The 72,089-nt window shown below is 42.7% G+C and overlaps 1 protein-coding gene and 1 long non-coding RNA gene across 2 annotated transcripts; both read left to right on the forward strand.

The window, feature by feature from the left end:
* The first annotated feature begins 34,461 nt into the window (after nucleotides 1-34,461).
* LOC114260945 (uncharacterized) lies at nucleotides 34,462-35,068 on the forward strand. Its single transcript, XM_028201146.2, has 2 exons — nucleotides 34,462-34,905; nucleotides 35,015-35,068. Exons 1-2 carry the CDS (start codon nucleotides 34,462-34,464, stop codon nucleotides 35,066-35,068), a joined length of 498 nt encoding a protein of 165 aa, XP_028056947.2.
* Nucleotides 35,069-36,033: 965 nt separating this feature from the next.
* LOC145796645 (uncharacterized) lies at nucleotides 36,034-38,873 on the forward strand. Its single transcript, XR_014337131.1, has 3 exons — nucleotides 36,034-36,173; nucleotides 37,055-37,093; nucleotides 38,565-38,873. It is a non-coding gene; the product is annotated as an uncharacterized LOC145796645 (long non-coding RNA).
* The last annotated feature ends 33,216 nt before the right edge of the window (nucleotides 38,874-72,089 follow it).

Genomic DNA, 72,089 nt, shown 5'->3' on the forward strand with positions numbered 1-72,089 from the left:
AACGGACCGAAGGTCATTTTGATAGAAATGAGTGGACCGAAGGTCGTTTTGACATATATGAATGGACCTAAGGTCGTTTTGACATTAATGAGTGGGCCGAAGGCCGTTTTGACACGAATGTATGGGCCGAAGGCCGTTTGACGTAAACGAGTAGACCGAAGGTCGTTTCGATATGAATAAATGGACCGAAGGTCGTTTTGATGGAAATAAATGGACCTAAGGTCGTTTTGACATGAATGAGTGGGTCGAAGGCCGTTTTGACACGAATGTATGGGCCGAAGGCCATTTTGACATAAATGAATGGACCGAAGGCCGTTTTGACATGAATGGAAATCTGAATGGGCCAAAGGCCAGAATGTTTAGAACTACAGTCACTTGATTTGAATTTCGTATAGTTATATATCTGTTAAATGGAATATGAATTGGGCCTAAGGCCGTTTGGAACATGTTGTTCTACATTGTTAGGTAACTTCTGTATTTGATTTGATATTATTCACTGGACTATCGCTCACGCTCATTCATGTGTTTGTAGGTGAGCCAAGAGAAGTCCAGACCCAGTCTCGGTGAAGTCTGTATGGAACAACTAAGGTTTTGAGAGACTCAGCCCTTGTGTCTCACGCACGAGACCCGTCTTCGTCCTTTTGTAAAGTATTTACATTTTGTCAGGTTGGCGAAGTTTTGTATATGTCTGCTTATAGTTTTTATGGGTTGACTTAGTTTTGGATGATCCTGTTTGTACAGAACCTATGTCGCTATGTTTCTGTTGTGAGTTATTAACGTACATATGTATGGTTTGTTTTGATGTGCCATGTAAGCACAGCTCTATGGACAAAGTTTTAAATTTTGCTTCCCTTTTGGCCCCTTTACTCTGATGTGTTAAGTCTGTTTTGGTTTGAGGCCTTAGGTAATCATAGGATTACTGGCCGGTTACGTCCTTAACCCATGGGGGCGGGTTCGGGTCGTGACAGAGTGGTATCAGAGCACGAGTTAATAACTCACACACTTGTCCAAAAGAGCAATAAGCGTCTAGATAAGATCTAGGATGCATTCATGTGATAATATGAATCTGAAAGCATCAAGAATACGCTTAAATGTTTAATGCGAACGATTATGTATTATAAGTTTGTGATTCGCTTGCGTTGTAAACCATTGGAATATGTATGCTTTTTGATATATGCATACTTGTGAATCTTTTGTATAAGGTATAATGCAAGTTTAATCAGATGGTGAGTAATAACTCTGTAAGGTTATGTTTAGCTTTAAACATTTTCTGATGATATGAATGAATGATTGCCCAAAATCCTCTTTGAACGTAATTGTAGTATCCTTAGCGGAGGCCCTCGCCCAGGGGATATAATACTGTGGCTTATGGTCATGAAACCCTAGCCCGGGGGAGATAATACCGTGGCACAGGCCCTCACCCGGGGGAAATAATACCGTGGCCTATGTATGAGATATGTTGATATGCTTGACCAACATGATATGTCACGCTAAAAGAAGTACCACACATGATTCGAATATGAGATATAAATTGTTACACCAATGTGTACAACAAGTTTGTTTTGTTATAATGCACATACATGAAAAGTTGTTTATGTGCATTCAATTCTGCCTACGGGTGTCTATGTGAAATATGAACATGATTTGAGTATATGATTACTTAGTAAATGTTTAGCATGCTATATTTGATAAATATGCAATTATCTGTTACGCAAGTGATTAATTGCGTACGATATGTGAAAGGAGAATATAACAATGTGCCTATGTGCGAATGTACTCATGTGATTTTGTGTTTAATTTCGTATTGGGCATCCCAGTATTTGTTAAAGTTTGGTAAGAATTTGTGTAGAGTATGGGCAAATTAAGGGCATACGGGTTGGAAGGTTCTTCCACAGCCCGACTTTATAGTCCAGAAAGAGTAGTACAAGAATTGGCAGAGATCTCGAGACAATAGCGTCAGTTGCCGCTACGGCAAGAACCTTTGCCACCACCAGTGTGAGAAACACCGAGGAGTTTGTTATCAGACTTCTGGGGCTCGTTATAGATATGGTAAAATGGACCATACGGCAAGGAACTGTCCCCTGATTGAACGAAATGTGAATGAATCCTCTGCCTTGGCTAAATCCGTACCAGTGGTAGGAATTGCTACTCAGGATGGAGTAATCACACTCATCCCACAAAGCACTCAGAATGTTGTAACCATTATCCCACGTATCTATACTGTTTACAAATGAATGCTTATGTGTTGATTAATTCTGAATTAGTACGTTTGTACATCTTCGCTTGGGATATTATTTGATTCGGATCGGCATATATTTCATATCTGCTGCATGTGTATCTAGATTGGTTAGACCCACATGATCGAGACTGTATTCATTCAAGGTATATGCCCCGTTTGGGAAATTTGTGAAATACGTTTTGGGATATTGATTGACTCTATCTTATGTACAACCGAGGAACTCTGTTTAATGTGTTACTGTGCACCATGTGCTTGTATATAAGACTTGTTGGGAATTGCTGCATTGATTATGGTACATACCTCCTGATCTGAATAACTGCACGTTTATGCAACTACCCCCGAATTTATGTAGTCGATGCCATATTGTATATGACTTGAAATGCTTTGATATGAACAGTTGTGATGAATAATTCTGACATGACTTTGAGAACTGATAAACTTAGGGCAGATGAGCACATTTTTTATTTGATTCGATCCGATAGAACCTTTGCCTGATATTGTTCCGATGGAACCCTCATTTGATATAATTTGATGGAACCTTTGTTCGATCTAATTTGACAAAATCGTTGCTTGGATCGACCGATAAACCCTCTATCTAATTTGATTTTGTAGAAAAGGGGATTAAGAATGGCTGTGAATAAATAGCCAGATTATTCTTGGCAGAAAAACTGATAGACCCAAAACTTGAATTCATTTGGGATACTTGACTTATTTGAAAGACCTTTTGTGGGCTATCAACAGATTGATCTAACTATGAACACCGTTGAGAACCAATCCCCAACTATTGAGAACATACGTGTTAAAAACGAACCGAATTGTACAAACCCCGTGATTGGGTGTCGTAAGGAGTGTTGTTCCATTTTGTTTGTTTGACGCTATGGGAACCGATGACGGTAGACTGATTTGATTTTGAGCAGTACTGAACAGTTGTCCTTGACTGATCAGAATATGTTGTGTATGGGAGAGTGGTTGCTTCAGTGTTATCGGATTTTGGAAGATCAGGTTACAGTGAGTGGTATTATGTTTGTTTTGATGACATTCTTGGGGCGTCCTTTTGTGCTAGGGGATGTAAAGCCTATGTAGCACCTTTGATTGAGATACCTTTTGCCACCGACGGTTTCGTACGGGTGGGTTTGACTAATCGATCTGGAATCGGCCACCGACGGTCGCGAACGGGTGTGCTTCGATTCCGAGACGATTGTTCCTTTGTTTTGTTTGGAATGTCATCCTTTGGTATTATGTAAATGTTTTAAAATCCAAGAAACTTTGAAAAACCCTGATTGTCTGAAAAGTGCGTGAATTCGGTACGCTTTGTATATAACCACCCAGTGTCATTATATTCTGTGATTGGAACCTTGAGAATGTGTGAATTGTGTTTGACATGCGATTGACTCCTTTGATAATGCCTGGACATCATGGGGATTTACGTATATGAATTGCCTTATGCTTTTAACGACTACCAGATAAAGTAGAAAGACTCGATGGAACAGAGAATTGAATACTGAACTGAATTGTGAATTGCAAACCGTAAACTGTTGAATGAACTGAGAATACGTGTATTCTATTAGAAGTCGATTGCCTCATTGTTGTTGTATTTTACAATTGGTACTATGGGGATATACGGACTATGTGTATTGTGTGGGTAATTACTTCGATGTTACCTTTGTTGTTTCGGGAATCAGTATCTGGATCCACCCTATATTCCTGAAGACTTTTAATTGACCTTGGATAATTGTGATGAGTCACTGGACTAAATACCGAATCAGATCATGAATTGGGGAATTATTGAAGAATGAATTGAACTTTTGTGACAGAAATTCTAAATGTGTTTGAATTCTGAAAAGCCTTCAAGAGGCAATGGGGGCTCAGCTTCTGTTCTGTTATGTTACTCGGATCCGGAAGTTCCTTTATGGAACTGGTTATTCGTAACCTCACGTGTATATGTTCTGTTCTATTCTGTTCCGTTCTGATCTGTTAATGCTAATGGATGTATCACGTAAACTTAATCATGACTTATGATTTCTGTATATGATCTGGACAAATTATGAATTTGTTACAAAACTGAATTATGATTCAGCGCTGTTTTCCATCCGCAAATTGATGTATGCTCAGAAAGAACTTTTTAGATTTTTGGGAGGAATGCTCCAAAGATATGCATTAGATTTTTCAGGGGAGTTGGAAAGGTCTATCCATCATTGGCAAACTTTGCTCCCAACAACAACCCACACTCTAGTTTTGGCATGGCACCATACAAGCCTTGTATGGCGGAAAAAGGTAAATCTATGACTGATTGAGAATAGAGCGTTGCTTGATTTCAAGACTAAGCGAATGACTATTAAGAAGGGTTGGAACCGTTGAATGAAAAGTGTTCCGAATTGTTTCGACTGAAGGTAAAATAAGTTTGGAGGACCAAACTTCCTAAAGGGGGGAAGACTGTGATGCCCCTGTTCCGTAATATGCTAATTGGTCCCTAATACGTATGTGATTATATGTTTTGATATGATTTTTGTGACGCCCCGAATCTACACTATTGGTTGCAGTCAAGGGAGAGTCACTAGTGAGTCCTATGGTCAATAACCAAGTAAGATCCCAGATTGCCGGAGGAGTCAAATTAGCCTCCCTTCTAAGTCGGCTTTCTTAGGCAGCGCGCTACCCTTTTGACAGATCTTAAAAGGTATTGACACAAGGTCTCATAAGCAACGATAAGGTTCATACATATAAATATATAAAACATAAGTACATAACAACCTCGAATATTCTTAATTCCAAAGGCTTGTTCCATTACATTACATCCCAAAAGGAAAATTTAAATCTTCACAGGAGCCTTACAAAATATCAAAAGGGATTCCTAACTTTCCTAAGATGGCCAAAAGTCTTCGAAGGTTTCAGGTTTGTCGTCTCCAGCTATAAGCTCCTCTTCGGCACCTGGCATGACACGCCGTGAGCTTTGAATGCCCAGTAAACACACACACATCCCATCCCTTTTTCCCAGTCCAATACACAATCACAAATATAACATCAAATAGTAAAGCATGACACTCAACCAAATAAACAAAGGGTTACAAGTTAGATGTTAGTAAACTAGAAATCCCCCAAAGAGATTTCGTCCTCCCAACCACAAGAATTGGACACCAGACTATTCGGAACTCCCCCTTTTGCTGCTTTGTTGCAGAACTAACCTCGGATGCCTACCAACGGTTATATACCGCGTAGCGCCAACTGCAGGGCCTCAAAAGGGATAGCGAAAAGAAAACGTTTTATCTCCTGAATCCAACCTCATCCTTCCAGAAAAAGTTTTATCATCCTGAATGTCCCATCCGGACCCAACCTTATCTCACCATTCAAACCGTCGCAAGGAGTCCGAATACGTCCGTTCCATTCCAGGGTTTACGCGACAACTGCTTGCGCAAGACTTTAACTTCCAAATAGGGAACGCATCCCAACAAACCATATATCACATATTCTCATCTTTTCATTACTCAAGTGCTCGAAAACCCAATACCCTCCCAATTAGGTTTCCCGTTGAAGTTAAATGTTTTACATCAAGGTTAGACAACTTAACAAGATAAAATATCCACACAAGCATGCATCAATAAGGTAAAGAAGTTGAAGAACATAACATAACACATACAATATCATGCCAAGATATGATCATAATCAATTAAACATTTTCATGAATACAAAGGCATAAAACATTCATGCATAACAAAATTTCCAGTTTTAATATCACATAAAGATTAAAATGAAAGGACTATTTCAGATCCCTCACCGGACTCGGTCTTCCTATAGTTCGTAGAGAATTTGATCTAGTTTCTAGAACATTTTTCGGAAATGGGATTGCTTTTCCAGATTTTAAGTTATTTAGAAAATACTCCAGCGCTGTCCAGAATCTGTCCAGATCCGTCGACCGTTACGAAAATTTGATTTTCTTGCAAACCACTTGATGTTTTTCGATGAAACTAATTTTAGTTGAAAGCTAACATCTTGAGGAAGGTTTTGATATAAAATAGAGGTCCAGAATAATTTTGTACATTTTTCTAGAATTTCTGGAAGTGGGCTGCAAAAACAGATTCTAAGGTGGAATGTCCAAAACAAGAAAAAAGGGTTCCACCGAGGGAAAGTTTTCGTTTATTTTGTGAAGAAAAGATGCTAACTAACATATATTTAACTCAGAAAGTTTTCTTGAAAGAGTGCCCTTGGAAAGTTGAGAGATTGGTATAAAAAGAGATGGTTTTGTGCCAAAATGGAGGAAATACAAGAGAGATGGAATCAATACTCAACCCTTAGCATTTTTAACATAAGAACTCAGTAACAACAGATCTGAAAACATTATTTAGAACACTTAGGAATATGTATTAAAAAAGGAAAATGGAAGAGAAGGTTGTGTTGTGGCTTACCTACAAAGCTTTGCACAAGAAGCTCTCTTCTTCCTCCTTCTTCTCCTCTAGACTTCTCTTTCTTGCTCTCCTCCCTCTCTCTAACCTAATGTGTGTATGTGGGTGTGGTGTTTGTGCTTTGCCAAGCTAGGGGGGTGTGGGTATTTATAGACAATTCATGATGTAAAATGTCCTAAAAGCCCACTAGTTGAAAATGGATGGAAAGTTTAGGATTTGTTTGAAGCGTTAAAGGAAAAGGGATGGTTTGGGAGGCTTACTCAAGGATTTGGCAAGATTTAGTTAAAATAGAACTAGTTTAGGAATTAGCATCCTAGGTCTAGGGTACTAGGTTGTGTTTCTTTCTAGAATTTCATGATGATATATCTTGAAAGTTGTCTCTTCACGTTTCCCTATGGTGGCTGGCCCTTGGGAAGGGTGATGGGGTTATTATTTTAATCATTTTAGGTATTAGGGGCACAGTTCTCAATGTATGCATATATATATATATATAGATTTCAATTGATTGATGGTACTAATAGTATTAGGGTACATGTACTATTTTTTGGGTAATTCTTGAAATTAATAAAAGAAATGAGGGCTTGGAATTAAACTCATGTATTGGAACCTTACTTATGTATTTAATTATGATCTAGTTAAGTTTAGGGCTAATTTAAATACTCATAGCAAATCTTTATTGGTACTAAAGTCATTATTGCTCTAAGATTCAAGAGATTTGTTTGTACTAAAGTATAATGATGATGGCTAGTCATGTCCTCGAGATTTGGGGAGATTTGCCTATTTATTTTGTGTACAAATCTTGGAAATTGTAAAACATAATGTTAAAAAAAGATTTTAGGGTACAAGTGTATATATAAATATATAATGGTACTTGTTTGAGGTCAATTTGTGATTTAATAAAAATGTGAGGGCTTGGGCTCAATTAAAATATCTATTTCAAGTGAAGAGTTAATAAATTAGTGTTTAGGAAAAATAATTCGGTTTGTATTATCTTGCTTTGAATTTAAAGGTAAATAACTGAATGAAGACTGTAAAAATCAGAAGTTAGGGTTTAGAGCAATTAATCTAAAATTTGAGAGTTAAATAATTAATATTAGAGTGTTATAAATGATTTCTAAGCTTACAGGGTCGATTAGGGTTTGTATGGGTTCGTCCGTGATACCTTTTCGGCTCTAGGTTGCGAGCAATCAACGAATTAAAGGCTTTGTTATAGTAACTCAAAATTTTGGGACCTAATAAGATTTACAAAAGTTAGGGGTCTCACAATTTTTGTATGCCATTATGTGAATATATGCGACTTTGGAATTCTACCTGTTCACCGTAGGAATATCTGTTTGAATAATCTGCTCTGGAAATTAAATTGAGGGCCTTATCGGCCACAGAACCCGAAATTGATTACGCCACTGTGGTTGGCATAATTTTTAGAGCCTACGGTGAAATTTAATTAGAAATTAATTCTGGTCAGATTAAATTGATTAAATTGATGAATTAAGTGTCCAAATATTTTATATTAAAATATTATATTAGTGGGGCTTGTTGTAGGATAGCACTGCACTCCCCTTTAACTCTTATGAACTCAAAAATCTGAGGGATTCAATTGTGAGAGAGTGAGGGCCGGCCTTGGTGAGAGAAAGGGAGAGAAATTGTGCAATTTGCCTTAAAGCTTGGAAATTTTGGGGATTTAGCTCAAGAATTGACTAGAGCTTAGAAGATCAAAACCTCTAGGTGAGTAATTCTTGGATTATAGTTCGTAATTTTGTGTGTTCAAGCTAATTTGGTGATCAAGAGTAAGATTGAAATGAAATTGTGTTGGAATTGTTGAATTGAAGCTTAATATGTGCATGCATGTAAGAAATTACTGTGAAATTGCATGTTTGAGCACAAATGTGTGTAATCCATATGTAATGTTAAAGGAAACTCATGTTTTGATCACCATTTGGGTTATCCAAGTTGAGAATGTGGCTAATTCATCACATGCATGTACAATTTGAGAAGATATGAGCTTGAATGCATGGATTTGTTATGTTGGTGTTGAGTTTGGCATATTTTGGGCCATGCATGTAGATAAATCAAGAAATTGAGCTTCATAATGTTATAATCTTGCATTGGTACCATGTTGGTATGATTATATTTGAGATTTGAGCCATTGCATGCAAGTAATGTAGCTGGAAAATCGAATTGGAGCTCAAGAACACAGTTCTGGGTTTTCCAGAATTTTGAGGCCCGCTCGAGCGGGGAACCTGACGCTCGAGCGGGAAATGCGTGCTCCCAGTACTTCTTGCAGACTTGATGTCCGCTCGAGCGGGGTAATTCACGCTCGAGTGGGGGGGGGGGAGCTATTTTGACAGGCTTTCCACTCGAGCGTCGTATTTCACGCTCGAGCGTATTTTTGATGTAACCAGTACTTTTGCAGGCTTAAGGGTCCGCTCGAGCGGGGAAGTCCATGCTCGAGTGGGGACCCTGTTTTCTGAAACTTTGAAAATGCATTCTGTGTTATAATTTTTCCATCCTCTTTCACTTGTAAGCACTCTTAGGCATGCATTGAGCATTGTAAATGAGTTAACGAGTTAAGAATAAAGCCTAAAGAGGAATATGTGAATTAGAGAACAGATTGAACTGTTAGTGACCCTTTTGTGTTCATGAAATGTGTAGGGTCGAGCTCCAGGGCAAATCCACAAGCCAATCACTGTGAGTAATATCGATATTTGAATGATTGTGAATGACCAATTATTATTCCCTTATATGCTTCGTAAGTTGCTAATTGGGATTGTGGACAGAAGTCTGACAGGAATAAACATAAATGGACCAAAGGTCGTTTTGATAAACATAAATGGACCAAAGGTCATTTTGATAAACATAAATGGACCAAAAGTCGTTTTGATAAACATAAATGGACCAGAGGTCGTTTTGATAAACATAAATGGACCAAAAGTCGTTTCGATAAACATAAATGGACCGAAGGTCGTTTTGATAACAAAAGAACGGATCGAAGGTCGTTTTGACCTATATGAATGGACCGAAGGTCGTTTCGACATATATGAACGGACCGAAGGTTGTTTTGATAGAAATGAGTGGACCGAAGGTCGTTTTGACATATATGAATGGACCTAAGGTCGTTTTGACATGAATGAGTGGGCCGAAGGCCGTTTTGATACGAATATATGGGCTGAAGGCCGTTTTGACATAAATGAATGGGCCGAAGGCCGTTTTGACATGAATGGAAATCTGAATGGGCCAAAGGCCAGAATGTTTAGAACTACAGTCACTTGATTTGAATTTCGTATAGTTATATATCTGTTAAATGGAATATGAATTGGGCCTAAGGCCGTTTGGAACATGTTGTTCTACATTGATAGGTAATTTCTGTATTTGATTTGATATTATTCACTGGGCTATCGCTCACGCTCATTCATGTGTTTGTAGGTGAGCCAAGAGAAGTCCAGACCCAGTCTCGGTGAAGTCTGTATGGAACAACTAAGGTTTTGAGAGAGTCAGCCCTTGTGTCTCACGCACGAGACCCGTCTTCGCCCTTTTGTTATGTATTTACATTTTGTCAGGTTGGCGAAGTTTTGTATATGTTTGCTTATAGTTTTTATGGGTTGACTTAGTTTTGGATGATCCTGTCTGTACAGAACCTATGTCGCTATGTTTCTGTTGTGAGTTATTAACGTACATATGTATGGTTTGTTTTGATGTGCCATGTAAGCACAGCTCTATGGACAAAGTTTTAAATTTTGCTTCCCTTTTGGCCCCTTTACTCTGATGTGTTAAGTCTGTTTTGGTTTGAGGTCGTAGGTAATCATAGGATTACTGGCCGGTTACGTCCTTAACCCATGGGAGCGGGTTCGGGTCGTGACACCTGGGTACCCATACTTGAAGATTTCATGAAAACAAACACAAAAACATAGGACTTGGCATAAACTTTCGAATCAAAACATGGTTTTTCTTGAAGAACACAAGAACATCATTTTTCTCTTTCTAAGACCGAACTTTAAATTAATGCATGGCTCATGAATCATACTAGATCATGCAATGTGATCAAATAAACATAAAGAACGACAAGAGTAGATCAAGAATTTAACCTCAAAACATGGATCAAACGGTTCAAACTCTAAGAATCAAGCTTGGAAATCTATTCTTAGTCTAAGAACTTCTTCTTCCCTCTTCCTAGAGCTTCTCTCTCTACAAGGCTAGGATATGACAAAATGATGTGGGTTTCTCAGCTAGTACTTGACTTAACCCTCTGTTGGGACACGTGGCACTACTGGATTGGATCTCCTCAAAAAGGTGCCATAATGAAAAGACAAGGATATGACAAAGTGTGTATAACAAGTAAGGTGGCATGGGCACTTTGACAAGGCAATGATCTCGAATTAGGACATAGGCTTCGGCAAGTAAGATCTCACTAATCTCGGCCAGGAAGGATAACACTTGGCCTAGCTGTGCCACACCTCGGCCTAGATGTGCCACACCTCGATCTAGGTCATACCAGCCCAGGAACAAGATCACTAGGTGCAAGGATCAAGGATCTAGGACGCCTAGATGATAACATCTCGGCCTAGATGATACACATCTCGGCCTAGGTAATGCACACCTCGGCCTAGATGATGACATCTCGGCCAATATGCCAGGGTGAAGGTGGAGGTCAACCAAAGTGGTTCCAAGATGGTTCTAGGTGTTGAGATGACAAGGAAGGAACAAAGCATGCATATAACACTTAGGCAAAACACATAAGCACAAAACAAGACAGGGACCTTTACTTAGGCAAAACAAGTCTAAGTCTACAATGCAAGCTTAACAAGACAAGACCATGTAAATGCTCATGAACATGACTACGACAAGAATGAGGGTTGTTATATAAGTTCTCAGTAAATTACTTAGTAATTTCTCAGTAAAGTACTCAGTATATTCTCAATAACTTTCTCAGAAAATTTCTAGTAAATTCTCTATAAAATACTCAGTAAATTCCAAGTAAATTCCCAGTAAATTCTTAGTAAATTACTCTGTAAATTCTCAATAAATTATTCAGTAGATTACAAAGCAAATTAGTCAGTAAATTCACAGTAAATTACTCAGTAAATTCACCGTAACTTATTCAGTAAATTCTTAGCAAATTCTCAGTAAAGTACTCAATAAATTCCCAGTACATTACTTAGTAAATTCTCAGTAAATTCCTACTAAATTCCAAATAAATTGTCTGTCAATTCTCAGTACATTACTTTGGAAATTACTCAGTCAATTCTCAATAAATTCTCAGTAACTTACTCAGTAAATTCCCAGTAGATTTTCAGTAAATTACTCAGTAAATTCACAATAAATTCCTAGTAAATTCCAAATAAATTCTCTGTAAATTCTCAATAAATTACTCAGTAAATTCTCAAAAACTTAATCAGTAAATTACTTAGTAAATTCCCAGTAAATACTCATTGAATTACTTAGTAAATTACTCAATAAATTACTAGTAAATTCTCAGTAACTTACTTAGTAAATTCACAGTAAATGCTTAGTAACATACTCAGTAAATTCCCAGCAAATTCATAGTAAATTACCTAGGAAATTACTCAGTAAATTCCCAGTAAATTACCGGTAAATTCTTAGTAAATTACTCAGTAAATTCCCAGTAAATTACTTTGCAAATTACTCAGTAAATTCTTAGCAAATCGCCTAGTGCATTACGCTGTAAATTACTCACTAAATTACTCAGGAAATTCCCCATAAATTACTCAGTAAATTACTCTGTACATTCCTAGTAAATTCTCACTAAATTACTTAGCAAATTCCTAGCAAATTCTCACTAAATTACTCAGTGAATTCTCAGTAAATTACTCAGTAAATTCTCAAAAAATTATTTAGTAAATTCATAGTAAATTTTCATTGAATTACGTAGCAAATTCCCAGTAAATTCTGCGTAAATTCTAAGTAAATTACTCAGTAAATTGTCACTAAATTTCTTAGTAAATTCTTAGTAAATTACACAGAAAATTCTTACTAAATTCCTAGTAAATTGCAAGTAAATTCTCTGTAAATTCTCAGTAAATTACATGGCAAATTCTTAGTAAATTCTCATTAAATTCTCCGTAAATTCTCAGAAAATTACTTAGTAAATTACTTAGAAAATTCTTAATAAATTACTGTAGACGTCCCCGAACGCCCCGGGAGGATGGGTCCCGTTCTGTTCATATTGGGTTCACTACAGTTCAGGACTCTCACTACAGTTCAGGACCCTCAAATTGTCACGGTTCTTAATCTGAACCAAAGAGTCTAAATCTGGCAAATCGTTTTGAGAAAAATAGATTTTTAGAAAAGAAGTGCCAAACATGGACTGCTGTGCCAAACATGGACTGCTTTGCCAAATACAGAGTCGCTACCTAAATATTTTTATGGGGGAATTTAGGAAACCCTGACTCGTTTGCCTAAGGTCACGTGTCCGTCATCACCAAAGTTGCCTCGGCTCGGGAACTTGGGTACAATTGGGGAAGGTCAGCTCTGAGCACCCCCGCTCGCCCGATCAAAGATCGGCCTCTACTAACCATGATATCTAGTTTTGAAAACATTATGCGTTCTTATTCTGGTTATTAGCCTAGAATTACTATGTTATGCGCACAGCAAACAAGTATAGACTAGATTGCCTAATTTGGAACAAAGCATCGCATATCCATTTATTTGGAAAATGTTTTGAAATTTGCTACTCGCGAGTAGGCTAAAACACGGATTTTGATGAGTTGTTCCAACTCAAGCAATCCAATCTTCACCCACAGGCATTCAGGCAGTTCATATCACATAAGCATCTAGCCATATGGTAAGCATGTTGTCATGGCAACACTCACACGCATGCAAGGATGCTAAAGCATAAGAACTTACAGGGTACTCCAAGCCAAAACAAAAACTCGTTAGCAATCAATGTATGATCCAAGTCCATGTTAAGTGCCTAATGCAATGCATACAGAATGCAATTAGGATAGGCCCGGCTAATCTTAGGATGTCATGTGAAATGCAACCATTTGATGCACATATTCAAGTTTAGATTTGAAATACTATGCAGTTAGTATGATGCGCCGAGCCCGATGCATGCAATACTGATGAATGATGCACGCATGCATAGCATAAGGATGCTAAATTAAATATGTCCTAGTACTAACCATCAAAGCAGGTAAGTAAAAGGGAGAAAGAAGTGGGGGTTGGAAGACATGCACACACGCATCCACACTTATTACAAATTTGCCCTCGTTCGCAGGGACAGAAAGAATAATACAGATCTAACTAACCTACAAGCTAATTGAATATTACAGACCAATTAAACTAGTTAAGAAAATTAACTAATCTAATAAAACAGTAAACATCCTCGGGAAGAGGGCCCGATGCAATGCGTGTTCGGCTCCGCTCGGAAGCCCACTGTCATGCACAAGTTGCCTTTGTCTACACTGTTTTCCTTCTCTGATCATTGCAAAATTCCCAAGGTGCATTCTATGAACCCTATGGGATACCACCAGCCAAGGGGAATGATCACCGGCCACTGGTTAAGATATCGGCCACCAATTGTTGGTCGGTCGGCACTAAAGATGGCCGGCCGGCCAAATCTTCCTGCAGAATCCTGTTTTGACAGCAGTAGAGGGCAAAACAGGGCATGGCAATGCATTCCAAGCAAATGTGTGCACCAACACATCCCTTATCATGTTTATGACTCAAAGGGACATGGTTCTTGGTTCTCGGACCACCAATCGCGCATTTCAATGCGTGATGGCCCAGGGGACCAAGTGTGCCATTTTGATTTCAAATGTAATGCAATGCATATAAACATACAAGGGAGCCTTCAACCTCTATCATGGCTTGCTCAAGAGGTGAGGCATGCATACCAATGTAATGCAACCTAGGCATGTGAACTAGGCATGCAATATGAACATGCAAGCAAGTAATGATGCTAGGCACACAACCTAAGGAATCAATCATGCAAGGCATGGAAAGACAAGCATACAAAATGTAATGTGGGCATGCAAGTAGGCAAGGCATGTGACAACATGTTAGGCAACTTAACCAAGATAAATGCATGCCAAATGCAAAGCCATTTAAACATGCAACAACACATGATAAGCCAAGTATGCAATCAACACACAAGGTGAGCATGCCACAACATGCGAGAATGGACTTAGACTAATTTAGGCAGCCCTCAAACAAGCCTAAAACAGTGGCCAACATGCTCAAGGATGGAAGCCAAAACACATACAAATAGGCATGCATGCAAGGTCCAACACTTAGGCACGTAGAGACAACTTTTAAGCACACTTAAAAGAGAATAAACATGGACCAATGGCATGCATTATAAGCTCTAAAATTGCATGGAAAAGAGGTGCCAAACCGACCAATCAACACAAGCAAAGCATGCAAGCATGGCGAAAACTCAAGGCAAGCTAAAAGGGTATTGAGCTACACTTAGCAAAACCAAACATGGTAGGATTTAAACAACCAAAATTAGAGTCTTTGCATGTTAAAACAAAGCCAAAAGCACATCTAGATGGCATCTAAATGGTCTAAACATGCAAGCATACGAAAGAGGCCAAACATGGAGCATAAGATGACAACCTTATAAAGCATTAAAGGGACATCAAATGAAAGCATACAAGCATGCCATGAGGACTGAAATGACATGCCAAGCGGTTCCAAACCACTGAAATGATGCAAGCAATGCATGCTCCACACTCACACACCCAAAGCCTACAAACCAAAATGCAAGGTGGCTATACTAAGCATGTCATGGTCGACCAAAACAACCAAAAATAGAGCTTAAGCATGCTAAAATGAGTACAAAAGCTTCACAAAGCTAAGCCAAAAGCATGCTAGAAACAAGGATCAAAGCACAAGGCATGTTAAGGCAATCCACGACATTACAAGACATGTATGCAAGGCAAGCATGGTGTGTCCAAACCAAGTAAAAACAGAGGTAATATAGGGAAAAATACTAACAAATAATTCTTAAGACATGGCCAACATGCACTTAGAAAGGATGCTCACACATGAGGCAAAAATGGCCCTTTTCAAGGACAACAAGGAGAAGGGGTGGCCCTCTCCTTCTTAGGACCTTAAGGCACCATCCTCACCACTGAAATCCATCAAGATTTCAGTGGTGAGAAGGCCCAAACAAAGTGGTCCCGGAGCTCACCAAAATAGCACAAAAATAGGGCCAAACAAGGCCTAAGAGGGGTCAAATAACCCCAAACAACAAAACACTCTTAAACAACTATTTAGAGAAAGCAAAAACAAGACTTTTATATGTTATAAGCGAAGCTCGAAAACAGGTGTAAGGTAGTCAAAAAAGCTATGCAAAAATGGGGAATAAAGTGCAAGAACACTCACCCTTGAAGAACACTTCCAAGATCACAAGACCAGACCTCTTCTTGGATCGAAACTAGCTTAAAAAGTTCAAGATCAACCCTCTAATGCCTCAGCAACTAAGGAAAGGTGTAATGGTAGGTGTTTGTGTGCAATAGTAAGAACAAACACACACTAATACACCAAAAGGAGGAAGAGATATAGAGATAGAGTATATGTAAACCCTAACCCTAAAACTCAGAGCTCTGGAGCGTTTTTGTCAACCCTAATGGAGGGAGAAGAGGCTCCTTCTTATAGAGCTCACTCTTGCAAAGCTTCTCAAGTAAGCTAGTCAAGAGGGAGATCCCTCCATACACGTGTATGGAGGGGAGCAAAATGGGTGCCAGCTATCACATCTGGCACAAATATATCTGAAAAGCAGATGAACAGTGGTCGGCCTGCCAAAAATGTAATTTGACCAAAATAGATGGTCGGTCGACCATCTAGAGTGCCGGTCGGCCAAACATTTGGCCGATGGCAACAAAACACCGCCGGTGGCCTCAAGCCATGGCCGGTGGAGTGTGGGGATGGCCAACAAGCCATTCCCTGCCCCTCAAAGGAAAAACACCAGTGTTTGGTGCAAAACCAAGCACAAAACAGTTAAGTCGAGAGATCCTGAGGCGGGGCGCGTGGCCGAGACCTCCGGGAACTCAAGACGAACACAAACATGGATGATCACCGAGTGTTCAAACGGTGACGTCCAAGTCTTGAGGACGGTCAAAAATGGGGTGTCTACAGTTGTCCCTCTTTGATAGAACTCGAAAGTCAAAAGAATGACGGGAGTGAGTGTCAAAGCCCAGAGACGACCCATTTTTGACAAGGCCGAAGACTTAGACAAAGCATGCAAGACAATAAAGATATGCACCCGAAGGCAGGGGCAAAATGCAACTGAAAATGTAAGAAACCGAGCATAACTTATGATCATACAAAGAAAGCTATAACGAAGCACATAACATGCGACAGTTTTAAGCTAGCAAACACAAATCCAACTACACTACAATACAGAAAGGATGTAAGAGAATTATGCAATTCTTGATATGTCTCACTCGGAGAATACAATACCTGTGCAGTTCATCTGGTTGCACCAGCTTCAAATGAACCGTACATACAATATCGTGCCTGAAAGAGAACGAAAACTCAACAGGTACAATATAGTTAGCAACATGCATAACATGCAAAATGAATGCAAAATGGTATGCGATATATACAAAACTATGTATAATAATGCAAATGAAAATACAATGCAATTGAATCATGATCAAATCATGAGCGGTTCAAAATCACACAAATGTCAAAAGGATGATGGAGATGCAAAGTTCGTCTACCATAGAAAAGGTGCCGCAACCCTCAAACCAACATACCAGCGTGGAATAGGCGCGTACACATGCAGAACTATGAGTGATGTAGACGGACACAAGAACAAGCAATTGGGTGAAATAACATAAGTGGGGAAGTGTCCCGCTAACGAAAGAACTTGATCCTAATGCTGGATGCAAAAATTACACTACAATGTAATATATACAATGGATATGGCATGCAGCCAAACCAAATCTTGCCTAGGAAAGGCATGGACACATACAAACCGCGTCTAACACAGATACGGTGCTGTCACCCTCAAACCAACATACCAGCGTGGAATAGGTGCGTACACATGCAGAACTGTGCTTCAACGCGAAAAGATATGGGCACATACCAGACCAAGCTCAACATGGAAAGGTGCGAGCCATAGATAGGGGTGATGCAATGAACGCATGCAGGCTACAATGCAATATATACAAATATGAAATGGATGGTATGGTATTTACAGTGGATAAGACATGCGGGCCAAATCAAATCTTGCCTAGGAAAGGCATGTACACAAACAAACCGCATCTAACACAGAAACGGTGCCGCAACCCTCAAACCAACATACCAGCGTGGAATAGGCGCGTACACATGCAAAACTGTGCTTCGACGTGAAAAGATATGGGCACATACCAAACCAAGCTCAACATGGAAAGGCGCGAACCATAGATGGGGGTGATGCAATGAACGCATGCAGGCTACAATGCAATATATACAAATATGCAATGGAATGGAATATTTACAATGTTATGCATGACATATGCATTATTTACAATGATGCGTGGCATATGTACTATACATAATGGATGCATGACAAATGCATGAAAAATGCATGATAATGCATGCTATTTACAGTGTATGACATATACATGTTTTTTTGTTTTTTGTTTTTTTTTGTTTGTTTTTGTTTTTGAATGCGTGACAATGCATGATGAAGGGAAAATGCATGATAATGCATGTTTTTTTTTTTGTTGTGTTTTTTGTTTTGTTTTTGAAATGCAAATGATGCGTGTTGTTTTTGTTGTTTTCTTTTTTTTTGAAATGTGAATGCATGATGATGCATGATTTTGAAATGCGCGACAACGCGCGGCTTTTGAGATGCATGACAATGCAAATGACCTTGGAATGCGCGACGACGCGCGGCTTTTGAAATGCACGTGAACTTGAATATGCGACGACGCGCGTCGCTTGAAATGCATGGTAGTGCATGTGAGGAAGAAACATAACAACGCATGTAAGGTGCGTATAGCAACGCGTGACGAGGATCATGCATGACAATGCAGACGCCAAAGGTTTCACACCTTCGAAGGATTTAAGGTCTCCTAAACCGAGTGCTGGGGGAAAAATGCATGACGATGCAAATTGTGCGTGTTACAATGCGTGTAGACATGTATAACAACAAATGATAACGTGTGCAATGCACAAGGTGTGTGCATAACAATGTGAGAGAGGGATGCATAACAAATATCGAAGGAATTGCACCTTCAGAGGATTTAAGGTCTCCTAGACTGGGCGTATTTAAGGTCTCGCCAGACCGTGTAAAAGCATACAATGCGAGCACAATGACGTATAACTCAACACGCGTTCACGTCAAAGCGTTGTAAAGCAACGCATGCGGGGCAACTTTCGAATCTTTAAAGAGACAAAAGGATACAAAAAGGATACACCACACCCGTATTCAAGTGGTACGCACAGAAGACACGGTCTGAGGTCAAAACGGAGACTGGTTGAGCTTCAGAAATGCACTTTCTTGCATTGTCTTGAGCAATGAAGGCCCCAAACCACACATCTGACCCAAACAAGGTTGTAGGAGGTTCACCGGCCATCAGAGGAGGTCACCGGCTTCCCACCGGCCACAAAAATAGTCCACCGACCAAATATTTGGCCGACCGGCCAACAGTGTGGCTGACCGGCCAAAAGTGCCTGAATTGGGGCAGTTTGGTCTTTTGGCCTCAAGTCTTTTAAAATAGGGCCTCTAGCCCTATTTTCTTTACTTGTTCTTGGTCGAAAATTGCTCCTCCCTCTCTCTAGGTTATTTTTCTTCCTTCTATTCACCATTTTCTTCGGTTTTCGTGCCCGTTTTGTCGTTCGATTCGCGAATACCTTCACGTTTCGAACATTTTGAACCGAACAAAACTTTGTTTTGGTTTCTCTTTTTCGATTTCCACCACTCGGGGCTTGTTTCCCTCGAGTTCACCTCGATCCCTGTGCCTTTTCCGCACCCCAGTTTTTCTGGCCATTTTTCACCCTCCCGGGGTTGACTTTCCGTTGACTTTTCGCATTCTAGCCCGGTTTCCACATTTCCGGCCATTTCCACACTCTCTTTGAGATGGTAAACGACCTTCCACAGGGCGGGACTCCCCCGGAGCATGAGATGGATCCCAAGGCCGAGCTCCTTCCCTTGAGCGTCTGCCCGTTCGATCCGGCGACCTACCAACCGGCGATTCACATACTGCCTCCCGACGGACTTCGCCAGTTCAGGAGCTTTGACAGGACGGTGCCTCCAGAGCTTCTCCTGCGTGAGCCGGAGTCACATCTATCATACGGTGCATCCGAGGTATATTCTTTCCCGTTTCATTTTCGCAATGTAGAACATTTAACTGCCAAAGTTGATCCTGTTCTTTAACGGCTTAACCCGGATACACCGATACACTGCATGCTGTGGTTGACTGTGAATACATTTGCACTTGATATCTGTTTGAATCTAAACATGTGCACACACGCTATATTGTCACCAATTCTGAATGCTCTTCAAAACTGTACATTTTATATTGCTTCGCAACTGTTTTGCTTGAACACAGGGAGATTCCCATGCCTTCCGGGGGTATGGGAATGTCGCCGCTCATGATTGGTACATGGAGTTGCCCGATGCGGTCCGAGACATCGTAGACCAGGCCGGCTTCGGCGCCTTCTGCAGAGGACTCTCTTGGCTTACTGCGAGCAGGCCTCTCCTCGCCGCTCTGGTGGAGAGGTGGTGGGACACCACCGACTCGTTCCACCTCTCTGTTGTGGAAGACATGACAATGACTCCTTATGACTTCTCGATGCTCACCGGCATCGGGGTAGGGGGTGATCCGATCCCTTTCGACACCGACATGGACGAGTGGGACGCTGCCCAAAAACACTTGCTTGGCACTCAGCCGCCACTTGCTCGGGCAGGGTATGTCAGATATTCGTGGTTCGAGGACCACTTCCGGGTCCAGGCGCCTACCACTCAGGAGGAGGTGGAGCGGTACGCACGCGGCTTCCTCATGTTTCTGCTGGGGACGACTATTTTCGCCGATCGGGCAAACACCGTGCCCCTCTGCTTACTGAGCGCTCTGGTGGACGTGACTAGGATCCTGCACTATGACTGGGGTGGTGCAACCTTGGCCACCTTATACGGATACATGAGCTCGGCTTCCCGTGGCAGCGGACAGTTGCTCGGAGGTTACTGGCGAGCTTGGGAGGTACATCTCTTTCTTTGTTTTACATTTCTGCTCTACATTTTCTGTACTCTGTACACTGCACACACTGCGGTCTGCTTCATGCTGGTCATATACTGCACACACGGCACACACTGTACACTCTGTACAATACACTGCACAATACACGGTTCTGCAATTTCTGCTTTATTCTGCGTTCTGCTTTATCTGATAAGCATTCTGATACTTACTCTGCAGTTGTGGGTCTACGCCTACTTTCCGAGGCTTGCGCCAGTGCCTGACGAGGAGACCCCTCTTGTCGTTCCATTCTCCCGACGCTTCGACGTGAGATGCGTGCGGAGAACACGGGAGACATTCATCTTCTTCCGCCGCTACTTTGACACCATCACCCCCGCAGAGGTATGTTCAACCTTAGAGTTTATTTAAACTTTGCTTTACACTGCATTTTCAATAACAGTAGATAACAAACTGCATGCCATTTACAGATCACCTGGCAGCCTTGGGCTCCATTGCCAGCCGTGACGCGGGAGCGATTTGCCGGTGCCGAGGAGACTGCACGCTTCAGGCTCCTGCTGGAGGGCCCGGTCTGTCGGGCTTGGTACCTGGGTGAGCATTTCCTACGCCAGACCCTGGGTTTACCGAAGCAGATAGTCTCGGTTCACCCTCCTGAGTACATGAGGGATACCGAGAGGTTCACTCTTGAGCAGATGGCCGACTACACGATCGATTGGGACTCGACGCGCTTTAGAGGCATAGGCGACTACACAGAGTATGTTCGGACCTTCATTATACGGCCTTTGAGCAGCGTCCGTCGGGCAGAGAGAGAGAGGCCGGCGGCGCCTGCGGCTGGAGTCGGAGCAGGGACATCGAGGATGGCTCGAGTCCGTGGGAGGAGTGGAGCTCAGAGAGGACGGGGGGTTAGTTGGCCAGCATTGCCCGTGACGATGACATGCAGAGGGCGGGGTGGGGCGACTTACCAAATCCCCATTGCTCCCCCTCCAGCTAATCATGAGCTAGTCGGGTTCTACGACTTGCCTCCGGTATGTACTACTGCATTTTGCATTTTACACCGTTATTTCATTTCACTTGATATTCTGCAGAATACTGAGACTTCTAACACTTTTGCAGGCTTCCTCCGAGTACACTCGCCAGTCCCTGGAGTTGACCGCCTCTGTGATGGGGATGCTCCAGTAGGGCCTCGACCTTCTGGCGATTTACAGTATTCCGGTATGTTCTTTTGACCATGGTCTCAAACCGTAAACTGTTCCACACAATCTGATGCATAACACAACACATGATACACGGCCCTCACGGCATCTGACACACTGTACTCATACACTGCATTCTGCACTGACAAACTGTTCACAGCATTACTCACGGCATTCATACACTGTACTCATACACTGCATTCTGCACTAATACACTGCTCACAGTATTCACACACTATATTCATACACTGCATTCTGCACTGATACACTGCTCACAGTATTCATACACTACATTCATACACTACATTCTGCACTGATACACTGTTCACAGTATTCATACACTGCATTCTGCATTCATATACTGCATTCTGTAGCATACTGATGCGTTTGCCATTTGTACTTTTCAGTATCCTTTCTAGATTCCTACTGTAGGAGGTGCTCCAGTTGGACCATCCGTTCCTGTTTGAGGGGGAGATGGAGAGGGCAGAGTATACCCCCGCACCAAGGCGGGGCGCACTCATGTTGGGAGTAGCTCACGGGCACTAGTCCCCGATGACGATGAGTCCGAGGCGGAGACGGAGGCGGAGGCGGAGGCAGAGTCATCTGAGGAGGAGACCGGAGATGGCACTGACTCAGGCTCAGATGACGGCACTGATAACGATGCTCCTGGACCTTCGTCCAGGAAGAGGACGAGGACAGACCCTTAGGCCTGAGGTCGCTTGACATTGATCCAGATTTTTGCTGCTTTTCTTCTTCTTATTTTGCTTTTCTTTTTTGCTGGTAGCTAGAGTACCTTGTACTGCCGCAGGCAGGTTTTGTTTTTTCCAAAACTTTGTACTTGAAAAAGATGATGAAATGAAACAAAGCTTTTTATTTGAAAAAGTGTTACATTTTGGTACATTACATTACATCACATCACATAACAATGTAAATGGAATTAATCTCCCGTCTGAAAGTCAAATATTTGTATTGTAATAACCAGGTAACGAACCGGCCAACGGCAAAACAACTCATACAACCCACTGCTTAGTTTGAACACTCGGCCCATACTCTGCTGGGAATTAATCTGCATACAGGCCATTTTGTTTATACTGCACACGGCAAACCCTGAACAAACAGTCCAATCTGACAAGACGGAATACAAAGGTAGAATCGGTTGAAGTTGAATCACACTCAGACACCCCAAATTTTCCCTTTCCTTTTTGCTTCGCATAAATGTGGAGAATGGCACAGCACTCTGAGCACAGCATGATTAAAATTTTTGAGATTGAAAAAAAAGTTTTTCAAACCGGGGTATTGAGCCTACAACTGAACTCAGTGAAAAAGACTCAACAGCGGAAACAAAAAGGGTAAACAACCTAATCACAACAAGACACGCTCGGAACGACTCAAAGCAAGAATTGAGATAAACAAAACAAAAGACACGACATACCGACGTGTTTACAAAAATGAGAAACCTTAAATCATGAGGAGCCAGTTCCTCTGGGCTTTATCTCCCACCCTTTCTTATTTGTGATTCTCACATCACTCGACTCTCAGGCTCGATTTTTTTTCTCAAAACCCTTTGGCTCGCTTTTTCTCTCAACTTACACCGCTCTATTCTTCATTCTCTCATTTTTTATCCCTCCCCGGGGTGTTTGATGGATGAATAGAAAGTTGTGGGTTCATACCGGATACGGTTAGCTCGCGGCTATTTCTTCTGGTGGCGTTTGGTCGATGCCCCAGACAAAGGAATGGAGTATCCTGATCCGTTCCAATTTGTGCTTCACACTTGGCTCAATACCTTGTCGCTTGGAGGTTGTTGAGAGCTTTCAGCCCTTTATTAACAGCTTCAGTTGTGTTTTCTTCTGGCGAATAGAGTGCCCTTCTGGCAAGTATTGACAATCAGAGGAAAGACAGGGAGCCTGACTCAACTTTGCCCCTAATTTCATCATTTTGACCACTTTTTGTTTTGGTTTTCTACTAAAATAATTTTAACCAAAATGAGAGTTAGATTAACATACTTGTCCGATTTTCTGATTTGAAAATCATGCAAGCCAGGCTATGAGCACTGAAAATTTTCCCTTTTTGGGTCCAAGAAAATGGCCCAGTTTTGGAAAATGAAATAATTTTTTAGAAAATAGTCAACCTCAGTAAAAATTCTCAAAAACTATTTTTGCAAACAGTCAATGCTCAGCGAGCACGGAACTTGCTCTCGAGATGCACAACCTCGGATCGGAGGCAATGGAAAATTGCCTCTTGCTTGAAAAGAGCTGCACGACAACGGAAAGTTGCCCCTGGTTTGAACGGCGACTCATGGCAACGGAAAGTTGCCCCTTGTCTGGATAACGCCGCAGCATTTTGTAAACAGTCCTCGTTAGTGATAATCACGACCGAACTCTCGGACACGGAGAAGACGAAGATGGTCAAAACCAATATATGGACACAGTCACTTTGAAAGTGTGTGGTACTGAACTTCAGGATGAAACTGCCTACGTATCCCAAACATGGGAATCAAGGATGATTAAAACCATTACACGGACTTAGTCGCTATGAAAGCGTTGGGGGCTGGACTTCAGGACGAAGTTGCCTACGTATCCCAAACATGGGAATCAAGCCTTACGTAGTTTCGGTTAAGGTACACTCGGGTATTAACCTTCACTTTTAAGGCTCTAACTTTTGCCAAGGCGCCCGTTGCGGGTTTTCGACCTTGCGAGCTTTGTTCTTCTTTCCTTTTTCAATTCTTTTCTTTTCTTTTTTCTCTTTTTTTTTTTTTCATTTTTCTCTTTTCATTTTTTTTCTTTTGCTTTAACTTTTGCCTGGGTCGCCCTTCCGGGTTTTCGGCCCAGCGAGCCTCTCAAAGGGTAAAAGTGTAACAAGTCCATTCCAAATGGTTTTGAGATCCTGAAGTCATCTGTATCCAGGAAAATGACTTGTATTGATTTGCTGAAGGACCCATCTTCGGCTTTTCGAGCACATCGGATGTTTTTGCCCCTAGTTAGGGGGGGTGCTTCTATTCTAGCTTCACAAGCTTCTTCCGGCTAGATCTGATCTTCTTGATCTGACTTCGGTGCTTCTTGTTCGAGGGCTGCTTCCAGTCTAGCCACACAGGCCTCTCTCGATGGTTGATCGTTGAACACTCCGAATTATGGTTCAAGGTTTTAAAGCAAGGGCTCAAGTCTTGAGGCTGAGAGCGATCCTAAGCTGCACAATCTCAAGAGCGACTCCACACAGGTCTTCGCAGGGTTGCGCAAAACATTTTGTTTTTGAAATAATTTTAAGAAGCGACAAATCGCTCGCGCTGAAGATAGTGTGGAACCAGTCTGGATCAAGCTAGGGTCCTTCTCAGTACTCACGCTGACAAGCATGATTTCAATCATTAAGGGCTTAGCACGCCTCTCTTTCTCTTAATTTGATCAAAGTTTTGCAAATCCCGGGGAATTCCTTCCCCTTTGTTTTCACCACAGTGTCCAAAAAGGTTTTGAAGAACTTACGTCAATGCAATGATTTTCAGGGCACAAGAGAGCAGGTGGAATGTACTGCTATTCCATTCAAATCCTCTAGCACAACTAGCTCAAAATAGTAGTAAGCACGAAAACATGATAGCCGCAGCTGTTTCATTCAGATTCCCTGGTTGCAACTGGCTCCATAGCAAAGACAGACTCAAAAGAAAACAAAAAGATAATCACAAAACAAAACGGTGTTCGAGGCAACAACCCTGGAATCACCTGACATTCTATACAATGGGACTGACTCGACACAACAAGACAGACCCTTTAAGCAAGAAGACTGACTCAAGACAATGAGACAGACCTAAAACGAAAACCAAGAACTGACTCGACACCCAAGCCAGAAATTACAAAACTGCATTCGCAAATGCTCCCAATAGTGCGTGCCAAACGCCACATCTGAAATACACTGGGCGCCGCCCGCAGGTGGTCCAACCCCTGATCACATACTTGCAGTATCCTCGAAGTCCAACAGCTTAGTGGTAACAGACTTTGCTGAGGTAGGTGGGAGGATGACCTCATTATCGATCAAATCTTGCACTTCATGACGAAGGCGGAAACAACCATCGGTGCTGTGACCGGACTGTTGGTGGTACGCGCAGTACAAGGTAGCATCATGTGAGAGAGGGAGATTCTTCGGGAGAGGTTGAGGCTCGAGGGGTTTAAGATGCCCCTTTTTAGCCAAAATTTGAAATGCCCTAGACAAAGGCATGTAGAGGGTGTGAAAGACTCTGCACCCTCGAGGCAGGTACTTCGAAGTCTGAGGGTTCTTGCTAGACGCATTAGTGAAAAGGTCGGCAGACACTGCCTTGGCTTTCTGATCTTTCCCTAGTGCAGGGTTGGGAGCGGAAGGAACTGTTCTGGCATGATGGGGCCTATCTCGATTTTTTGCCTGGCTTGAACTGTCCTCGGCTGGAGTGGGGAAAGCATCATCCACAGCCTTAGTCATGACTGCGAACACTTGTTACTTATTCATTCCCCCGGCTTTCAAAGCCTCGACTGCCCACAGCAGTTGTCCAACGGGATCAGCATCTGTTCTCACTTTATTCTTACCTTTAGCCTCAACCTGATCAAGGGTTTGGGTTACTACATCAGAGCAAAACCTGGTTGTTGTTGACACGTCGTTGCTATAGCTGGAGGCAACCTCTAGTTGGCTGAGCTCGATCACAATCCGCCCCAGTAGCGGGGGCTCTTGTGGTACAAAATTTCTAGCATATGATGTGGCTGGTGGCGAAGCTGACATTCCATAGGCCAGATCGGCCACGGATCTCTGGAGGTCACCGATCATTCCCATTAACTCAAACGTGGTGGGCTCACGAGCCTGATACAACTGGGGGGTCCAGATCGGGTGTGCAGCAGGCGACCTGGGTGGGTGCGGTACATCAACATTGGTCTCATCCTGCAAGATGATCCCTTGGTCTAATGCGGCTGCCATAACCACAATTTCCTCTGAACTTTGGGTCGTCATAAGTCTGTTGAACTTGAACGGAGATTATGTAACTGGCAATTAACGGATCAGACGTCTGCCTTGCCTCAGCGAAGGAGAACACCAAATCTCTGAAGCCAAATCTCTTAACTGAAAGGGAAAACAAGCAGCATTTCAGCCCAAATGAAACAGACACAGGCGTAGCTGAATAATTGTACTCTACTACTGATCACTGTTCCGCAAAATCACTGCCCTAAAAAACTGAATCTGATACCTGCAGATATAACTGATTCCCCAAAACACTGATATTGATGCCCTCAGGCCTAGTACTAAACTTGCAAACTGATATGTGCGTTCTTGTAGAGATACACTCTAAAAGCACATAGCAAGTAAATGAGAACCAAAACACCCCTATGCTGGGGTGGGGTTTCCCTGTCTTATTTTGTCAGGAGCTAGGGTTTCACTACGCACGCAGCGGTTTCAAACAACCTAACATCGGGTAAGCAACCTATCCTAGTTTGGAATGGTCACTACGGATTTCGATATGCACTAGGTCGAATGGTCAAAAAGGGTGCCCCGGTAAAAACCGGGGTTTGTGTTCCCATACTGGCAGAGCCCGTAACTGGTTAGCCTTATGGTCATGCCTTGACAAGACCAGCCTCCGGCAAACCGTTCAGGAATGGCAGATGGCAAACACGGTGTCCTAGGCACACCAATGCACATGCAATGCAAAGAAACACATAAGTGTAGTCAAAACAAGATATCATGAATTCGAGTCAAGCTCTCCAAACATCCCCAGCAGAGTCGCCAGAAACTGTAGACGTCCCCGAACGCCCCGGGAGGATGGGTCCTGTTCTGTTCATATTGGGTTCACTACAGTTTAGGACTCTCAAATTGTCACGGTTCTTAATCTGAACCAAAGAGTCCAAATCTGGCAAATCGTTTTGAGAAAAACAGATTTTTAGAAAAGAAGTGCCAAACATGGACTGCTTTGCCAGATACAGAGTCGCCACCTAAATATTTTTATGGGAGAATTTAGGAAACCCTGACTCGTTTGCCTAAGGCCACGTGTCTGTCATCACCAAAGTTGCCTCGGCTCGGGAACTTGGGTACGATTGGGGAAGGTCAGCTATGAGCACCCCCGCTCGCCCGATCAAAGATCGGCCTCTATTAACCATGATATCTAGTTTTGAAAACATTATGTGTTCTTATTCCGGTTATTAGCCTAGAATTACTATGTTATGCGCACAGCAAACAAGTATAGACTAGATCGCCTAATTTGGAACAAAGCATCGCATATCCGTTTATTTGAAAAATGTTTTGAAATTTGTTACTTGCGAGTAGGCTAAAACACGGATTTTGATGAGTTGTTCCAACTCAAGCAATCCAACCTTCACCCACAGGCATTCAGGCAGTTCATATCACATAAGCATCTAGCCACATGGTAAGCATGCTGTCATGGCAACACTCACACGCATGCAAGGATGCTAAAGCATAAGAACTTACAGGGTACTCCAAGCCAAAACAAAGAACTCGTTACCAATCAATGTATGATCCAAGTCCATGTTAAGTGCCTAATGCAACGCATACAGAATGCAATTAGGATAGGCCCGGCTAATCTTAGGATGTCATGTGAAATGCAACCATTTGATGCACATATTCAAGTTTAGATTTGAAATACTATGCAGTTAGTATGATTCGCCGAGCCCGATGCATGCAATACTGATGAATGATGCACGCATGCATAGTATAAGGATGCTAAATTAAATATGTCCTAGTACTAACCATCAAAGCAGGTAAGTAAAAGGGAGAAAGAAGTGGGGGTTGGAAGACATGCACACACTCATCCACACTTATTACAAATTTGCCCTCGTTCGCAGGGACCGAAAGAATAATACAGATCTAACTAACCTACAATCTAATTGAATATTACAGACCAATTAAACTAGTTAAGCAAATTAACTAATCTAATAAAATAGTAAACAGCCTCGGGAAGAGGGCCCGATGCAATGCGTGTTCGGCTCCGCTCGGAAGCCCATTGTCATGAACAAGTTGCCTCTGTCGACGCTGTTTTCCTTCTCTGATCATTGCAAAATTCCCAAGGTGCATTCTATGAACCCTGTGGGATACCACCGGCCAAGGGAAATAGTCACCGGCCAAGGGGAATGATCACCGGCCACTGGTTAAGATATCGGCCACCAATTGTTGGTCAGTCGGCAGTAAAGATGGCCAGCCGGCCAAATCTTCCTGCAGAATCCTGTTTTGATAGCAACAGAGGGCAAAACAAGGCATGGCAATGCATTCCAAGCAAATGTGTGCACTAACGCATCCCTTATCATGTTTATGACTCAAAGGGACATGGTTCTTGGTTCTCGGACCACCAATCGCGTATTTCAATGCGTGATGGCCCAAGGGACCAAGTGTGCCATTTTGATTTCAAATGTAATGCAATGCATATAAACATACAAGGGAGCCTTCAACCTCTATCATGGCTTGATCAAGAGGTGAGGCATGCATGCCAATGTAATGCAACCTAGGCATGTGAACTAGGCATGCAATATGAACATGCAAGCAAGTAATGATGCTAGGCACACAACCTAAGGAATCAATCATGCAAGGCATGGAAAGACAAGCATACAAAATGTAATGTGGGCATGCAAGCAGGCAAGGCATGTGACAACATGTTAGGCAACTTAACCAAGATAAATGCATGCCAAATGCAAAGCCATTTAAACATGCAACAACACATGATAAGCCAAGTATGCAATCAACACACAAGGTGAGCATTCCACAACATGCGAGAATGGACTTAGACTAATTTAGGTAGCCCTCAAACAAGCCTATAACAGTGGCCAATATGCTCAAGGATGGAAGCCAAAACACATACAAATAGGCATGCATGCAAGGTCCAACACTTAGGCAAGTAGAGACAACTTTTAAGCACACTTAAAAGAGAATAAACATGGACCAATGGCATGCATTATAAGCTCTGAAATTGCATGGAAAAGAGGTGCCAAACTGACCAATCAACACAAGCAAAGCATGCAAGCATGGCCAAAACTCAAGGCAAGCTAAAAGGGTATTGAGCTATACTTAGCAAAACCAAACATGGTAGGATTTAAACAACAAAAATCAGAGTCTTAGCATGTTAAAACAAAGCCAAAAACACATCTAGATGGCATCTAAATGGTCTAAACATGCAAGCATACGAAAGAGGCCAAACATGGAGCGTAAGATGACAACCTTATAAAGCATTAAAGGGACATCAAATGCAAGCATACAAGCATGCCATGAGGACTAAAATGACATGCTAAGCGGTTCCAAACCACTGAAATGATGCAAGCAATGCATGCTCCACACTCACACACCCAAAGCCTACAAACCAAAATGCAAGGTGGCTATACTAAGCATGTCATGGTCGACCAAAACAACCAAAAACAGAGCTTAAGCATGCTAAAACGAGTACAAAAGCTTCACAAAGCTAAGCCAAAAGCATGCTAGAAACAAGGCTCAAAGCACAAGGCATGTTAAGGCAATCCACGGCATTACAAGACATGTATGCAAGGCAAGCATGGTGCGTCCAAGCCAAGTAAAAATAGAGGTAATATAGGGAAAAATACTACCAAATAATACTTAAGACATGGCCAACATTCACTTAGAAAGGATGCTCACACGTGATGCAAAAATGGCCCTTTTCAAGGACAACAAGGAGAGGGGGTGGCCCTCTCTTTCTTAGGACCTTAAGGCACCATCCTCACCACTGAAATCCCTCAAGATTTCAGTGGTGAGAAGGCCCAAACAAAGTGGTCCCGGAGCTCACCAAAATAGCACAAAAATAGGGCCAAACAAGGCCTAAGAGGGGTCAAATAACCCCAAACAACAAAACACTCTCAAACAACTATTTAGAGCAAGAAAAAACAAGACTTTTATATGTTATAAGCTAAGCTCGAAAACAGGTGTAAGGTAGTCAAAAAAGCTATGCAAAAATGGGGAATAAAGGGCAAGAACACTCACCCTTGAAGAACACTTCCAAGATCACAAGACCAGACCTTTTCTTGTATCAAAACTAGCTTAAAAAGTTCAAGATCAACGCTCTAATGCCTCAGCAACTAAGGAAAGGTGTAATGGTAGGTGTTTGTGTACAATAGTAAGAACAAACACACACTAATACACCAAAAGGAGGAAGAGATATAGAGATAGAGTATATGTAAACCCTAACCCTAAAACTCAGAGCTCTGGAGCTTTTTTGTCAACCCTAATGGAAGGAGAAGAGGCTCCTTCTTATAGAGCTCACTCTTGCAAAGCTTCTCAAGTAAGCTAGTCAAGAGGGAGATCCGTCCATACATGTGTATGGATGGGAGCAAAGTGGGTGCCAGCTATTACAGCTTGCACAAAAATATCTGAAAAGCAGATGAACAGTGGTCGGCCAGCCAAAAATGCAATTTGACCAAAATAGATGGCCGGTCGACCATCTAGAGTGCCGGTCGGCCAAACATTTGGCCGATGGCAACAAAACACAGCCGGTGGCCTCAAGCCATGGCCGGTGGAGTGTGGGGATGGCCAACAAGCCATTCCCTGCCCCTCAAAGGCAAAACACAAGTGTTTGGTGCAAAACCAAGCACAAAACAGTCGAGTCGAGAGATTCTAAGGCGCCTCGCGTGGCCGAGACCTCTGTGAACTCAAGACGAACACAAACATGGATGATCACCGAGTGTTCAAACGGTGACGTCCAAGTCTTGAGGACGGTCAAAAATGGGGTGTTTACAATTACTTAGTAAATTACTCTGTAAATTCATCGTAAATTCACTATAAATTACTCAATAAATTCCAGTAAATTCCAAATAAATTCTCCGTAAATTCTTAGTAAATTACTCAATATATTCCTAGTAAATTACTCAGTAACTTCATGATAAATTCTCAGTAAATTTCCAGTAAATTCTTAGTAAATTACCCAGAAAATTCCCAATAAATTCCTAGTAAATTACTCAGCAAATTATTCAATAAATTCTCACTAAATTACTCATTAAATTCCCAGAAAATTCTAAGTAAATTACTCCATAAATTTTTAATAATTTCCAGTAAATTCTTGGTAAATTACTCAGTCAATTATCAGTAAATTCTCTGAAAATTACTCAGGAAATTACTCGATAAATTCTCAGCAACTTACTCAGTACATTCTAAGAAAAGTACTCGAAAATTTCAAGTAAATTCTCAGTAAATTACTCAGTATATCACTCAGTAAATTCCCAGTATATTCTTCGGCCCAAAGGGTAATGGTGGCACGATTGTCATCAAGTTCAATTCGAGATCGGCCTGAATCATTCAGTTGGCGCGACATGATTATGCCGAGCAGTGGCCCATCAATAATCAGCACTGGGCTGAATAATCAGCCTAGCGACCCAATTGACATAGGCCTATCAGTAAGTGAGGCCGGATCCAATAACTCTGAATCATCAAGACTCAATATGGACGAGGTGTCTAAATTAATAGCAGACGCTGTAAAGGCCACAGTGGAAGGATCCACATCAGCCCAAAAACATAATGTACAACGGAGGCCAATGTAAAATAAATTGTAATCAATTATTTTATTAATAACAATATTTCAGTTTGCAATTCAAATGCGCCCTTACAAACGACTTTGTACGACATTCCCACACAAAATAACAAATAATTGTGTTTTTTACAATATTATTATACGCGTCAGTCAGAAGTCCACCACTATCCCGGAATTCGGATACAATATTGTTTCCCATGTTGATAAATGTTTTAACGCCTTGACGGCTAATGGCTGCATATTCATTAGTTTGCGGCGGCATTGAAATGGGCACACGCCGCAATACAACAAAACGATTTGTTTCCGTACCCCTAACCATACAACCAGTTCGTGGGTCACCACTGGACCATTGGAAAACATCTTCAAATTTAGGCGTATAGGCAGGATTAGGAAAGTGGTACAACACAACGATAAATTCACATTGTCCATTGTCAAATATACCAGATGTATCGAAATCCACAATTTGAGTAGGAGCATCACGCATGTCGCTTTCCAATCCAGGAGTATCGGCGGCAACCTTAGAGAGCCCGCCAGTTTGGCGTAAAACTACACCCTGTATGTACAGTCCTAGAAGCTTTAATTTTTCCCCAAGTCGTTCATTGTGTTCAGTACCAACATCGGGCAAGTCAAAATGAAAAAAATGCGGCTCATCAAACGGGCAAAAATCGTCAATCCTCCAGATGGAATCACAAAACGATTTAGACGTGAATCGTTTTTTTTTGGAATAACTCCATTTTCGCTTAAAATAACGTCGTCCCGAAACACTGGATCTACTAGATGTGGTCCACCGGCGACTAAAATTTATTGTTGTTCTGGGAGTATATGGACGACGTTGTGAAAATCGAAACGTAGTAGCCATAATCGATGGTGAAAATCCAGCAATTAAATGGAGCACATCGATTTAATTTTATAAGCATAAAATGTTGACCGTGATATGGGTCAACGTTAACAGTGTATGGCAACTAAAATACGTGGAATAGTGGAACGATGAGCGTATTTGACGACAAATAGTAATAGATGGCACAGGTTGCACCAAGGAAACAACATGTGGGCCATACAAATGAGCCCACCATTTAAATTCAAATTCCCGCTAGTGCTTGCCTTTTTAGATCTTTTAATCCTGGCCGCAGATCTGGGAGCAGAGCGGAGCCCTTACTTGACAACACACCGCGAATTGCGGAAGGGAGAACCAATCGGAGGACGACACGTGGCGCGGGGAGGGGGGGAAGCATCCCAGGTAATATTAGTGGGACGCTCCTGGGAACCTATATAACTCACTCCCTCACTCTCTTATACCAGTAAAGTTTTTAGAGAGTGACTTGCGTCATCCGAGAGAGTGAGTGACGTCATTGAGAGTGAGTTATGGCATCAATGTGACGTCGTTTTAAATTAATTATTCTCCCAACTCTATCAACTCGGATATATAAGAATATGTATAAGCCATTCATACGCCATAAGAGAATTGTGTATCTGGCAATTCAAACAGACCGCTGCGCTAGCACAATGTCAGAAGAAATACAACAAGCCGAGCTTACAGATAACATTCACCAGAATGAGGAGGGGGAATTGGAAACCGAAATAATAGACGCGACATCAAACTTGCCGGTTTCCAATATATCAATAGCAAATCCAAAGATAGGAGATGCAATGTGGCAGAAGTTCACATTCAAGTCAATGATAATTGATAAATGCAAGCTAAGCTACAGGCCATAGTGTCCATTTAATTCTACCGGTCGCGTCGAAGTTGAAATACGGGACACACGGTTACGAGCGGATGACCAATTACAGGCTCGCTTTACTTTTCCAGTTACATGCCCAGTAGACATCACATATTTTGGAAATGCGTATGCTGCCGCAGATAAGAACGGATGCCCATGGACAGTGTCGTACAAATTGCTATATTAGTGGGACGCTCCTGGGAACTTATATAACTCACTCACTCACTCTCTTATACCAGTAAAGTTTTTAGAGAGTGACTTGTGTCATCCGAGAGAGTGAGTGACATCATTGAGAGTGAGTTATGGCCTCAATGCGATGTCGTTTTAGAGTTCAAAACAAGAACATCTTCCTCACATATCCAAAATGTTATGTTCCTAAAGAGAGATTATTAGAGAAAATTAGAGAGCTGTTCACAAACAGGCCACCAAATTATGTGTGGGTTGCATATGAATTACATGAGGACGGTGAACCACAACTCCATGCTCTTGTCCAATTTCCATACCGTTTTCAGACACAGGATGAACGGTTCTTCGACGTTACGCACGATCAAACTAATCGGCATTTCCATCCAAATGTACAATGGGCCAACAACCATCAGAATGTATTGGAATACATTTCCAAACACGGAGATTACACGGAATGGGGCGAATTCCATCAGAGGGGCCGCTGCGCTAACCAGGACAACAAAGAAAATATATACCATGAGGCTCTTGCAGCCGGAAGCAAAGAAGAAGCTATGGCATTGGTAAGAAATGGCGATTCAAAATGTTTCTGGCTAAATTATGACAAGTTGTCATCCAATTACAACAAACTTTCATTTACTCCGCCATTGCCATATGTTCATCAATTTGTAGATACAGTGTGGATCGTTCCAACAGCCATACAACAATGGGTTGCGGAAAATATAAGGGATGGAGCCCAAAGACCACACAGGCCCAAGAGCATTATAATTGAAGGCCCATCTAGAATTGGGAAAACATGTTGGGCCCGGTCTTTGGGGCCGCATAATTATTATTCTGGCCACATCGACTTGAGAGACCACAACGACGACGCTTTTTACAACATAATCGATGATGTGGCCCCACAATATTTGAAACATTGGAGGGAATTTATTGGAGCGCAACGGGAATTTTTTCAAATTGTAAATATGCCAGCCCAAAGAAAATAAAAGGCGGGATTCCAAGTATTATATTATGCAACCCCGGAGCCGATTCCAATCACAAATATTTTTTAGATAAACATGAACATGCCAGGCTCCAAGCGTGGACGATCCGAAATGGAGAGTTCTACACAATCGATCAACCCCTCTTCACCAGAGCCAATCAAGAAGAGGCATCGCAATGAGAAGAAAAAGGCCCAATGGAGGAAGATTGTAATAACCCGACCCTCATATCTGTTTCTAGTATATTTTCGATCTGTTATTCTGTGCATTTACTTGCTTTCTGTGAAAAGTGATTTATATCTGTGGCATTTTTATTAGTGTATTTGGAACCTCCCTATTTTATTTTGGGCTATTGATTGTGGTGGTAATATGATGGTAAAGTAAGATTGGATCAAAAACTTTAATTTGAATAATTCGTTTACGACCAACCGTCACTCTTTTGCCCTTTTCTTGTTCCACACTTGGAATTTGGATGTGAGGTTAGAACCATTGGAAAGCTTATTTTTGGGGCTTCAATTTGCGCACAAGAATGACCTAAAACGGAGTCCGGATGAGAGAGTTACGCCTGTTTGAAGTTTTCATATCTGTGCTGGAAGCAGAACCGCACGTGCGGGAAATGCGGCGCACGTGCAGCGATGTGCGGGGCAGCAGCTCAAAAACGTGATTTTTGAGTCATTTCTTAGCTTTTCTTTTCCTCTCTTCTTCTTCCCTCTTCCATGTCCGAAACCCTAGCTCCCAAAACCTTGATTTCCTCCACTTTTCTCAACAAATTAACCATGAATCTTACATCAAGGGTGGAGAATAAGAGGAGATCACCACTTTCTACCGAATGGAATTCCGAAATTTTTGAGGTATGTTGGGGTTCTATTATGAGGTTTAGAGTATGGTTTATGGGTTATGGACCTAGGGTGCCTAATAAATGAGAAGATTTGGAATAAAAAGTAATGGGTTAAGAAGATTTAAAATTGTATTTGAAATTTGTAGATTTCTTAGAAACCCTAGGTTGATTTTTGATGATAATCCATGATTTGGCCCAAATTGATAGTTGAATCATGAAAGTGATAGGTTGAATTAGAAGTGCTCAAGTTTAATTGGAATTTGGTTATGTTTGACAATTATGTTTAAATTTTGCGATTGAACTTTGTTAAATGCATTGTAAATTATGTTTTAATAAAAGGAAAATTGGGGGAAAAGATTTATTGATAATGTGGATGATATAAATTCGATTATGGAATGTTGAAATGGAATTTAAGAATTCCTTTTGAGATATGTTGAATTGTGATGATTATGTGGGATGATATTAACTATGTTGATATTAATTTTTGTGATCTAAAATGTGAAGTTTTCAAGAATGGGTTTAATCCCAAATCATTTTACTAAATATTTGTAGGCTTGCTTAGTTATTAAACCAAGAGAATGATTTAATAGGATTTCTTATGGGGATGGGGAAATGTTTGGTTTTTGGTGAAAACACTAGAAATTTAAGGAGTTTTGGGGAACATGGAAATGTTCATAAAAATCCTTTCTTTCTTTGAGTAGAAGATGAATGGGTGTAAATTCCATAATGTGTTTTGTAAGACTAGTAATCTTATATATATATATATATATATATTGAGTTGGAGAAGTAGGTTTGAAACTTCATGCTGCAAAATATTGTTTGCTCTGTTTTACGTGCTTAACCCTCTGGAATTTGTGTTTGATGCCTTACTGTATAAGTTGTGTACACGTGTAGGGCATAACCTGAGAAGGACGAGCACTCTGTTATAGCACTGTGAGTAATAGTACTCTAATGCACATTATTTACCGTTAATAATGATTCTTATTAACATCTTGTTCCCCGTGGTCAATTAAGTTAACATGTATGTGGAACGAGAATTAGTGTGAACTTATGTAAACATTGAAGGATTTGGCACACACTAACATGATACAGATATCTACCTAGAGTGGATCATCAGAACGAATAATTGGATACGACTACAGGTTGTTTGTACGTTAAATAACCATTATGAAATTATCTTAAATATTAGATGAACCTCTGAATGACTCAATCCGGAGAAAGAATTGAATGTCAATAACACGATTATGTGACCCACGTTATGATGTGAATGGCTCCACTCTTATTAATGTAATGGAGCATTTACCTTCTGTTTATTGTTAATAGTGTTGTTCTATTATTGTGGGACAATTATGTCACCTTATGAGAAACCATGGGAAAATCTAAGAGCATTACTGGGTACTACGTTCTGTTTATTATTGATAATGGATACTAACACACTGTTATCTGTAAGTCAGTTGTATGGATTTATAACGAACAAGGGGAATTTAAGTGTATTACGAGATTATGGTATATGCATATCTCTGGACTCGTTTAATATGTAATAACATTCTGTTATCTGTGAACTAGAGGTAGTAATTCATGACAAACAAATAGGATGCGACTGCATTATGAAGTTCAATCTGGTAATAGTTGTTATTAGCACTCTGTTGAACGTAACGTAACTATGTTACCTCATGTGAATTATTGGAAGGAACTATGTGCTTCTGTATGATTTATAAGGCCGAGAGCCATTTCTGAAATATGAATCTATGAGGCCGAGGGCCAGCTTGTGAAATTATGAATATTTGTGAAATTATGAACTTATGAGGCCAAGGGCCAACTTGTGAATCTATGAACTTATGAGGCAAAAGGCCGACTTGTGAATCTATGAACTTATGAGGCCAAGGGCCGACTTGTGAATCTATGAACTTATGAGGCAAAAGGCCGACTTGTGAATCTATGAACTTATGAGGCAAAAGGCCGACTTGTGAATCTATGAACTTATGAGGCCGAGGGCCAACTTGTGAATTTGTGAACTTATGAGGCCGAGGGCCAACTTGTGAATTTGTGAACTTATGAGGCCGAGGACCAACTTGTGAAAATATGAATCTATGAGGCCGAGGGCCAACTTGTGAAACTATGAATTCAAAGGGCCAAGGGCCAAGTTGTGAAATTATGAATCTCAATTATGAATCTATAAAGCCAAAGGCTAATTGTGAATATGTGAACCCAGCAGGCCAAGGGTCAGTCTGTGAATTTGTGAACCAACAAGACCGTTCTGACATTAGTACGGAATCAGATTAACTACCTATCTTTTATATTATATAAACTCTGATTTGCATTATAATTCAAGTTGAACATTGAGTTATTCACGTACTATTATTCACTGAGGTTATCTCACTATGTATTTTGTCTGATTCCGTAGGTCCTGCATTTGGAGGTCAGCCTCAACTTTTAATGCTCGTCTTCCTTGTTAGCCTCTGTGTGTCCAAGCATTTGGGTGAAGCCTACCCGTTTGGTGAAGTTTTGGCTTAGATTCTGATTGTCTATAATATGTTGTAACTTCTAATGTTTTTTTTTATTATATGCCCAAACACGGGCGGGGTTGTATATGTGTATGTAACTATTATTATCTGTCTATTTGTGATCCTGGCATGATAGTGGTCGCTCAATGGATGTAGCTCTTTCCTTGCATGTTATTATATAAAATTTATGCTTCCACTCAGGCCCCATATGTTATATATAACAGGTTAAGTGTCCGTTTTTTTGAAATGGTCATGCCCAAACTTCTAGGGGCGGGTTTGGGGCGTGACAAAGATATTCCACTTCCATTGCGGATGTTCGATATTCCATACGAACGGATGTATTGAATCACATCCACTGGAGAGAAAAGATGCATTGAGGCCATAACTCACTCTCAATGACGTCACTCACTCTCTCGGATGACGCAAGTCACTTTCTAAAAACTTTACTGGTATAAGAGAGTAAGGGAGTGAGTTATATAGGTTCCCAGGAGCGTCCCACTAATATTACCTGGGACGCTCCCCCCGCGCCACGTGTCGTCCCCCGATTGGTGCTTCCTTCCGCATTTTGTGGCGTGTTGTCAGCTAGTGTCTCCGCTCCGCGCCCAGATCTGCGGCAAGGATTAAAAATCTAAAAAGGCAAGCGCAAGCGGGAATTTTAATTTAAACGGTGGCAAGCGCAAGCGAGAAATTATATAAGCCAAAATAATTGGGGATTTTATATTATTTTGCAATGGATCTCGCAGATCTAGGTCAATTTAGGTGGTTGATTTTAAAATACGAGCCGGATCTTTTACTGCTGCACTGGTCCTTGTTGGTCGTTGGCGAAAACAAAGCCAAAAATTTAATCCGGCTCATCAACGCTTTACAGCGGCAAGAAGATGCTCTATTCACCGGTCTGAAAGCAGTTTCCAAATTAGAAACCTAGGCGATGGCTCCATCCATGCAGACGATGGAGCGATGTGCAGACACATATAAGAATAGTGACACAATTTCCTAATTATCATAATTGTATAATTGTTACTATTCCAAAATAAATAATTTGTTCAAAGTCCTGTTCTGTTGTGTATTATATTGCTTTACTAGGCCGCGCTGATCCATTCTAGTGTCCACTTCTTTCATAGTGTTGATGGGCCTATGTATAGTGGGCCTATGAAAATCATTGGATATGTTATGGGCTTTGTCATGTTATATGGGCTGCTGGACCTCTGGACCTCTTAATTTGCAACAGTGTAATTGGGCCCATTTATGTTATTGTTTATGATCCAAAACAATAATCACATTAATTAAATATATCTTAACATTTTATTATTTAATCGTGAAAATGTACATAAATATTTTCCCACCTCCAATCTTTTACATAATATGCAAGCTCGTCGAGTACAATGGTCAGTGCGAGACAATAATTTACAGGGCTAATAATTCCAAAGCTGGATAATTTGTTCGTCACCCTGCGTGCAATAAGTCGGGTAAATACATTCTCCGTCAGGCTTCTGAGACCACTGTATGTCAGCCATGTATACATTGTCGCAGTGAACGTCCGGACTCCCAATGCTTTCCGGAGGTTGTAATTGAACAAGCATTCTATCTTGTAGATCCCGTGATTCCTAGGTCGGGACATGTCTACGGCTCTGAACCACATCGGGTTGCTCAAAGTGTCGTAGAAGACCCCTGATAGCATCTTTTCTCTCTAGTGGATGTGATTCGATACATCCGTTCGTATGGAATATCTAACATCCGCAATGGAAGTGGAATATCTTCCTGCGTTGGGCTTTCTTCTTCTCATTACGATGCCTCTTCTTGATTGGCTCTGGCGAAGAGGGGCTGATCGATTGTGTAGAACTCTGCATTTCGGATCGTCCACGCTTGGAGCCCGGCGTGTTCATGTTTATCTAAAAAATATCTGTAACTGGAATCGGCTCCGGGGTTGCATAATATAATACTTGGAATCCCGCCTTTTATTTTCTTTGGGCGGGCATATTTACAATTTGAAAAAAATTCCCGTTGCGCTCCAATAAATTCCCTCCAATGTTTCAAATATTGTGGGGCCACATCATCGATTATGTTGTAAAAAGCGTCGTCATTGTGGTCTCTCAAGTCGATGTGGCCAGAATAATAATTATGCGGCCCCAAAGACCGGGCCCAACATGTTTTCCTAATTCTAGATGGGCCTTCAATTATAATGCTCTTTTTCATTTTGACTTGCCCGATGTTGGTACTGAACAAGATGAACGACTTGGGGGAAAATTAAAGCTTCTAGGACTGTACATACAGGGTGTAGTTTTACGCCAAACTGGCGGGCTCTCTGAGGTTGCCGCCGATACACCTGGATTGGAAAGTGACATGCGTGATGCTCCAACTCAAATTGTGGATTTCGATACATCTGGTATATTTGACAACGGACAATGTGAATTTGTCGTTGTGTTGGATCGCTTTCCTAATCCTGCCTATACGCCTAAATTTGAAGATGTTTTCCAGTGGTCCAGTGGTGACCCACGAACTGGTTGTATGGTTAGGGGCATGGAAACAAATCATTTTGTTGTATTGCGGCGTGTGCCCGTTTCAATGTCGCCGCAAACTAATGAATATGCAGCCATTAGCCGTCAAGGCGTTAAAACATTTATCAACATGGGAAATAATATTGTATTCGAATTCCGGGATAGGGGTGGACTTCTGACTGGCGTGTATAATAATAGTGTAAAAAACACAATTATTGTTATTTTGTGTGGGAATGTCGCACAAAATCGTTTGTAAGGGCGCATTTGAATTGCAGACTGAAATATTGTTATTAATAAAATAATTGATTACAATTTATTTTACATTGGCCTCCGTTGTACGTTATGTTTCTGGGCTGATGCGGATCCTTCCACTGCGGCCTTTACAGCGTCTCTATTAAATATATCGTATTGAGATACATCCGCAGCAGTCTGTTTGAATTGTCAGATACACAATTCTCTTATGGCGTATGTGTAGACATCCCCGAACGTCCCAAGAGGGAAATCCCGTTTTGTTCAAGAGGAGCTCAAAATAAGACACTTTTTAGTTTATAACAAAACCCAGAAATGCTTACAAATAGGGCTAAGTTATGGAGCAAAATAATGCAAAAAATGGGGAAATGAGGACTTACCCTTGTAGCAGAGCAATGCAGCAAGTTTTGGACAAAGAATGTGAGTCTTCAACCTCTGAAAAAAAATTCTAAGATGCTTGGATGGATGGTGGAGGTGGTAGGCTAGGAGGTGTGGTGTAATGGCCAAGAACAATGGGGTATTTGAGCTTGGACGAGAGAGATATGGAGGGTGGAGTGTATATGCCTTGGCTGGTTTTTCTAACCCTTGCAAATGGAGGGGGAGTGTTGGTTTTATAGAGGAGAAGAGCCAAGACTTCTTGGAGAAGCCTCAAGAGAGGGTCAAAGCTTCTCAAAGAAGCTTAACCAAAAAGGGTCAAGCTTCTTGAGGAAGCTAGACCAAAAGGGTCAAGCTTCCTCAAGAAGCTTGAAAAAAGAGTCAAGCTTCTCTAAGAAGCTAAGCAAAAGGGTCAAAACCCACTTAAAAAGACCAATAAAAGGCTTAAAATCTCGGACAGTGGGTCAAGTGCTACACAGCTGGCACAGCTGTATGCAACTCAGGAAGGCCAAAAAGCAGAAGGCTGGCCGACCAACCAAGGTGGTCGACTGACCACTTCCCCTGGCCGGCCGACCAGGCTTCAAGAAGGAATGCTGGTCGGCCATACCAGAAAGGTGGCCTCCCAGATGAGTAGAATACAGCTGTATGGTGGGAGACCAGAAATTATGGCCCAGGAGAGAGAAAAGCCAGCTTTCTAGCAAGGTTCAAAAGGGTCAGGAAGAAAAGCTGGTTGGCGTACCCATATTGGTGGCCTCTGAGATGAGTACAACACAATGGTGGTATGGGAGACCAGAAATTATGGTCCAAAAGTGAGAAAAACCAGCTTTCTGTTAAGAAAACCGGCTGGAGGAGAGAGAAAATGGTTTTCAAAAGAATTGCTGGTCTCCAACCATCCTACCACCTTCCAAACAATGAAAATAGGGTCCACACAAAAAATGAACCCTAACCGATGCAAAACGAGGGTTCGGGGGCCAAAACACGCGGCCCGGGGCCCCGAAAACAGGCAGTTAGACACCGGAAGTGGCGTGCGACCACGAAGGTGGTCTCTTGGGCCACAGTGTCCCTCAAAAGAGAGGAAACAAGGTGTGTGCCAAAAACCAGAGCAAGCGGAGGTAGTTAAGCGGTCCCGAATCGAGGCACGCGACCGACGGCTCTGAAAATCGGAAACTGGTCTCCAAACGGGAAAAATGGCCTACGGCCACAAAATGTAGCCTACGGCCACTGAGAGATGGTCTACAAGACCTCTCCCTCCTTTCGGGAAGAGAAAATAGAGAAAACAGGACTTGGTTCGCAAACCGAGGCAAAGCGCAAAAGAGCCCCGAAGTTCGGAGGTGAGGCTCACAGCCGAGACTCTGAAACCTCAGAACGAGCACAATATACATCATCACCAAGCGCTCAACCGGTGATGTCTGAGTCTTAAGGCCGGTAAAAAATGAGGTGTCTACAGTTGCCCCTCTTTGACAGAACTCGGAAGTGATAAGTGACGGGAGTGAATGTCAAAGCCAGAGACGACCCATTTTTGACAAGGCCGAAGACTTAGACAAACAGGCGAGATAAACAAAGATGTGCCCGCAGGTAGGGGAAAAATGCAGAATGAAATGCACCAAGCCGGACGTAACTCATGATCATGCAAAGCAGCAAGCTGTAATGAGGCAAGTATTCACAATAGATGCAACAGTTTTAAGCAAGAATGCAAAGCAACAACTACATTTCATGCAGTTTAAGAATGTAGAGAATTATTCAATTCTTGCCACGTCTCACACGGAGAAGATACAATACCTGCGCGGTTTGTCTGGTCGCACCAGCCTCAAATGAACCGTACATACAATATCGTGCCTGTAAAAGAGAGAAACTTAACAAGCACAACATAGTTAGTAACTTATGTCCAATGCTATATCGAACGCAGACAAACATGGTGCCGATGAGAAAGTGCATCGCAATGCAAGAAGAAATGTGCGTGACAACACAAGTTAAGCATGGAGGCCTGACAATAACAGTGAAACGTGCACAACAATGCGAGTGGTGCGCATGAGAATGCAAGTGATGTGCATAACAATTTCGGTGCTTCTTTCTCCATTTTCACCACTTGAGGTAAGCTTGTCTCAATATTTGGAACATTTTCTCGGGAGTTGACTTTTGTTGACTTTTTCATTTCTCGAGAGTTGACTTTTGTTGACTTTTTCCAATTTTGGCTCATTTTGCTCATTTTTGCAGATTTCTTGAAATGACGGGTCATTTCCCTCATGGCGGATGTCCTCCAGGTGGCGGAGGTCCTCCAGGTGCCGGAGGTGATCCAGACATCATGTCCTTACCCCCGAGGATTCGGCCCTTCGATCCCGAGAGGTATCACCCTCAGGAGCATATCCTTCCCCGGGCCGTTTTCTACCATTTTACTGATTTTGATGATCGAGCGCTCGTGGATCTGCTATTGCGGGAGCCGGAGTCCCACCTCTCTCATCAGGCATGGGAGGTATGCACCTCACTTTTACGTTTTCCGCAATGTATTATGCATTTTCTATGCATTTCATGCTTTTGCTATGTTTATCTGCTAATTCTAGCACACAGCTTGTTCTGAACACTTAGTCTACCACACAGCATTCCATTTGTATCTTGAACACACAGCTCAATCACGTGAATTTCTGAACACGCAGCCCACATATTGATTGTGAACACACAGCCCAAACTTTGAATTTTTGAAGTTTGAACACGCAACCCAAACACTTGATGTTGAACACATAGGTCGAACCTTGAGATGAACACACAGCCCACTGATTTTGAAATCTGAACACACGGCTCGAACTTTGAGATGAACACATAGCCCACTGATTTCGAAATCTGAACACACAGCTCAAATACTTGACGTTGAACACACGGCTCGAACTTTGAGATGAACACACAGCCCACTGATTTTGAAATCTGAACACACAACTCAAACACTTGACGTTGAACACACAGCTCGAACTTTGAGATGAACACACAGCCCACTGATTTTGAAATTTGAACACACAGCTCAAACACTTGACGTTGAACACACAGCTTGAACTTTGAGATGAACACACCGCCCACTGATTTTGAAATCTGAATACATAGCTCAAACTTTGAATTTCTGAAGTCTGAACACGTAGCCCAAACACTTGATGTTGAACACACAGCTCGAACTTTGAGATGAACACACAGCCCACTGATTTTGAAATCTGAACACACAACTCAAATACTTGACGTTGAACACACGGCTCAAACTTTGAGATGAACACACAGCCCACACTTGTATTTGTACACAGCTCACAGCATTGTATCTGATTTGGTTTGCACACAGCTCATACATTTTATTTGCAGGCAGCTTATTCATTTCATTCTGAAAATGAATACATGTGTTCATTATGAATGCAGGTGTCTTCTAGTGTCACACAAGGATATGGCTCCATTGTTGCGAGGGAGTGGTACACAGAGCTCCCGGAGGCCATTCGTGATTGGGTTGACCAGGCAGGGTTCGGACCCTTTTGCACGGGGATATCTCGCTATCCTGCTAGCAGGACATTGATGGGGGCTCTTGTAGAGAGATGGTGGGACACCACCAACTCCTTCCATTTCTCGGCCACCAGGGACATGACTATGACCCCGTTCGACTTCGCTGTACTGACAGGCCTTGACGTGGGAGGCTGGGCGATCCCTTATGATGAGGATATGGGCGAGTGTGAGGCCGCCTGGATCTATCTATTGGGAGCTCGTCCATCGGTTGACAGAGCATCGGGCAGGGTCCGGTACACCTCGTTTTCTACACATTTCAGAGAAATGGTGCCCGAGACTCCCGAGGAGGTAGCGCAGTACACTCGAGGTTTTTTGATGTTCCTCCTTGGGACCACTCTATTCTCCGACAGAGGAAACACCGTCGGACTCTATCTGCTGAGTGCCCTGGTAGACCTATCACAGGTCAGTCGGTATGACTGGGGTGGCACCGGCTTGGCTACCCTCTATTGCTACATGAGCGCGACCTCCCACGGACGGGGGAACATAGTCGGCGGTTATTGGAGGACCTGGGAGGTACTTTCTGCCCTCTTTGATTTACATTTCTGCTTTTCGTTATCTGTACACTGCATGCACGGCACACTTTACATTCTGTGTTGTAGACGTCACTGAACGTCCCGGGAGGATGAATCCCGTTTTGTTCATTTGGGCTTACTACAGTTCAGGACTCAAATGTCACGGTCCTGTATCCAATCTCGCAGAGTGCAATGCAAGACCGATGAATCATCAAAGAGTCCAAATCCGGCAAATCGTTTTTGAAAATAGATTTTTTTGAAAGAAGTGCCAAACATGGACTGCTTTGCCAGATACAGAGTCGCCACCTAAATATTTTATTTTGGGAAAATTAGGAAACCCTGACTCGTTTGCCTAAGGCCACGTGTCCGTCATCACCAAAGTTGCCTCGGCTCGGGAACTTGGGTACGATTGTGGAAGGTCACTTCGTAAGCACCCCCGCTCGCCCGATTAAAGATCGGCCTTTACTAACCATGATATCGAGTTTTGAAAAAATTATGCATTCTTATTCTGGTTATTAGCCTAGATTTACTACGTGATGCGCACAGCATACAAGTATAGACTGGATTGCCTGAATTGGAACAAAACATTTCATGTTTGTTTTTTAAAGCGGTTTGCTACTCGCAAGTAGGCTTAAAATGCAAATTTTGCCACCCTCGGGTAGGCTTAGAAAATATGATTTTGCCACTCTCAAGTGGGCTTAAAACTCACAGTCAATGTATTATTCCAATTCAGATAATCCAACCTTCACCCACAGGCATTCAGGCAGGTATATCACATAAGCAGTTAGCCTCATGGTAAACATGCTATCATGGCAGTCACTCACACGCATGCAAGGATGCTAAAGCATAAACACTTACCGAGTACTCCGAGCCAAAATAGAAACTAGTTAGTAATCAGTGCATGATCCTAGTTCATGTTAAGATGGCTAATGCAACACATGCAAAATGCAACTAGAAATAGGCTCAGCTATCCTAAGAATGGCATATGAGATGCTACAGCTAACACGTATTCAACTTGGAATTGGAATACAATGCAGTTAGTATGATGCGCCGAGCCCAGTGCATGCAATATAGATGAAAGATGCAAACATGCAAGCACAAGTATGCTAATTGAAACATGCCCTAATCTAACCATCATAAACTGGTAAATAAAAGGGAGAAAGACGTGGGGTTGGAAGACATACATAACACACACGCACACTTATTACAATTGTGCCCTCGCTCAGAGGCTCCGAATGAATATTACACAACCAAAATAAATAATGAATTATTACACAACACTAATTACTTAACAAATGAACTAGGTAAGCAAAGTAAACTAGCATGCTATGCTACGTGCAATGGACTGCCTCTGCTCTACTCGGAATGATGGAAGGTGTATGCATGCTCAATTTGCCTTGTCGGTAAATTCCATCGTGATGCCTTGACTCGCCTTTGTTTGTAATTGAATCCAGAAACTTGCACAAAGCTCCGAGAGGCTGAAACTCCACTCTGGGAAGTTGTGGGAGGGCCACTGACCAGCTATTAGGCTTGGAGACCACCCACCGACCAGTTTATGTGGGAAAAACCAAAAGGGGTGGTCGGCCTGCCAGAAAAGCTGGTCGGCCGACCAGTTCCTGCCTCCAGTTTCTGGTTTTTCTGCAACAAAAGCAAGAGAAAGAGAAAGCAAGGTATTTGCAACACATGTGTGCAGGACCACTCTCCCCGTCATTGCACAAGCTCTAGGGAGTGTAGTCCTCGATCCTCATGCCACCAATCACGTATCTCGATGCATGATGGCCGAGGAATCAAATTGCACGACTCGATGTGAAATGAATGCACATATGAACGCAACAAGGCCTAAACTCCATCATGGATAATCCGAAGTGTCGGCGACCGGGAATTGAGACACGTTTCGTCACTTGCAGTACGAAACATCCCTCGTTTCCCATGTTTGGACTAAACCCTACTCCAAACACAATGCAATATGCATGATATGCATGAATGCAATTCTAACATGCAATCCTAGATGCAATGCCACTGAATGACGCAAACATGCAAGGGATGAAAATGCAAACATGCACCTAGCATATACAATGCTAACACTACATGGCATGCATAATGCTCATGAACTAAATGCGACTAACAACCTATGGCATACTCAATGCTATTAACAACCTAGCATACACAATGCGAGGAATGACATGGCATACACAATGCTAACAACATAACATGCACAACACATTGCAACATGGCATACACAATGCAAGGTGGACTTAAACCAATATGAGTGGACCTCAGCCACACTCAAATCAGTGGCCATATGATGGAAATGAGACAACTGAAACATATGCAAACATACGTGATGCAAGGGACCGATCCTAAGGCATCAAATGCCACTCTACCAAAGCATGGCAAGGGATGAAAGATGGCGTACAAACATGCAATTTCCAGCTCTGAAATAAGATGCTCAATGGTCCCAAATCATGGAAACATGTCACCCAATGCACGAAATAAGCCCCGAAACTCAAAACTAGGCAAATGCATTGAACCACAAGTATGTAAAGCAAGCATTATTTGACCATGAGGCATGAAAATAGAGCCAAGGCAGTCCTAAACATGCACCAAATCAGATCTAAGCATGGCCAAAAAGTGCTAACATGAAGGGCTAAAACAACATGCAACATGGGCTAGTAAGCATGGTTTACATTACATGTATATGAAGCACAAGAGAGGTCACCAAACCAGCCAAAAATAGCAACATGGTATGCTAAAATAGGCCCAAATAACCACTAAAACTCAGTCAATGCAAGCAAAAATGAGGGGCTCCTTTGGGGGGCCATGCAAGGGGTTGTTCCACACGTATATGAAGGACACACCAAATGGCAAAACCAACTCTTGAAATAGGTTATGAGGGCCCTAAAACCCACCAAAAAGGCCCTGGAATGGGTCAATGAAGCATGAAAATGAAAGCCCCTTTGAAAGGCCTTGAGGAGGATTGCGCCACACATGCATGATAGACACAAATTATAGCCAAAGGGGCTCTGGACAGAGTTAAGGCAGACCTAAAAATTCACAAATAATGGCCTAAAACAAGACTTCAAAGCATGCAAAATGGGGGTCCTTTGGAAGGCCAATAAAGCTAGTAAAGAGAACAAGGGGTGAGAGGGTCACCCCTCTATGATTTTGAAGCTCAAAGACACATCTAAGCCACTGAAATCTAAAAGGCCAAACCAAGGCCAATGCAAATGCTCAAATGCATAGCTCAAAACATGAGGAAATGAAGCATGAAAGGGGGTAGATGACCCCCAAAAGAAAAATGACCTTAAGGAAACATGTTTATAAGCTCAAAAGGAAACTTTTTCAGTTTATGAAAAATCTCGAAAATGCTTGCAAGTAAGGCTAAGATAGGAAGCAAAATAAGCCTACAAAGAGGGATAGAGCATACAAGGAGGTATATGACCTCAAATAGAAAAGTGTTCTTAATCAAACTTCAAGAGGAGCTCAAAATAAGACACTTTTTAGTTTATAACAAAACCCATAAATGCTTACAAATAGGGATAAGTTATGGAGCAAAATAATGCAAAAAAAGGGGGAAATGAGGACTTACCCTTGTAGCACAGCAATGCAGCAAGTTTTAGACCAAGAAGGTGAGTCTTCAACCTCTGAAAAATAGTTCCAAGATGCTTGGATGGATGGTGGAGGTGGTAGGCTAGGAGGTGTGGTGTAATGGCCAAGAACAATGGGGTATTTGAGCTTGGATGAGAGAGATATGGAGGGTGGAGTATATATGCCTTGGCTGGCTTTTCTAACCCTTGCAAATGGAGGGGGAGTGTTGGTTTTATAGAGGGGAAGAGCCAAGGCTTCTTGGAGAAGCCTCAAGAGAGGGTCAAAGCTTCTCAAAGAAGCTTAACCAAAAAGGGTCAAGCTTCTTGAGGAAGCTAGACCAAAAGGGTCAAGCTTCCTCAAGAAGCTTGACAAAAGAGTCAAGCTTCTCTAAGAAGCTAAGCAAAAGGGTCAAAACCAACTTAAAAAGACCAACAAAAGGCTAAAAATCTCGGACAGTGGGTCAAGTGCTACACAGCTGGCACAACTGTATTGCACTCAAGAAGGCCAAAAAGCAGAGGCTGGCCGACCAACCAAGGTGGTCGGCCGACCACTTCCCCGGGTCGGCCGACCAGGGGTCAAAAGGGTCAAGGTGAAATGCTGGTTGGCCATACCAGAAAGGTGGCCTCCCAGATGAGTAGAATACAGCTGTATGGTGGGAGACCAGAAAATGTGACCCAGGAGAGAGAAAAACCAGCTTTCTAGCAAGGTTCAAAAGGGTCAGGAAGAAAAGTTGGTCGGCCTATGTCATGACCCGAACCCGCCCCTATGGGTTAAGGACATAACTGGCCAGCAATCTTGAGATTACCTACGACCTCATATTCTACAGACATAACTTGTCAGAGTAAAGGGGCCAAACGGAAGCAAAAATTAAAAACTTTGTCCATAGAGCCGTGCTTATATGCACATCAAACAGACCATATTCAGTTACGTTAATAACCCACCTCAAAATTACAGTTTCACAAAATTCATTACAGACAGGATCATTCAAAACGAGTCAACCTATGACAGGCTATTTACAGATATACACTAGGCCCTTGCCAACAAGACAAAACATAAGTACGTAGCAAAAAGGCAAGGTAGGTCTCAAGAGTGAGACGCAAGGCTGACTTCCTCAAAACTTGGATTTCTCCTAGCAGACTTCACTAGGGCTGGGTTTGGACTTCCCTTGGCTCACCTACAAACACATGAATGAGCGTGAGCGATAGCCCAGTGAATAATATCAAACATGACAGTTACATGACAATATGTAGAACAACATGCTCCAAACGGCCTTGGGCCCAATTCATACATCTATTTAACACAGATATATATATACTTATACAAAATTTAGATCAAGTGACTGTAGTTCCAACTTACTGGCCTTTGGCCCATTCAGGTTTCCATTCTTGTCAAAACGGCCTCCGGCCCATTCATTTATGTCAAAACGGCTTTTAGCCCATTCATTTACGTCAAAACGGCTTTTAGCCCACTCATTCATGACAGAACGACCTTCGGTCCATTCATATTCATCTAAACGACCTTTGGTCCATTCATATACATCAAAACGACCTTTGGTCCATTCATTCTTATTAAAACGACCTTTGGTCCATTCATATACATCAAAACGACCTTCGGTCCATTCATTCTTATCAAAACGACCTTTGGTCCATTCATATACATCAAAACGACCTTCGGTCCATTCATTCTTATCAAAACGACCTTTGGTCCATTCATATACATCAAAACGACCTTCGGTCCATTCTTTCTTATCAAAACGACCTTTGGTCCATTCATTGATTCTTGTCAGGCTTTAGTCCACCATCCCAATTAACAGCTCATAAAGTTTATAAGGGAATAACAATTGGACATTGACAAACTTTCAAATATTGATATTACTCACAGTGATCGGCTTGTGGATTCGCCCTGGAGCTTGACCCTACACATTCCATGCACACAAAAGGGTCATTAACCATTCAATCCGTCCCTTAATTCACATATTCCTCTTTAGGCTTTATTCTTATCTCATTAACTCATTTATAATGTTTAACATATGCCTAAGAGTGCTTGCAAGTGAAACAGAACGGAAAACAGAACACAAAATGCAAAAACAGGATTTCAGAAAATAGGGTTCCCGCTCGAGCGTGGACTTCCCCGCTCGAGCGGACCCTCAAGGCCTGCAAAAGTGCTGGTTGCATCAAAAATACGCTCGAGCGTGAAATAGGACGCTCGAGCTTTAGTTACCACGCTCGAGCGGACATTAAGTCTGCAAAAAGTACTGGGAGCACGCATTTCCCGCTCGAGCGTCAGGTTCCCCGCTCGAGCGGACCTCAAAATTCTGGAAAACCCAGAACTGTGTTCTTGAGCTTCAACTCGAAATTCAAAGGTTCAAGATGCATGATTTCGGCTCAAATATCATAGAAACATACACTAACATGGCATAAACCCCAAGTTACAACATAATGAAGCTCAATCCCAAGAGTTACTTACATGCATGGCCCATTTTGACTCAAATTCATTTTCCAACATAATTAATTCATGCATTCCAACTTCACATCTTCATCAATCATGCATGCGTGCCAATCCTTGACTCCATTTCTATTACAATTGGTACAAATGGTGCTCATAACCATGAAGCTCGACCAAACCATACTTGCATGTATGATTCAACACCCAATTTCTCATATTCTACTCTTCACATGCTTGATTATGCAATTTCATGGCAATTCTATGCATGCATGTGCATATAAACTTCAATTTCATCATACTCAATACCATTCATGTTCTTGATCAGATATTCTCTTCGAATTAACATTATTACATACACAAATTCATGAATTAAGGGTTGATCACTCACCCAAGAGCTTCAATCTCCACCCGTTCTTGTTAATTCTAGAGTGTAGCTTCCCAATCCACAATCTTGAATCAAAATGCCCAATGGTGCTTCCCCTCTCTCTCAAAGTCGACTCTCTCTTTTCTAGAGAGTTAAACTCCAGCCAAAATGATATAAGGAGGAGGATTGAATGTAACAAGGGCCCTTATATGGCCCCACTAACTTAAAATATAATTGAGGCACTAGACCCTCAATTTAATCAGTTTAATCTGACCCGAATAAATTTCCAATTAAGTTTCACCGTAGGCTCTAGAAATTATGCCAATCACAATGGCGTAATCAATTTCGGGTTCTGTGGCCGATAGGGCCCTCAATTTAATTTCCAAAGTAGTTTACTCAAACAGATATTCCTACAGTGAACAGATAGAATTGCAAAATCACATATATTCACATAATGGCACATAAAGTCAGGCTGAACACATAATCATATTCAAATTAAGGACCAATTTAGCATAATGCAGAACAGGGGTATCACAGTCTTCCCCCCTTTTAGGAAGTTTGGTCCTCCAAACTTAAGTTACCTTCGTCGGAAAACAAATGTGGGTAGCGTAGTCGCATTTCCTCCTCTTTTTCCCACGTGGCATCCGTCCCGTAGTGCTCTTTCCATTCTACTTTCACCATTGGGATGGACTTGTTTCTCAATTCTTTCACTTGTCGGGCAACAATTCTTTCCGGCCACTCTGCGTATTCCATATTCTCATCAATAGCTACCCGGTGGTAATCAATCACATGTAACGGGTCTCAGAGGTAACCCCTCAACATCGACACATGAAACACATTATGGATTTGCTCGAATCCCGGTGGCAAAGCAACTCTATAAGCAACTGGACCAAGCCTTTCCAAAATTTGGAACGGCCCAATGTAGCGGGGCGACAACTTGCCCTTTTTCCCAAACCTGACTTGGCCTTTCATCGGAGAAACTCGAATGAACACATGGTCGCCGACCTCATATTCAAGAGGTCTTCTCCGAACGTCTGCATAATTCTTCTGTCGGTCTTGAGCTGTTTTGAGCCTTTGCCGAATAGTTTTGATCTTTTCAGAGGTGTCTTGTACAATTTCAGGCCCAAGCAAAGCTCTGTCCCCGACCTCTGTCCAACAAATAGGTGATCTACACCTCCTACCATACAAAGCCTCGTATGGTGCCATACCGATGCTGGAGTGGAAGCTGTTATTATAAGAAAACTCTGCAAGCGGCAAATAGTCTTCCCAACTCCCCTGAAAATCCAAAGCACACATGCGAAGCATATCTTCCAAGGTTTGTATCGTTCGTTCTGACTGGCCATCTGTCTGTGGGTGGAATGCAGTACTGAACCTTAGTTCTGTTCCCATAGCTTCCTGCAAACTCTTCCACAATCTAGATACAAATTTCAGATCTCTATCCGACACAATGGATACCAGAACTCCATGTAAACGGACAATTTCCTCAACATAAATAGTAGCCAACCTGTAAGCAGTAAATGTAGTTTTGACAGGCAGAAAATGTGCAGATTTAGTCAGACTATCAACTACAACCCAAACAGAATCCATACCTCGGGAAGTCCGAGGTAGGCCAACAACGAAATCCATAGTCACATGTTCCCACTTCCACTCAGGAATAGGGAGAGGTTGAAGTAGACCACCTGGTTTCTGATGTTCAGCCTTAACTTGCTGACACTGAAGGCACTTGGACACATATTCTGCAATCTCTTTCTTCATTTTAGGCCACCAGTAGGTTTGTTTCAAATCCCGATACATTTTGTTGTTACCCGGATGCATAGCAAATACAGATCTGTGGGTTTCATCTAAAACCCTCTTCCTTAGCTCCGGAATATCCGGGACACATATTCAGTTTCGAAATTTCAACATTCCATTTTCGACACTGAACTCTGCTTTTGGGCTTACTTCAAATTCATTAATTACCTTTCTGAGGAACTCATCTCCTTTCTGTTTCTGCTTGATTTCGTCAACAATTGCCGGTTCGGCTGTAATAGTGGCTATCAATCCGCCCTGTTCACATACCACCACTTCAATTTCAGACTTTTCAAAGTCTTGCAAAATCTCCCTTTGTTCAGTAAGCAAACAAGCCATACTCCCTGTTGATTTTCTGCTCAAGGCATCAGCCACTGTATTAGCTTTCCCGGGATGGTACTGAATCTCTAGGTCGTAGTCTTTTATCAGTTCTAGCCACCTTCTCTGACGCATATTCAACTCTTTCTGCGTGAAGAAGTATTTCAGGCTCTTATGATCCGTGTAGACTTCACACTTTGCCCCATACAAGTAATGCCGCCAGATTTTCAAAGCGAAAACAACTGCGGCCAATTCTAGGTCATGTGTTGGATAATTCTTCTCATGTGGCCTCAACTGTCGGGAGGCGTAAGCAATAACCTTTCCGTTCTGCATTAACACACAACCCAAACCCTTATAAGATGTGTCACTAAAAATCACGAAATTTTCCATGCCTGAAGGTAGTGTCAAAATTGGTGCAGTGGTCAATCTTGTCTTCAATTCATGAAAGGCTGATTCTCTTTCACTATTCCACTCAAATGGTTGTCCCTTACGTGTCAATTGGGTAAGAGGCACGGCTAATTTTGAAAAGTCCTTTACAAACCTCCTGTAGTACCCAGCCAAGCCCATGAAACTGCGAACTTCTGTCACATTAGTTGGTGTAGGCCAATTCACAATTGCTTCTATTTTCTGCGGGTCCACTGAAATTCCTTCCTTGTTGATCACCTGCCCTAAGAAAATAACCTCATCCAACCAAAACTCACATTTCTTTAGTTTAGCAAATAACTTCCTTTCCCGAAGTATTTGTAAAACAGTCCTCAAATGATGTTCATGCTCAAGTCTATCTTTAGAGTATATCAAAATATCATCGATGAAGACTACAACAAACTCATCAAGGTAGGTTTTAAAAATTCTATTCATTAGGTCCATAAATGCTGCCGGAGCATTAGTCACTCCAAATGGCATAACAAGAAACTCAAAATGACCATACCTCGTTCTGAATGCGGTTTTCTCAACATCCTCTGCTTTAACCTTCAGCTGATGATACCCGGATCTCAAATCAATCTTAGAAAACACCTGTGATCCCTGCAACTGGTCAAATAAGTCATCAATACGGGGTAAGGGATACTTGTTCTTTATCGTTACCTTGTTCAATTCCCGATAATCGATGCACAGGCGCAAAGTACCATCCTTCTTTTTCACAAATAACACCGGTGCGCCCCAAGGCGAAGTGCTGGGCCGGATAAACCCTTTATTAAGAAGGTCTTGCAACTGTTCCTTTAATTCTTTCATTTCGGCGGTAGCCATCCTGTAGGGAGTTTTGGAAATAGGCTGGGTGCCTGGCACAGTCTCAATAGTAAATTCTATCTCCCTGTCTACCAATTCCCCTGGTAATTCATTTGGAAACACATCTGGGAATTCTCTAACAATGGGAATATCATTCAATTCAACATTCACGGATTGTTCAGTCAATACATAACACAAATAACCCTGGCACCCCTTCCTGATCAATTTATATGCTTTCATTGCAGATATTAAATATGGTGGAGGCACTACCCCATTTCCCACAAACACAATCTCTTTCTGTTCTGGTGGTTTAAACACAACCCTCTTTGTCACACAATCTATAGTGGCACAATATTTGGTCAACCTATCCATGCCCAAAATTACATCGAAGTGTCTAAAGTTTAAGGGCAACAAATCTATATATAGGGTAGCATCCTCAATATGCATGTCACAAAACTGATATATATAGTCACATAACACAGATTCCCCCGATGGAGCAGACACACATAACAAATATGGCAACAATTCTAGGGGTCTTTTCAGTCTAGATGCAAATGCATATGTCACAAATGAGTGCGTTGATCCAGAATCAATTAACACAAAAGCATCCTGATTACATATTGAGATAGTACCTGAGACAACGGCATTGGCATTCCGTGTATCGCTCGGAACGAGTGCAAAAACTCTCCCCTGTCTCACTGTATCCCCAGTAGTAGCAGATCTCAAAGTGTTTCCCGGCTTTGGGATCGATGCAGTGGAGCTAGCAGCTATCTTCCCACTATTCTGATTACAATCTCGGGCTATATGCCCTTGTTTCCCACACTTAAAACAGGCTCCCACTGCACGGTAACAGACTCCACGGTGCCTTTTGCTACAAATGTTGCACATGGGAGCTGTGTCTCGGGAAGAACTTGAAGTAGTTGAGGAGCCCGTGTTTTGTTTTTTCAAAAATTTCTTCTTCGAAAAGAAGCCTTGTCTTTTGTTGCCTTTCCATCCTGATGTTGGCTTAGCTTGTCTAGCTATGTTAGCCTCTGATATGATGGCCCGGTCAAGCACCCCGATGTAGGTCTCCAACTTCAAGACATTCACTCGCTCTAGGATGTCACTTCGGAGCCCGCCTTCAAAATGCCTTGCCTTCTTATAATCAGTGTCAATTACGTGTGGTGCAAACCTGGCCAACTCAGTAAATTTGGCCTCATACTCAGCTACAGTCATGCTGTCTTGCTTGAGTTCTATGAACTCTGCCACTTTCCTATCCCGGACACACTGCGGGAAGTACTTGTCATAGAAGATTTCCAAAAATTTCGCCCAGTCAACATCTCTGTGGTTTTCCCTCATCAACATCCACCATCTTCTCGCTTCATCTTCTAGCATAAAGGTGGCTAGAAGCACCTTCTGTGTATCCGAGCACGGAAACACCTCAAACAGTTTTTCGATCCCAAGAACCCAAGCTTCAGCTTTCAAAGGATTTAGTCCGCCATGGAACTGTGGTGGTTTCATTTTCTTGAATTCCTTGGTGAGAGCTATTATCCGGTCATCATTCTGATTATCTGGCACGGGTGGTGCAAAAGGTGGAGGTGGCGGATGTGGTTGCTGCCACTGTTGTTGCCACTCCTGTTGCTGTCTCAAGGCTTCTGCCATTTCTTGGATCATTCTTTCCATTCTGTCCAGTCTGGCAGTAGAGGATTCCTCTAACTCATCACCTCTGGTTCTCACCATCTGATTAAACTTGCATTACATTTCATAAAAAGGTACACACGTATGCATACACTAAGGAGCACATATTTCCAGATAATTTGCAATGCAAGTAGTTCACAACTTACACATATAATCATTCATAACAAAACACTTAAGCATATAATCAATGCTTCCAAACTCGTACTTATCACATGAATGCATCCTAGATCTTATCTAGACGCTTATTGCTCTTTTTGGACAAGTGTGTGAGTTATTAACTCGTGCTCTGATACCACTCTGTCATGACCCGAACCCGCCCCTATGGGTTAAGGACATAACCGGCCAGCAATCTTGAGATTACCTACGGCCTCATATTCTACAGACATAACTTGTCAGAGTAAAGGGGCCAAACGGAAGCAAAAATTAAAAACTTTGTCCATAGAGCCGTGCTTATATGCACATCAAACAGACCATATTCAGTTACGTTAATAACCCACCTCAAAACTACAGTTTCACAAAATTCATTACAGATAGGATCATTCAAAACGAGTCAACCTATGACAGGCTATTTACAGATATACACTAGGCCCTTGCCAACAAGACAAAACATAAGTACGTAGCAAAAAGGCAAGGTAGGTCTCAAGAGTGAGACGCAAGGCTGACTTCCTCAAAACTTGGATTTCTCCTAGCAGACTTCACTGGGGTTGGGTTTGGACTTCCCTTGGCTCACCTACAAACACATGAATGAGCGTGAGCGATAGCCCAGTGAATAATATCAAACATGACAGTTACATGACAATATGTAGAACAACATGCTCCAAACGGCCTTGGGCCCAATTCATACATCTATTTAACACAGATATATATATACTTATACAAAATTTAGATCAAGTGACTGTAGTTCCAACATACTAGCCTTTGGCCCATTCAGGTATCCATTCTTGTCAAAACGGCCTCCGGTCCATTCATTTATGTCAAAACGGCTTTTAGCCCATTCATTTACGTCAAAACGGCTTTTAGCCCACTCATTCATGACAGAACGACCTTCAATCCATTCATATTCATCTAAACGACCTTTGGTCCATTCATATACATCAAAACGACCTTCGGTCCATTCATTCTTATCAAAACGACCTTTGGTCCATTCATATACATCAAAACGACCTTCGGTCCATTCATTCTTATCAAAACGACCTTTGGTCCATTCATATACATCAAAACGACCTTCGGTCCATTCTTTCTTATCAAAACGACCTTTGGTCCATTCATTGATTCTTGTCAGGCTTTAGTCCACCATCCCAATTAACAGCTCATAAAGTTTATAAGGGAATAACAATTGGACATTGACAAACTTTCAAATATTGATATTACTCACAGTGATCGGCTTGTGGATTCGCCCTGGAGCTTGACCCTACACATTCCATGCACACAAAAGGGTCATTAACCATTCAATCCGTCCCTTAATTCACATATTCCTCTTTAGGCTTTATTCTTATCTCATTAACTCATTTATAATGTTTAACATATGCCTAAGAGTGCTTGCAAGTGAAACAGAACGGAAAACAGAACACAAAATGCAAAAACAGGATTTCAGAAAATAGGGTTCCCGCTCGAGCGTGGACTTCCCCGCTCGAGCGGACCCTCAAGGCCTGCAAAAGTGCTGGTTGCATCAAAAATACGCTCGAGCGTGAAATAGGACGCTCGAGCGGAAGGCCTGTCAAAATAGCTCCCACGCTCGAGCTTTAGTTACAACGCTCGAGCGGACATTAAGTCTGCAAAAAGTACTGGGAGCACGCATTTCCCGCTCGAGCGTCAGGTTCCCCGCTCAAGCGGACCTCAAAATTCTGGAAAATCCAGAACTGTGTTCTTGAGCTTCAACTCGAAATTCAAAGGTTCAAGATGCATGATTTCGGCTCAAATATCATAGAAACATACACTAACATGGCATAAACCCCAAGTTACAACATAATGAAGCTCAATCCCAAAAATTACTTACATGCATGGCCCATTCTGACTCAAATTCATTTTCCAACATAATTAATTCATGCATTCCAACTTCACATCTTCATCAATCATGCATGCGTGCCAATTCTTGACTCCATTTCTATTACAATTGGTACAAATGGTGCTCATAACCATGAAGCTCGACCAAACCATACTTGCATGTATGATTCAACACCCAATTTCTCATATTCTACTCTTCACATGCTTGATTATGCAATTTCATGGCAATTCTATGCATGCATGTGCATATAAACTTCAATTTCATCATACTCAATACCATTCATGTTCTTGATCTGATATTCTCTTCGAATTAACATTATTACATACACAAATTCATGAATTAAGGGTTGATCACTCACCTAGGAGCTTCAATCTCCACCCGTTCTTGTTAATTCTAGAGTGTAGCTTCCCAATCCACAATCTTGAATCAAAATGCCCAATGGTGCTTCCCCTCTCTCTCAAAGTCGACTCTCTCTTTTCTAGAGAGTTAAACTCCAGCCAAAATGATATAAGGAGGAGGATTGAATGTAACAAGGGCCCTTATATGGCCCCACTAACTTAAAATATAATTGAGGCACTAGACCCTCAATTTAATCAGTTTAATCTGACCCGAATAAATTTCCAATTAAGTTTCACCGTAGGCTCTAAAAATTATGCCAATCACAATGGCGTAATCAATTTCGGGTTCTATGGCCGATAGGGCCCTCAATTTAATTTCCAAAGTAGTTTACTCAAACAGATATTCCTACAGTGAACAGATAGAATTGCAAAATCACATATATTCACATAATGGCACATAAAGTCAGGCTGAACACATAATCATATTCAAATTAAGGACCAATTTAGCATAATGCAGAACAGGGGTATCACAGCCTACCCATATTGGTGGCCTCCCAGGTGAGTAAAACAAAATGGTGGTATGGGAGACCAGAAATTATGGCTCAAAAGTGAGGAAAACCAGCTTTCTGTCAAGAAAATCGGCTGGAGGAGAGAGAAAATAATTTTCAAAAGAATTGCTGGTCTCCCACCATCCTACCACTTTCCTAACAGTGAAAATAGGATCCATACCAAAAATGAACCCCAACCGATGCAAAACGAGGGTTCGGGGGCCAAAACACGCAGCCCGAGGCCCTGAAAATAGGCTATTAGATACCGGAAGTGGCGTGTGACCACAAAGGTGGTCTCTCGGGCCGAAGTGTCCCTCAAAAGTGAGGAAACAAGGTGTGTGCCAAAAATCGGAGCAAACGGAGGTAGTTAAGCAGTCCCGAATCGAGGCACACGGCCGACGGCTCTGAAAATCGAAAACTGGTCTCCCAACGGGAAAAATGGCCTACGACCACGAAACGTAGCGTACGGCCACTGAGAGATGGTCTACGAGACCTCTCCCACCCTTTGGGAGGAGAAAATAGGACCTAGTTCGCAAACCGAGGCAAAGCACAAAAGAGTCCCGAAGTCCGGAGGCAAGGCTCGCAGCCGAGACTCTGAAACCTCAGAACGAGCACAATATGCATCATCACCTAGCGCTCAATTGGTGACGTCTGAGTCTTAAGGTCAGTGAAAAATGGGGTGTCTACATGTACGTTGCGTTCTGCTCTCAGCATTCTACATTCTCTGTACATTCTGCATTCAAGTTCTGCACTCAGCATTCTGTATTCTGATGGCTATTGCCTTGTTTTCCACAGCTCTGGGTTTTCGCGTACTTTTCGATGCTGACCCCAGAGCTCGAGGTGGCGGTGCCTCTCACGATCCCTTATTCATTTGTATTCGAGAGCCAGTACCGGCCGAGGGCCCGAGAGACTCTGCCCTACCTGTGGCAGTATTTTGACACAGTGTGGCCGACAGAGGTAATTCAAAACTCTCAGTTCTCCATGTTTTCATCTTTGATTCATCCTGCACATTTATGATTTCTAATCGGCTCATGCATTGGTTATCCGCAGATCACATGGCAGCCCTGGGCGCCCTTGGGTGGGAACACCCGATTTCAGCTTGCTGGGGGGGGGTGGGCCGCTTCCCGGTACAGGATCTTATTTGAGGGGCCTGTTGGTAGGGCCTGGTTTCTGGGGAATCGCTTCATGCGTCAGACTATGGGCTACCCCGAGCAGAGTGTCCCCGTAGCACCTCCAGTCCACATGCGGTCCACTCAGGGGCTCACTCCCCAGGATGTTGAGTCGGCCATGTTGGGCACTGATGTACTTCTGCATTTGGAGGAGGGGGAGTACGCGACCTACCGTCATACATACTTGATGCCTCCACTGACAGGTGTCCGTGCCCCCATGAGGAGGTCTGCTGGCATGCCATCATCGAGTCGAGCTCGGGTTGCAGATATCCCTTCTACCAGCAGGGCCGGTACATCTAGAGGTGGGGCTGGGCTGGTTCCCTCGATTTCCCCGACTTATCATCATGCCGGATGGCCAGACATTCCGACCGAGTTGACAGGTTGGCGATACGGGACTTCCTACCCGATTCTGATAGAGCCTTCTATGCCTGATCATCGATATGTCAGTGATCCTGACTCACCACCAGTATGCTCCACTGCTTTTCATTTATCACTCAGATACTTAGACACTCATTTATTCATTAATGATTTGAGCTTGTATCTGCAGCCACCCAAAGAGTACATGGAGGGGATGCTCGGATTGGGGGCCTCACTTGAGGGCATGGTCTTGCGGAGGGAGGCACAGTTGTCCATCCTCGGTGTCTCGGTACTCTTTAGTTTTCTTCCATTTATCATACTTCTGATGACATGCCGAACTTGAACATTTCACTGCATTGATTGACTGTATGTGTAGAGCACATCTAACACACACCTCATTCATGTACTATATCTGCATACATCCACTCTATGTAGCTTTCTTGTCTGTGCATCTGATATACATATTTTGGCTGATGTATTCGAATTGCACTCTTTCTTTTCAGATGCCTCCGCTATATACTAAGCCACAGGCCGGGCCATCTAGGCCTTCCTGGGGAGTTGGGAGAGGGGGTTCGACTCGCGGCCGAGGCAGACGCAAGGCACCTGTTGTAGAGGAGGAGTCCAGCGAGGAGGAGGAGCCTGCGCATCCCCAGTCAGAGACATCCGCTGACAGAGAGGGTGGCTCTGGTTCCGATTCCGGTAGTGGAGATGAGGCCGAGGAGGGTTCCGAGGATGACAGCCCCGATTCAGATGACGATGATGGTGCAGAGGCTGTTCCGCAGAAGAGAACGAAGAGGGCCTCTTACTCCTGTACTTGATAGCATTGATGCAGTTGTTCCCTACTTTATTTGCCTATTTTACTAGTAGTTGTAGCACATTGTACATTATTAGGCAGTTTTATATTCTGTAAAACTTATACCCTTGTTGTAAAATGTTATAACAAAGGAAGCATGATGGAATGAAACAACTTTTTGAAAAAGTGTTGTATTTTATGTTCTCAGCATTGCATCGCATCATTTTGCACGAAAATGAGATTGAATGGAATTGTGCACTGAAAATTGCCGAGTCAGGTAATGAACCGACACAACAAGCTAAGCAACTTAACTTACTAAGAAACAACGAAACCTTAGCCACACTTCTCTCCATGGCCGACCACCTAAGGGAGTTGGCCGACCAGTTTTTTTCAATGAAGACCAAAGGGGTGGTCGGCCTACCAGAAAAGGTGGCCGGTCGACCACTTGGCTTGGCAACCACCAATTTGTTGACATGTGTCCCCCGAACAGTGCCTTATCCTCTATAAAAGTCCCAGCTTCGTGGTTCATTCATTTTATCTCAGTTTTGCATCAGAATGGAGGCGTTCCTCATCCAAAATCTCACAGCTTGGGTAGCCTCTCTTGATGGCTCGGAAAAGTTGAACTTCTGGGGCTTCGGCTTGAATGCACTATTCACGCTGGGCCGTACTCCGCTGCATCTTCCTTTCCTGCATGCCGCGGCAAGGTTTTGGAACCCGGTAACACACGTCTTTAGCTTCAGTGGACAAGAGATGTGTTCGACCTTCGAAGATTTTCAAGCTTTAATGGAGTCCGAGCGCAACGAGGAAATCTTGCCTCAACTCCGATTTGGCCATGTCCAAGCCTTAGGACGAATGTGCGGCCTCACTTTGCATGATGCTCGATCATTGGTTCACGATGGGAGCTGGACATCCCAAGCTTGGTTCGCTGGTTTTCTGATGCTGGTGACCGCGGCGACCATCATTGGTAGGGCTATCGACGACACGCGCTTTGCCTATGCTTGTTATCTCACTTCTTGCTTGCCCCGGGCTCCGGTGGATTTAGTGTCTGGTTGATCGAGGTTGCCCAAGGTTTAAAGGAGGGAAAGAGCTGCATCGCCATGACATTGGCTGAGACATTGATGGGCTTAGACGCTTTTCATCACCGGGAGACGGCTAGGCTTGCGGGGAGCCCACTACTATTGCAGGTAATGTTTCCCACCCAATCTCACATATGTATAGCTCACATCACTCGGCTCTTAGGCTCGGTTTTTCTCACGAAACCCTTTTCTTTCTTTTCTCTCATTTTTCATCCCTTCCCATGTGTGGTTGATGGACAAGTTACAGATTGTGGAGCCTTGTCCAGCATACTCAGCTCGCGGCTACTTTTGTTCGACAACGCCTGGTCGATGCCCTGGATGAGGGGTGGTGGTACAACTGGATGTGCAGTTTTTCTGCAAACCGCATCGCTTGGCACTGCCCTTGGCTCAATCTGCCGGCAATGAGTTACAACATGACCCGTCAACCTGGGATTCAATTGATTGGCATGACACACTGTGTCTTTTACTTTCCGTTCTGGTTCCAACGCTAGTTCGGGCATGATCAGACTTGCCCGCCAGAGGGGATAGAGTACCCTGCTGCATTCCCAGCCCGAGGCGCACAGCTTGCCCGGTATGCCACAGCATGGAGGACTAGAGAACTCCTAGCCCCCACTCCCAGTTTCAGTTGCACCTTGTCTGATGAGTGCTTGGATTGGCTTAATGAAGAGGCACAGGAAGGGCCCACTTTGGCATCAGAGGCTTCGACCAGCTCTAGGAGGGGGCGTAGGAACACCTGACTTATCTATGCCTCGGATTTATTGCTTTATTAGTACTTTCAAGTTTTCTTTATGAATGTAATAAAAAGCAATTTCAATTCGTATGCAAGAGCAGGAGAACTCTGTATTGAAATCAATGAAATTGAAGGTTGTGGGTACTGAAAATTTTCTGCTTTGGTCCAAGAATGGTCTAAGTTGTAAAAAGATTAATTTTGAACAAAGTCAACCTTTATTAAAACTTTTCAAAACCATTTTCGATATGGATCAGAACTGGACACGCCTGAAATCTGTCACTGAGATGCACAACCTTGGATCCTAGCAACTGGAAAGTTGCCCCTAGTCTGAATAGTACCGCGGCACTGCATAGCAACAGAAAGTTGCCCCTAGTCTGAAAAGCACCGCATCGGAGATCATAACCGAACTCTTGAATGCTGAACAGACAAAGATGGCCGAGATGATCAAATGGACAAAGTTGATCGGGGAAAAATTTATGGCTGAACTTCAGGATGAAGTTGCCTATGTATCCCAAAGATGGGAATCAAGCCTTACGTAGTTCAGGCTCGGGTTCACTCGAGTATTTTCAGTCTCCTTTTATGCTCTAACTTTTGCCAAGGCCGCCCTTTGCGGGTTTTCAACCTTACGAGCTCAGTTTTTATATTTTCCAATTTTCTGTGCTCTGACTTTTGCCTAGGTTGCCCTTTCGGGTTTTCGACCTAGCGGTTGGGAGAACTCTAGGCCATCTAGGTCCATCAGAACCACAGCTCCACCCGACCAGATTGACTTGATGATGTAGGGACCAGTCCAATTGGGTCTGAACTTGCCCCTAGGGTCGTGAATGGGAGCTCGGTTGTCATTGAGCACCAAATCTCCTTATTTTAGATTCCTGGACTTAATTTTCTTGTTAAAAGCCCGGGCAATTCTGCACTGATAACCTTGAACATAGTACAATGCTTTCAGTCTTCTTTCATTAAAGAGAATGAGTTCCTCTAATCTGCTCTGCTGCCAATCTGCTTCGGCTATCTGACACTCAGCCAGTACTCGCAAAGACGGAACTTTGATTTCAATAGGTAGAACGGCCTCCATCCCATAAACCAATGAATACGGAGTCGCCCCAGTAGAAGTTCTAATTGAAGTCTGGTAGCCCCACAGAGCAAATGGCAGCTTATCTAGCCAATCCCGGTAGGTTTCCACCATCTTCTGCAGTATGTGCTTGATGTTCTTGTTGGCGGCCTCAATCGCTCCATTGGTTTGCGGCCGGTATGTGGATGACTTATGAAAAGCCACGTTGTATTTCTCCAACAAGTCAATCACTTCCTTCTTGAAGTGGGCATTATCTGAAATTACCTCGTTTGGGACCCCATATCGACAGATGATGTTGTTTCTGATAAACTTTGCAATGTGCGACGCCTTCAGCACCACATAAGATTGGGCCTCAACCCACTTTGTGAAATAATCTATCGCGACTAGGATGAACTCATGCCCATTCGACCCCTTTGGGGTAACAGCCCTGATCACATCGATTCCCCAAACTGAAAATGGCCATGGCGAAGTCATATTGTACAGCTTCGACGGCAGAATGTTCATGCGATTTGCATGGATCTGGCACTTATGGCATCGCCGAACAAAGCCGATACAATCCTCCTCCATGGTGGACCAATAATAACCTTGTCTGAGGATCTTTCGCGCTAGCATTACCCCGTTTATATGTGCACCGCATTCCCCTCCATGGATGGCCTCCATCAGGTGCTTCGACTCTTCAGCTTGAACGCACAGTTTATGCATTCCCAGATGACCTCTCTTATATAATTTACCTCTTCAGATAATGAACTGAACGGCCATTCTTCTGATTGCCCTTTTATCCTTGGCATTTACCCCTGGTGGAAATGCTTCCTTCTCCAAGAAATTCCAAATATCGTAATACCAGGGGTTCTCATCCTGAACCTCATCTATAGCAGCAATTGACTCGTAAGTCGGCACAAATTTCTGGTCGATAATGACTGGACGCATCCAGACTCCAAACGGGATATCTATCATGGAAGATAGAGTTGCTAGTGAATCTGCGAACCTGTTGTTTTCTCTTAGTAGATGAGTGAAGTTTAGCTTCTCAAACCGAGGAATCAGCAGGTCCAAGGTTTGGTGATACATTATCATCTTTTCTTCTTTGACTTTCCGGTCTCCTTTTGCTTGAGACACAACAAGGTTCGAGTCCCCGATGACGTCCAACCGTTTTGCCCCTAGTTCCAGGGCTGCTTCTAGACTGACAATGCATGCGTCATATTCTGCTTCGTTGTTCGAGACTTTGAATCGGAGTTTGAATGCTAGAGGGATACAGGAATTTTCAGGTGCTATCAGTAACACCCCTATCCCATATCCGTACTGGTTTGACGCTCCGTCAAAGTACATCGTCCAAGTTTCGTCTTCGATACGCAAAATGGCCTCATCTGGGAATAAGTACTCAACTGCTTCACCTCCTTCCACTGGATGATCGACTAAGAATTCTGCTACTGCTCTTCCCTTGACTGACTTGCACGTTACATATTTCAGATCAAATTCGGAAAGCAACAGCAACCAACGAGCTAGCCTACCCTTAAGTGCTGGTTTCTCGAAGAGATATTTGATGGGATCTAGTCATGAAACCAACATTACGGAGTGAGCTAAGCAAGCCTTTTCCAACGGTGTGTAGCGAGTCTCATACTCTAGCATCTTCTTGCTCAGATAGTAGATGGCTCTTTCCACTTTGTCCTCTGATTCTTGCGCGAGCATGCAGCCCATTGTAGTCTCAGTCATTGAAAGATACAAAATCAACGGTCTCCCTGGCTCTGGCGGCGACAACACGGGTGGGTTCTGTAAGTATTCCTTGATCTGTTCAAAAGCAGCTTGGCATTGGCCATCCCATTGGAATTTCTTTCCTTTCTTCAGGAGGCCAAAAAGTGGTTCACAAGTCAAGGTTAATTTTGAGATAAACCGTCTTATGAATTGTACTTTACCTAGAAAGCCTCGCACTTCCTTTTCAGTCTTTGATGGGTAGACGCGCCCGCGTGGGGCCCTCGCTACAGTTCGGACTCAATTTGTGTCACGGTTCTTAATCTGAACCAAAGAGTCCAAATCCGGCAAATCGTTTTGAGAAATAGATTTTTTTGAAAGAAGTGCCAAACATGGACTGCTTTGCCAGATACAGAGTCGCCACCTAAATATTTTATTTTGGGGAATTTAGGAAACCCTGACTCGTTTGCCTAAGGCCACGTGTCCGTCATCACCAAAGTTGCCTCAGCTCGGGAACTTGGGTACAATTGGGAAAGGTCACTTCGTGAGCACCCCCGCTCGCCCGATCAAAGATCGGCCTCTACTAACCATGATATCAAGTTTTGAAAACATTATGCATTCTTATTCCGGTTATTAGCCTAGATTTACTACGTGATGCGCACAGCATGCAAGTATAGATTGGATCGCCTGAATTGGAACAAAACACCTCATGTTTGCTTTTGAAACGGTTTGCTACTCGCAAGTAGGCTAAAATATGAATTTGCCACCCTCAGGTGGGCTTAGAAAACAAGATGATTTGCCACTCTCAAGTGGGCTTAAAACTCACAGTCAAAGCATTATTCCAATTCAGATAATCCAACCTTCACCCACAGGCATTCAGGCAGGTATATCACATAAGCACATAGCCTCATGGTAAGCATGCTATCATGGCAGTCACTCACACACATGCAAGGATGCTAAAGCATAAACACTTACCGAGTACTCCAAGCCAAAACAGAAGCTATGTTAGAAATCCATGCATGATCCTAACTATGCTGAAATGCCTAACGCAACTACAATAGGCTCGGTTATTCTAAAGATGGCATGTGAAATGCTATAACTAACAAGTATTCAACTCAGAATTGAAATACAATGCAGTTAGTATGATGCGCCGAGCCCGGTGCATGCAAGACAGATGAATGAATGCAAACATGCGAGCATAAGTATGCTAATTGAAACATGCCCTAATCTGACCATCATAAGCTGATAAATAAAAGGGAGAAAGACGTGGGATTGGAAGACATACATCACACACACGCACACTTATTACAACATTGCCCCCCTCGAGGAGTCCGAATAAATAATACAGTCCGAATAAAGAACAGCTACAGCTAATTATTACACAACATTAACAAATTAACAAACTAGCTAAGTAAGCATGTAAACTACATGAATGTGACTGTTTCGGCTCTGTTTTGGGTGACAATGGATGCATGCATGCTCGAGTCGCCTCGTCGGGAAATTCCATCGCGATGCCTCGTCTCGCCTTTGTTTGCGACTGATTTTAGAAATTTGCGCAAGGCTCCAAGAGGCTGAAACTCCACCCTGGGAAGGCTGCTGACAAGATATTAGCTTGGGAGACACCTGCCGACCACCCTTTGTGGTGGGAACCAAAAAAGGTGGTCGGCCTGCCAGAAAACTTGGTCGGCCGACCACTTTCTGCCCCTGAATTCTGGTTTTTCTGCAACAAAGGCAAGAGAGAGAAGGCAATGTATTCTCAACAAATGTGTGTACGACCACTCTCCCCGTCATTGCATGAGCTCTAGGGAGTGTAGTCCTTGATTTTCAGGCCACCAATCACGCATCCCGATGCATGATGGCCGAGAAGTCGAATTGCACTACTTAGTATGGAATGAATGCACATATAAGCAAGTAAAGCCAACAACTCTATCATGGACAGTCAAGAGTGTCGGCGACCGAGAATCGAGACACGTTTCGTCACTTGGAGTATGAAACGTCCCTTGTTTCCTGTGTTTGGACTAAACCCTACTCCAAACACAATGCAACAAATAAGGATGGCATGACATGCACAAATGCAACTAGCATGCAATCCTAATGCAATGTCACCTAATCATGCAAACATGCAAGGATGAGATGCAAACATGCTACTAGCATACACAATGCTATGAACCATATGGCATACACAATGCGACTAACAACCTAGCATACACAATGCAAGGAAATGAGATGGCATACACAATGCCTAAAACAACATAACATGCACAACACATTGTAACATGGCATACACAATACACGGTGGACTTAAACCAATATGAGTGGACCTCAGCCACACTCAAATCAGTGGCCATATGATGGAAATGAGACAACCGAAACACATGCAAACATGCACGATGCAAGGGACCGATCCTAAGGCATCAAATGCCACTCTACCAAAGCATGGCAAGAGATGAAAGATAGCATACAAACATGCAATTTCCAGCTCTGAAATAATATGCTCAATGGTCCCAAATCATGGAAACATGTCACCCAATGCATGAAATAGGCCCCGGAACTCAAAACTAGGCAAATGCATTGAACCACAAATATGCAAAGAGCGCATTATTTGATCATGAGGCATGAAAACAGAGCCAAGGCAGTCCTAAACATGCACCAAATAAGTTTCAAGCATGGCCAAAAGTGCTAACATGAAGGGCTAAAACAACAGGCGACATAGGCTAGTAAGCATGGTTTACATGGCATGTATATGAAGCACAAGGGAGGTCACCAAACCAGCCACAAATAGGAACATGGTATGCTAAAATATGCCCAAATAACCACTGGAATGTATCCAATGCATGCAAAAATGATGGGCTCCTTTGGAGGACCATGGGGTGGATTACTCAACACATACAAGATAGACATGTAAAATGGCAAAACCAACTCTGGAAATCAGTTATGACAGCCCTAAAACTCACCAAAAAGGCCCTGAAATGGATCAATGAAGCATGCAATGAAAGGTCCCTTTGAAAGGCCTTAAGGAGGATTGCTCTACACATGCATGAAGGACACAAAATATGACCAAAAGGGCTCCGGAAAGAGCTAAGGAAGACCTCAAAACTCACATAATAGGGCCTAAAACAAGACTTCAAAGCATGCAAGATGGAGCCCCTTTGGAAGGCCAAAAGTGCCAACAAACAAGACAAGGAGAGAGGGGGTCACCCCCCTCTGATTTTGGCTCTCAAAACAGTGTGTTAGCCACTGAAAATCCACTAGATTTCAGTGGCTAGAAGGCCAAACAATGCATGCAACAAAGGCCTAGATGCAAGGCTCAAAACAAGAGGCAAACAAGCATACAAGGAAGTAAATGACCTCCACCATAAAAATTCCCTTAATAAAACATCAAGAGGGGCTCAAAATAAGACTCTTTTCAGTTTATGACAAATCTCGAAAATGCTCATAAGTAGGGCTAAGGTACGAAGCAAAATAAGCCTACAAAGAGGGATAGAGCATACAAGGAGGTATATGACCTCAAACAGAAAAGTATCCTTAATCAAAATTCAAGAGGAGCTCAAAATAAGACACTTTTTAGTTTATAACAAAACCCAAAAATGCTTACAAATAGGGCTAAGTTATGGAGAAAAATAATGCAAAAAAGGGAGAAATGAGGACTTACCCTTGTAGCAGAGCAATCCAGCAAGTTTTGGACCAAGAAGGTGAGTCTTCAACCCTAAAAAATAGTTCCAAGATGCTTGGATGGATGGTGGAGGTGGTAGGCTAGGAGGTGTGGTGTAATGGCCAAGAACAATGGGGTATTTGAGCTTGGATGAGAGAGATATGGAGGGTGGAGTGTATATGCCTTGGCTGGTTTTTCTAACCCTTACAAATGGAGGGGGAGTGTTGGTTTTATAGAGGAGAAGAGCCAAGACTTCTTGGAGAAGCCTCAAGAAAGGGTCAAAGCTTCTTAAAGAAGCTTAACCAAAAAGGGTCAAGCTTCTTGAGGAAGCTAGACCAAAAGGGTCAAGCTTCCTCAAGAAGCTTGAAAAAAGAGTCAAGCTTCTCTAAGAAGCTAAGCAAAAGGGTCAAAACCCACTTAAAAAGACCAATAAAAGGCTTAAAATCTCGGACAGTGGGTCAAGTGCTACACAGCTGGCACAGCTGTATGCAACTCAGGAAGGCCAAAAAGCAGAAGGCTGGCCGACCAACTAAGGTGGTCGGCCGACCACTTCCCCTGGCCGGCCGACCAGGGTTCAAGAAGGAATGCTGGTCGGCCATACCAGAAAGGTGGCCTCCCAAATGAGTAGAATACAACTGTATGGTGGGAGACTAGAAAATATGGCCAGGAGAGAGAAAAACCAGCTTTCTAGCAAGGTTCAAAAGGGTCAGGAAGAAAAGCTGGTGGGCCTACCCATATTGGTGGCCTCCCAGATGAGTACAACACAATAGTGGTATGGGAGACCAGAAATTAAGGTCTAAAAGTGCGAAAAACCAGCTTTTTGTCAAGAAAACTGGCTGGAGGAGAGAGAAAATGGTTTTCAAAAAAATTGTTGGTCTCCCACCATCCTACCACCTTCCAAACAATGTAAATATGGTCCATACCAAAAATGAACCCTAACCGATGCAAAACGAGGGTTCGGGGGCCAAAACACGCGGCCTGGGGCCCCGAAAATAGGTTGTTAGGCACCGGAAGTTGCGTGCGACCACGAAGGTGGTCTCTCGGGCCACAGTGTCCCTCAAAAGAGAGGAAACAAGGTGTGTGCCAAAAACCGGAGCAAGTGGAGGTAGTTAAGCGGTCTCGAATCGAGGCACACGGCCGACGGCTCCGAAAATCGGAAACTAGTCTCCAAACGGGAAAAATGGCCTACGGCCACGAAACGTAGCCTACGGCCACTGAGAGATGGTCTACGAGACCTCTCCCTCCCTTCGGGAAGAGAAAATAGAGAAAACAAGACCTGGTTCGCAAACCAAGGCAAAGCGCAAAAGAGCCCCAAAGTCCGGAGGCAAGGCTCGCAGCCGAGACTCTGAAACCTCAGAACAAGCACAATATACATCATCACCGAGCGCTCAACCGGTGACGTCTGAGTCTTAAGGCCGGTCAAAAATGGGGTGTCTACAGTATGA

Source organism: Camellia sinensis, chromosome 8 (genome assembly GCF_055761805.1).
Source record: "Camellia sinensis isolate YWXY chromosome 8, ASM5576180v1, whole genome shotgun sequence".
Lineage (NCBI taxonomy): Eukaryota > Viridiplantae > Streptophyta > Magnoliopsida > Ericales > Theaceae > Camellia > Camellia sinensis.

Excerpts from the sequence above, each read along its gene's own strand:
- LOC114260945 (XM_028201146.2), top strand. The coding sequence starts at position 34,462 with ATGGCCTCAATGCGATGTCGTTTTAGAGTTCAAAACAAGAACATCTTC. Across the intron at positions 34,906-35,014 it reads AAGAAGAAGCTATGGCATTG|ATACAGTGTGGATCGTTCCA; the intron begins GTAAGAAATGGC and ends ATCAATTTGTAG.